The following is a 72,089-nucleotide window of genomic DNA, read 5'->3' as shown; positions in this document are numbered from 1 at the left end:
GAACTGAATCACCTGATAAACACCCCACTTACAACTACAATAATTCCATGCATTTTGCTTGGGAACGGAGTAAGTTATACTGTTATACTCAGAGAGAAAAATGAAGAAAGTTTAGCTACAGGAGCTTTATTTCTATTAATAGTTTCGTAATGATGGTACTGTTGGTCTTATTTGGCTAGTCATGTTGTGGTTTATTTGGCTAATTACAAATGGTTCATCTATGGTTCTATATGGTTTACAATACGGTTTGGCAAGTCTACCAACTTCGGAAAAAACTTTAGACATGGGTGTTTCAAGTTTTATTGATGAAGTTTAGGCACATATGACTGAAGGTCAGCCATTTTGTTTGAACTTCAGGCAGAAATGCGTGAACTTTTGTCATATATAACTTCACACACTGCATATCTAAAATTATTCCAAAGTAGGTAAATATGAAAAAAAAAAAAAAAAAAAAAAGTAGGTACAAGTTAAATAGCAATATCAAAATAAGATATCCGGCAAAAAATTTACTTTTTAAAAAGACATGACTGAAATGTGGCCGGTGACGCTATTTTTATGAGATAAACTTTGAAAATCCAACATGATCTGTTTGGTACCAGAATGAACTAGGCCTATAAGTGGGCTTCAATTTGGGCCGCTAACAAAGGAAAACCTCAACACTTGAACTTCTAATGGATCGACACAATGGGCAAGTTTGGGCCACAGCATCACATTCTATACAAAGACACAAGTGCCTGCACGGCAATAACACAACCGAAGCTAATTGCTTTCTACAGGCCTTGCAACCCGGCCCATTAAGCTCAACGACCCGGTCCGGATCAACATATGCTGACTCAGCATCCTCCGAGCCGTGATATGAGCCGCTATTTGAGCCGTTAATCATAGCCTGTTGTAGCTGTACTTGAAGTGTGGCAATTGTTACTTCCTGCTCACGCGCCTTTACTTGCCACGCACGCGCCTCTGCGGTGAGTTGTGATTCACGCACCTCCAGCTCAGCATTGCGCATCGCGGCTTTTTCCACCTCTATTTCCTTCTCTCTTAGCCTCCTAGCCGTTGATTCCTCAGCTGCTCCTATCAGCGCATGATAGTGCCGCTTCCTTTTCTCCTCTAACGTACGCCTCAATTGTTCTCCCTATAGAAAAATTAACCGAAAAAAAAAATTATCCTCCACATATAAATACCATATTCTTTAAATAGGGATTTTTACAAAAATATACGACCCAACATAATATATTACACCTACGTAGCCATATTTTCAGTTTACATTCGCATAACCAACTTCTTTTTTCGTAACAGTGCTTATACACACAGTATACAATATTATACGATATTATACAAATATTATACAACAATATACACTTACGGTAAATATGTGTCCACCTTGGATAAAAGTGTATAATAGGGTATATATAAGAGGTGATTAAGGAAAAATTAGGCTAAACCAAGTAATTTAGGAAAAAATTGGGCTAAACCAGATAAATATTCTTTCCCAGTAGACATAGAGCGTAAGTTTCCCAAGTAAAATTGTTCAAAATTATATAAAATACAACATTATACACTTAAGGTAAATAATGTGTCCACCTTATATAAAAGTGTATAATAGTGTATAAAAGACGTTGTTGGAAAAACTGAGCTAAACCGGGTAACTAAGGAAAAACTGGACTAAACCTTGTAAATATTCTTTCCGAGTATACATAGAGCATAATTTTCCCAAGTAACTCGTGGAAGCATTGAAACAATTTGCTCTTTTGTGAAGTGCAAAGGATTATATGGAGTGATAAATTTGAAAAACGTAGTAGTTTTTTCAAATCATACCTGGACTTGGAGGAAATGTTCAATTTCTATTTGTTGCTGTTTGATGTGAAAGGCAAAATAATCATCTGTTAATCTTGAGAACAAAATTGATGATTGAGAGGACTGAGGAGAAACAGAGTGTTTTTGTTGCTGATGTTGTAAATGTTGTTGTTGTTGATGCGATTGATCATTGAAAGCTAATTGAAGGCCAGTAGATACTACATTTGTTTGTTGCCATTGTTGTTGCTGTTCTTGTTCTTGTTGTTGCTGCTTCGATGGCTGTTTATGAAGCTGAGTAAGATCGATGAGTTGCGGTTGAGATTGCATTGACATTAATGGATTCATCACTGTTGTTGTTGCAGTAGCTAAGGTATGTTCTCTTCCTCTTTTTCGCAAATTCGCTTCAACTGCCATTGCCAAAACATATAAATAGATATTAGATTAGTTTCTCATTCATTGCATATTAATCAATCAATCAATCAATCAACTAATTGAAATGAGAATCCATTTCGTCCTTAACAAATGTCTCGGATTCGAGTCTTCGAGCCTGGAAATGAAGATATGCCTCTTTGACAGGTCATATTTGGTGTGAATCCATATTAATCCGACTAGTAGATACCGAATGATGAATGTGACATTCAAATTTGTGTGCTTAACCTATTTTCCAGCCTTGACACAGGTCTCGAGTTCGAGCCTTAGAAATTATTTTCTTTTTTGGTAGGAAGCAATTTACCTTTAACAGGTCTTACGTGGCCGTAAATTCAGATTAATCGAACCAGGAGATCCCGAATATTGAATGTGACATTCAAATTTGTGTTGACATTCAAATTTGTGTGCTTAGTCCATTTTCCACCCTTAACACTGGTCTCAGATTTGAACCTTAAAATGAAAAAATCATGGTGGGAAGCGATTGGCTGCGAATTCAGACTAGTCGGACCTGCTGATACCTAAGTTTGTGTGCTTAGTGCACAATTGATTAATCAAAAGAAGAGAAGAAAGTAAAATCTTTACCTCCTCGATTGAATAACATTTGTGTAGGGTCAAGAAATGATTCTTCACCAAAACCTACACTTGGTGGTTGTTGAGTTTGTACTAATGATGAATAATTGTTGCAAATTTGGCTCTTTCCTTCTTGTACACTTGTGTTTAGAAAGAGAACATTTGATGGGTATTGAGCTTGAACTGCCATTTTATTTCTTTCAAAAAATATGAATTTGAATGAATATATGAAGACAAAAGTTTATGGGAATGGCTAAAGAGAAGTGTGATTGGTGGGGCTACTAATAATAAAGGCTAACACATAAACAGCATGGAAGAGAAGAAGATGCCATAATAAACCATGGCGGATTCTTCAATGACCCTTCAAATTCAAAAATAATTTCGAATCGTGCGTTACTGACTCTTGAAAATTTCTCGGTTATTTGAAAAAAAAAAAAAATGAGAAAAAAATTAAGAGAAGAATGAATGAGAAGCAAGAAGATTATGATTCTTGAGAGAGGAAGAGGGAGAGTTCACAAGAAGAAATGGGGAGTGAATAGAATTGAATGAATCTTTTCTTTTTTACACCTAAAACTTTTTTTTGTGTGTGTGTTTTTTTCTCCAATTTTTTCTTGCTTATTGGTTTGGTTGCCTCTATTGTCTTGGATGCTATGTGCTATATGCTTTTTCTTGTCAAAACATACACTTATGAAAGAGAGAGATGTTATTGAAGGAAATCAGTCCAAGAGAGGGGTAGCCCCTTATTTTGGTTCTTTTGTTCCTTGTTCTTCCCCTTTTTTTTTCACCCAACGTTTGTAGAGGCGGATTCAAAATTCAAATTTTGTGTTCAGAGTTCTACATTCTACCGTAACCTATTCAATTTATTGGGTTTAAAATCTTTTTTCTTATCCTCCTTCCGTCTCAAATTATCTGTCGTGATTTCTAAAAATAATTATCTCAAATTATTTTCGTTTTAAAAGTTCAAGACAATTAATTACTTTTTTTTTTTCATTCCACCCTTCGCAGTTATTGTTTTTTAATACTACAAACACCCATTATGTGGTGATGTTATGATTGTTCAAAAACCAATGAAGGGTAAAATAGTTTAAAATGCTTCCTAATTAATGTATCTTAAGGAGTGTGTAAAAGAAAATCACGACCGATTAGTAAATTTTTACAACACATAAATGAAATTTAAACTAAAGTTATTGGTTCAGACGAATCATAACTAATGCAATAGGTTCACCCTCAGGTGTTAGGTACTTGCTTTTGGCCTCAACTTATTCAAATTTGTCTAATCCTCTTGTTATAAAATATAAAATATTTCTTACTAAAGGTGATTTCATACCCGAAACTCAATGTTATTTTTCCTCTATTGCATTGAGAATGACTGATTGATTTCTTCTTCAGATAATTTTGATGTGGGTCCAAGAGTAATTTTGATTCTGAAAATCAGATAATGCATTTCAGCTAATCAGCTCCCAGTTACCAAGATCAATTCTTTTTTCCTTTTTTACAATTTAAAAGTTAAAACTCTTTTAATACAAGAAAGTGGGGACTTTGAATCTTTTTTAGAAGAAAAAGCAGATACCTTTATACCCAACCCTTGTCATATTTGCTTTCGGTAACTCATATATTTACGTGATTATCAAGATTCAAACACTTTAACAGCTAGTATTCGTCATAACCCACATTCCTTATCTTAGAAAATAAAGAAGAGATCCGAATGTTTCAGACATAATAGCTATAGTTTTTTTTTTTTTTTAAGTTTTCTGTTCGGGGTCCGGTATTTGTTTTGGGGTTCAGAAAATTTCACAGTAGCGGAGTTACTTGTTCAAGGGGAGTCAATTGACACCCCTTACACTTTATGGATAGGTCAATGTTTTCGTGTATATATATATTATATGTTGAATCTTTGAAAGATTGATGTAAATTCTATTTCAATCCCTTTAGTGAAGAATTTGGTTCTACCACTATTTGAAGGTAAAAAATTCCCTATCAAAGTCTACTATATTCTCAGGGTCCGAATATAAAACAAAAATACATATTTTACTTGATTCAAAGATTAAATCTATTTAGTGAAATCTTACCAGGACTAAAATCAAAGTTTATTTGTATTAATTAAGAAATCAAAAGTGCAAGTATTCTCAATCTATTTTCTTCAAATTTAGATCCTTATTTTGGATGATGATGAGAGTTCACGTGGATCTAGTGAATTCCATTTTGAACCTCCTTTTTATAATTTTGCACTAAGGAATATTATCTTGATATTGTTTATTAATTTGCTAGACATTTTATTGGTTTAACCAATTAAATGATCATGTGGCAAACTGATCAGCAGAACAGTACTCATAATCATCTTCCACCACATGTGCTGCTGCAAGTTTTGCATCTATTAAGCCAGAACCTTTAATAACAGCTACAACAAAAAGAAAAAAGAACAGTAAGAGCACATATATGAAATAGGTGTACAAATAAAATCCACAAATCGTGTCAAATTGATAAATAACAAAACTAGCATTGAGGTGTATTTTAATACGAAAGGAGTTTGATAGTTTAGGAATAGGTAAAGGGAACCGTTCACAGTTGAGGTATGAACTCGCAAAAATAATAGTTTAGTTGTATTTTTGATTATTAACTCTTCAAAAAATCATAATAATATTTGAAGATTATTTTAAATAAGTGTTTATTTATCAAAACTGGCCCATTATTTCAACTTTAATTTAAACTTCAAATGTAGAATTTGAAGCTCGAAAAACAGTAGGGGCCTAGTAACTCAGTTGGTTGGCTACCTGAACTCTCACCTTGTTGGTAAGGGTTCGAATCTCCACATTATAATCCCCTTCCCCCTATATAATAAAAACAATTTGTAATTAAAAAATAAAATAAAAAAACTCGAAAAACATATTTTTAGGAGTTTTTCCAGTTTTCACTTACAAAATTATAACTTTATGTTTATTTGTCCAAACACAATTTCAACTTTTAAATATTATTTTTCATTTTAACTTCGATTAATTCTCTTTTTTTTTCTTTTTCTTTTTTTTAATCTCAACCAATTATGTCCAGACGACTATTAAAAGGAAGGGAAGATAAGAACAAATTGATTGGTTTGATGATCAACAATTTCAACATTTTCGAGGATTCTTGGACAAAGTTGCCTAGCAATAATAATACTTAATACACGTCTGAAACAGGCCAAATCAATTGACAATTTAGATAATTACTACTAAAATTATATATTAACATTATAGTAAACTTAAACAAGGGTTCACACTCTAGATCAATGAAGAGGTGGCCAAACCAATCCAACACCATTAACTATTAACTTTTTTTGGAGATATGTTCATGAACTTTCCTTTAAGTTTTGTTTAATTTTCAAACATCAATTGCATGCACGTCAGTATTTCCATGGATTTTTAAGCAAGTAGGACCAATTCACATTTCATTTGCCACTGCAAAATCAATTAGTTGAAAACGTGTTGGTTGTCATAATGTACTCATATAGCACTTCAATTTTTTTTATGGCGGTCCTTTAATATGGATTTTAGTTAACAATTTTTTTTCTCACCCGACGTACGATATTCGTTTAAGAATTCTCTTATTTGGATGCACTACATAAGCCCCTTAAAGGGAGAAGCTCTCCTAATCAGAATTTTATAATTATTAAAAAAAAGTGCCTTCTTTGGACACGTTTATTTAATTGGTATCCACGTTTTTTTTTTTTTTTTTTTGCACGTCTGACTTTGAAAGACCTTCAGACATGTAGTGTTTGAGGTTAGGCTTGACAAAACTAAAATTCAGACTAAATGTCTGAAGTTATATATGGCTTTTCAAGCATTTCTGCCTGAAGTTCAAACAAAAATGGTTGAGCTTGTTTGAACTTCAGTCGTGTGCGCACGAACTTTAGGCAAAAATGGTTAAAGTTCAGTCACATATAACTGAAATTCAGAAAAAATGACTGAACTTCAGCCATATGAAACTTCAGACACCACATGTCTGAAGTTGTTATGAAGTGTGAGCATTGCACCTTTTTTTACATTGCGGTATGGCTTGAATGGTGGTCCCAATATCAGGTATCTGTGTACTTTGTCCAGAATCTTTTTCATTCTCAAAATTTAAACCCGAGACCTCGAATGAAGAAATCATACCATCCAACCACACTCCTCAATATTCTTCCAACAACTAATCACTTTTGGACTTTGTAATTATTTGGTTTAATTAGTTTTGTTGACACCGTCCTCATTCCTAACCTCACTATCTCCCCAACAGTCTAACCACTAACTATGCCTTTCTATGCACCAAAAGCACACCTCAAACCAATCCATAGCCTTAAGTTTAATTTACAAGTGGGAGAAACTTATATCCTCTCATTTTCAATCTTTTTCACCTTAGGAAAAAGTTGAACATTACCAGAAAAATAGTTATTAACGACGAAAAAATGGCACCAGCTAATTCAAGAGCGTACATATTACCCAAAAGCCAATTTAACCTATTTATGCAATATACCTTTTAGCGAAAAAGATTTAATTATATTGATCTCCCTCTCTCTAAGCTAGCTCCGCCACTACACACCAATCGTTATAGGTTCTACAACTAAACGTTAATAACAACGTCATTTAGTTACTGGTCCTTAAAGATTCTGGGGGGCAGAAAAATTAATATAATCCTCAAGGATAACATGGTTTTTCAGAAATGAGACATGTTAAACAAATTTTGGTTACAAGATCCATCAAATTAAGGAGAAGGAATCAAAGAAAATATTATGGCTAGCTCTTGAATGAAAAATCAAAAGAACAGATGCAAGTGGTGCAACAACCACATTTCCTTATCTTAATGATGATAATGCTGAAAGCAAAAGAAAAAAAAAAAGAGATAATAATATTCTAATTAAGCTAATTGAAAGTTTCACGGATTTATGAGAGGTGCTTGACAAGTTAGATATTGGAATATTGGTGTTGATTTAAGCTCCATTTATTAATCAATAATTCAAATGAGCTATTACCTAATTAAACAACACCTAGTATGACTTTGCTATTACTTTCTAGGTGTGCTACTATGTATTGTAGCAGGTGGATGGATATGATCACCACCAAAAGATGCACTATAAAAAGAATAGAATGAGCTACGAGTTTTGTCACTAATTCCGCCACTAAATTACTCTTAGCTAACAGGATTTTATGATAATTTATGCTAAATTCATCACTAAATAAGATTAGCAATAGATTTTGATGTTTAATTAGCTATAGAATTTGTCCATCGCTAAAACCTGATTTTTTAGTAGTGAAGTAGTTGGACAGTAAGTACCTCTTCATTCTTAACCAGGCTCTGAATACGAGCCTGAAAATGGAATTTTCTTTGGTTGGGAGCGTTTTACCTCCTAATGTAAAACTTTCCGTGCGAATCCGAATTAGTCGGGTCAGAGGATATCGGAAAGGTGGAAAACAAAAACAAAAATTTGAATGGATGATCACATCCATCCTATTTCTTCCTCTATTTTTTTTTTCCTTCCTTTCGCCCCTTACGTTTATTTATGATTTGGCTAAGGTGATAAAGTATGTTTTGCCACGAGAGGAAAGAAGGCATTATTAGGTTCAGTCATAGACAAAACAAAATATTACTAGGAGGAGAAAGAAAAGATATTAAAATGTTCAGATGATACACGTTATATTCTTTTATTAGTGGCATTTCAAAAAGAAAGATAGAAGGATATATATATATATATATATATATATATATATATATATATATCTTTTAGCGGCATTCCAAATAGGAAAAAAGATAACCAAGTTCTCTTTCTTCTCAAAAGACTACAACAGAAGAGTGGAAGAGACTAATTATATATCATTTGCAACAAGCGAATGTAATTAGATGGTGTAATTTTTTTTTCATTAATGATGTATATAACTTAAGCTTTAGTAAAAAAAATTTAGGGTGGAGACAACGTATGTGTACCATAAATGGCATAAGTTACACGTTTAGTTAAACGAAATTGTCAGGCCTTATACAAGGAGAGAGAGAGAGAGAGAGAACAAAAAAAAAAAAAAAAACTAAATTTGTCAAATGGATTCAGAATTTAAACTTTATGAAGTTGAGTTTGTGGTTGTATCGCAGTCCACTTGATTTATCATATTCAAACACTATTATTTGTACATATTTGATAAATTTTCAAGATATATATAAAATTTGAGCCAATGTACTAAATTTGAATCAACTAATGACATATGCGCTACATCCGTTGTGTTGGTTATTATGTAGAAAGGAGAAAGAGAAATGTAAAAAATTATTTAATGAAGTGTCACGGGAAGAAGATGGTTGATGCTAAATAATTAAAAAAATGTACAAATTCAAGTTAGAAATCCTATCATAATTCATCTAATTCAAAATTTATTATTTATTTTATTTAATAATTTCTTAATTATATAGATACAAAATTTGAAACAAAATTATTGAATTCGAATATATTCGTAACATAGAAACTACACCCATTCCTGCTGGTCAGTATGCAGAAGGGAGAAAGAGAGGTGATAGAAAATATTTAATGAATGTCGGGAAGAAGAAGAATTTATGAATTAAATCAATGCTATATATATGTACTTTGTCATATTTTCTCTGGTCATAATAGAGGAATATTAACTATGATGGTGGTCACAAGAACGAGCTAGCATGCATAAATAAGATTCTTGTTAAACAAGTTAAGGTGGAAGAGACAACACAGTGTATAACCATGACTTTCGACTCGAACTATATATTTGTATATGTTCTACGATACGGTACATGAACTCGGAGCTATTATCAGATCTGATTAAATATGGTCCTATTGGATCTAATACAGAACTTAGAATGACTGAACTATTTGAACGATGACAGGGACGTCGGGTGAAGTCATGCTCATTCTTCCCGAGCACGAGCACGAACATTAAAAATATGAAAAAATTGAATACAAATACATGATGTAATGCCAAGAATATGTGATCCAATTTGATAGGTTGACGTAAAAAATGAGTTTACTGATCATATAATAATTCATTCTTGTGTATAACACACCGACTCCTATATTTCAAGCGAAATAAATATAGATAACGGAATATATAGATTTAAAAATTTTATTTTAAATTTAAAGCCCACAACATCTAATTTTGAATTTACTGTTATTGCATATGGAGTGGGGTTAAAGATTTGTGAGTGCGTGGGCGGATAGGTCTTTTCTGTACTATGTTGCACAGAATCAGAGATTTCCTGCAAATCAAGAACTTAGCAGTCAGCCCCACGCCACAATGAACAAATAAAGTTCAAACTCTCAAAATCAAAAATCTTTTACGCAAAGATAGAGTTAATATTTTGAGTTTAGGTATTCTGAAAAATATAAGATTTTGAGACAAAATTACAGAACTCTGGCTCTCACTCTGCTTCTAAGCAATGGCGTAACTACATAGATGGAAATGGTGATCAGTTGAACACTATTCGTTGAAAAGTTATTTTATGTATATAGATTATTCTTTGTCGAAAATTATAGCATATATATAAACAATAATTGTTGTATATAAGTTAAAAATTATTTTTTACGATTAGACATTAAATCTTGAATAACTTTAACGATCTTTTTTATTTTGTCACTGCTTCTAAATAGTAGAGTAACATTTATCATTCATTGTGGTCACAGCTCTGAGTCAATTCGAGGACCCTACTAAGGTTTTGCTTTTGTGCTTCTCAATCTTGTCTTCAAAATACATGTTCCTAGTGCCCAAAAAAAAAAAAAGGCACTTTAAGATTTAAGGATTTTTTTAAAGTCTTAATTAAGTTGAGGACCAAATCACAATTAGATCCTGCCGACTTGACCTGTATATCCGTTTGATCCTCTTTATGTCCTTAGTTTGGTTAAGTGTATAATGATTTTCTTTTATAAATGACAATAATGCAATTTAAAAGAAAAAAAGACAGAAATATGCCACATCTTTTAAATTAAGCCACATTAATCTAAAAGGAAGCATCAGTAGAAGAGACTTGAAATTAAACACTATAAGGCTTTGCTCTTAACCATATAAAGATTTGATTTGAGTTGCAGCTAAATAAGTGTTAAACTTCAATACAATAATGCTCAAAATAAAATAAAAAATAATTGCTATATATAACTGCAAAAATAAAGTATGATCAGTACTATCACAAATAAGGTATACAAAATTTTACACCATTATTCCTTCTATCTCATTTTACTCGATAGCATTTGTTTCGGCGCGGGAATTTGAAAAAGAAAAAAGACATTTGAAGTTTGAAATTTGCAGTCTAAAAAATGTGATTATGAAATATTCCATTAAGAATAAAATAATAGTTATAGAGTGTTTTTGGTATGGAAGAAAATGTTTTCTGCCTTTTTTCATGTATGGTTGGTAATTATGGTTTGAAAAATATTTTCTCTAGAAAAATAATTATTTTTAAAATTAATGAAATGACTTCCACTCACCCACACCCGCCCCTTATCACCGACCCCCACCTGTACCCCATTTTCATTCTACTTACTTACCGAACATCATAAATTAATAAGAAAATCACTTATTTTTCATAGAAAACATTTTTTTCCACACCAAACACACTCATATAGTTAATAATATATAAATTGATCAATCCATATACTTATTCATTTCTCTTACTTGTGTATACACCGACACTGAGAAATGATCCTCTATGAAACATTGAATTTTAATATTGTGATATGTTATTATCTGTTGTTCTTGTGGCTTGTTCTTTGGTTATTGCATTACTTTGTTTGCATGTTTATTCGTTATTTCTTTTGCACCCTGCTTTGATTTGCTTCTTCTTATGCCGAGGGTCTACCGGAAATAGCCTCTCTACCTCTCAAGATAGAGGTAAGGTCTACGTACACTCTACCCTCTTCAGACCCCACTTTGTGAGATTTCTAGGTATGTTGTTGTTGTTGTTGATCACATATCATCATTCCCCACACAAACCAAGAAAAAAAGAAGAGTTACAAACAACTTTTGGCAAACTAGATATTGAATTAATCATGTCCTAGAAAGAAGTACTTTTCAAATTTTATGAAACTTTTGGTACGTCCGAGTACAATCAATCTTAATACATTAGCACATGACTAATATCTAATTATAGAGGGACATTATTGTAGAAGTGATTTTTCCTTTTCATTCCATTATTGTAAAGAGAAATGGGGACTGACTACAACGGGAGACTGATCATCGAACATAAATGGCTCCAAAAACTTTGCACATGTTTGGTTGGATAGTGTTTGATGAAGCTTTTAAATAATACTTAATAATTAAGTGTAAGCGTTAGTTGAAATAAGTAATACAAAATTTAAAGTAACAATAGTTGTAGAAAAATGACTTCAACCCAAAAGCAACGGAGGATATAGTTTTTTAGCAACGGGTCCAATCGAACACAGATAATCACAAAATGTAAACAAATACTAGATTATGAACTCATAAGATGTACTATGAGTTCACTGATAAAAATTTTAGTGCCGTTACATTCAGTTTAAAATTTTGGATCAACCTCTATCCACAAGTGACGGACGGGAATTTATTTTCATCCTTTTGATGAAAAAGGTTTTTCTTGGCAAATATTTTTATCTGTCGACCAAACACCAAAAAATAATATTTTTGTGAAACATAATAACTTTCCTCGTGCCGACACACATGTCCACTATTTTGTTTTGACACTAAAATAAAATGAGAGCTGTGGTCCTATCCAACCGGGCTAATCATAAAAGAGCAAATGGCAGGAAAAAAAAATAGCTTACAGGAGTAATTAATTGTACAAATAATTTTTAGTTAATTAGTGTTCATCTGGTGATAGGGAAAGAAAAATAGCTTAAAAAGTCAGAATTTTTCCCCACAAATCCAGGCTTTAATTGTTTGTCCAGTATTATGTATTGTCCATCTCACTCACCCTTTTTAGGTCGGCAAGAGACTAATAATGTTGTGAACTTCAGTAAATAACAAATGATTAATTAGTTTATGATACAGTAAAAAATGACAAGTTGACAAGTGCTAGGGATATTATTCCTTACTAGAGTATCATTGCTTTTAACTCTTGAAAATTATGTAGTAAAGTTATGTATTATTATTTTGTCTAGAAAAGACAGTTCTCTATAGTCATTTCATACCAAAAATCATTATGGTCAATTTTGTAAATTTTTTGACACCAAACTCCTAATTTAACACTTATATCAATGCACGTGAACTTAATTAACCTCAGCACTTAAAGTAAAATCCAATCCTACTAGAACAATTTTACCATATTATGCAATTTCAGCTCGATAAACCCTTAAAGTGTACTACATTAGTGTCAATGAGTTTGGAGCAAGTTGGGTTCTCTTTTTTAGCACGCATGAACTGCTGTAAATACTGAATTAGAAGTTGGGTGTCGAAAAATTCATAAAATCGACCAGAATAATTTTACCAATAGCTAAGAGGCCAAATTATTTTTCTTCCTTCTTTCCCCTCTAATTTTCTTTGTCATTATGGGACCATCAAGAATGACAGAAGGGGATTGATAAAGCTAAGAGGAGGAGGAGAGGGGGGGGGGGTGGAGAATCAATCAGCAGTTGATTGGCCATTTTCATGGAATTAATGTGTGTATTGGCACTATATATGTTGACCTGGCAAACAAAGCTACTACTACTTAGGCAGGCAAAGATCCACAACTTTTTCAATGGTGCCAACAGAATATAATAGTTTCAATTTGCTTCTTTTTTTTTTTTTCCACGCGATATTACGGTAACCATGTTAAAACCCTTACTAATCCGGATTCGCATTGCGTAAGACCCATTAATTTAAGGGGAGAAAGCTTCTTAACATGATTTTTTTCATACCCAAAACTCGAACCCCAGGCCTATATGTTAAGGATGAAAAAAATCCTATTCATACGATCACAATCCTTTATCGGTTTCTTTTACCTTTTCCCTCCTCTCTATTTCTCACTCTGATCTCTCCTTCAATTTCTTTATCTCCCTCTCTGTCTTGCTTTGTTTTATTGTATCTCTTAATATTTGTGACAAATGAAAATACTTATAATGCAAATAGAGTTTGGTCCGTTTCGTATCTTTTCATATTTTTCATGATCAAGACTAAGAAGCAGAAGAGACTGATTCAAAATTTGAAATTTATGGGTTTTAAATTTGAATTTATTGGATTTTAAATTAATATTTATATATAAAATAGATTTTCTGATTATAAATATAACGTTTGGCTCAAAGTTTCTGATCAGGTCTATCGGACTCGTACCTTAACCAGTACATCCGCCCCTGAGGAGTGGGTAATACATCAAAAATTAAGTCAAAAACAGGTGTTAAGAGGAAATTTTTTATTTGTAATTGGAATTTACGTCAAAACAATGAATACAAGATATATATCTTACATGTATATAGTTAAATGATATATATTTTAAAAATGATAAGTTACTCTTAATTTAAAAGAACTTTGTTTGATGTAAATATCGAGTTGGGATTTGAGGTTTGTTTTTCGTTTGAAAATTTGTCAAGAGAATATAATAATTTCAATTTTGTTTTTTCTTTCCCCTTCCTCTCTCTCTTTCAAATTCTTTAATTTTCTCCCCGTCTTGCCTTGTTTTAGAGGGATCCTCTCATTTTCTGACAAATGATATTAATACGTACAATATGCAATGAGAGTTTGGTCCCTTTCGCATCTTGTCACATTTTTCCTGATCAAGACAGGGAGCGGGTAAACAAAAAATACTCAACAGTAGCTAGGTATCGGTTGGAAAAAATTTACTCGTACTCAATAATTTTTTCTGAATTAGTGAATGTAAGACAAATTTATTTTATACTCGCTAGCTATTTACTCCAAACTAATGAATGCAAGACATGTATTTTGCATATGAAAAGTATATGATTAAATGGTACTTATTCTCATCTTAGTTATTTATAGCTCTTGCAATAAATTAATTTGCTTAATGTAACTATTAGGTCAAGATGTACCATCATTGGGGACGGGCAGGAGGAAAGGAGGACCGACGAGTTAGGCAGGGGAAAGGGAGAGACGGATTGAAGTATTTAGACTATAAACTAATAAATGTATGACACCTATCTTGCCTATATATAATTAAGTGAACGTGTATTCTCATTTAAGTTTGTAGCTCATAAGGTAAGAAGTTAAAAATATGTTTGATCATTGATGTAATTTTGGATTAGGGTAAGTATTTTCGAGAAAAGGCTCAAATTCATCCTTATCTTTGTCTTTAGACTCAAAGTCATGTTTCTTATTTCACATGAAGCACTAATAGTCCTCCAAATATGACATATTGGTGCACTTTGAGTCTCAAAACCTAACTCTGTTAATTACTTAATTCAAAAGAGTTAGAATTCAAACCTATAAACTTTAAATCTCCAATCGAGATAAGGTTTCAAGTTATACATATATGGACAATGTGGATGAAATTGAAACACATTGAATAATTCGAATACTTTTTGTCTCATTAACCCAACGTACGTACCAACGGCTCACAATTGTGCATTAATTTTGTCCTGCACATTGAACGACCCAAAGTGTAATGAAAATATGAAGGCGGCTCCAAGTCATATAATGCTTGTGAAAAAGAATTGGACTCATACATTTTTCCTCTTTCTTCTACCATAACTACATATATTGGGCATGAAGCTATATTTAATTAGGAAAAGTCAAGAAAATATCTATATGCATGAAATAATTACTCCCGCCATTCCAATTTACGTGCGTGATATAGTTTAATCAGCATCGAGTTTAAGAAAAAAAAATTATAGTTTTAAACATGGCGTAACATATTTCTATATTTTAAAAGCTGTGGCGTTCGGGTCTGCTTGAGCACACCTCAACTAGTTATACCGGTCCTATTACTATCTCTTACCAAAGATAGGTACCGGGTAACTTGTACACTAAGGTTTGGACAGATTGGAAGAAATTGTCTAGTATTTTCTTGTCTCTACTGTGGATTTGAACTAGAGGTATCATCGTTCCCCTCCCTCACTTTATTGACCTCTAGGTCACTCTCTTGGATCATAACATTTATATATATACCATAAGACTTTTGAATCTTGTGATTTTTGGCATGCCATAAGATTTATGTAGTTGTAAAAGCTTCTCATAAGGATAAAATAATAGGTTTTAAAATAAAATATTACAAAATATATTTTTATAAAAATATGTTATTCTTTTGGGATAAGGCACCATTACCCCCCTGAACTATACCCGAATTTGCTACGACACACCTTACCTTTCCCTGGGCCCTATTACCCCCCTAAACTTATTTAAAACGGAATAATTACCCCCAAACGCCGATGTGGCAAAGAGAGTGTGTTTCACTCTCTTTGAGAGAGTGAGAAATATAAAAAAGGGGAAAACTTAATTTTTTTTTTCTTAAAAATCTGCATTTTCTTAAAAATTTGAAAATAAATCTAGTCTTCCACATTTAGTTTTAAAAAACGGGTTTTCCACATGTTAAGAAAATAATTATTTTTTTCAAAATTTTATAAAAATTCAGTTTTTTTCACATTTTGGCAAGAAAAACATTTTTCCGGATTTTTTTTGAAAAATAAAAGTGTCCTAAGAAAATGAAATCAAGATTTTTTAAGACATTTTAAAAAAATAATCAAGTTTTCCATATTTTTAACAAATCCATTTTTCCATATTTAAAAAAAAAAAATCATTTTTCAGTTTTTTTTTCTTTTTCAAAAACGGGTTTTAAAAAAAAAACAAATTTTCAATTTTTTTTTTAAAAAAAGGGTTTTAAAAATCCTTTTTTTAAAAGAAAATTCAGTTTTTTAATCCATGTTTTTAGTTTTTTTTTTTTTTTTTTAAATGGGTTTAAAAAAAATCAAATTTTCAAATTAAAAAAAAAAGACGGGTTTTAAAACTCATTTTATTTAATGAAAATTCAGTTTTTTATTTTTATTTTTAAAAAAATTGACACGTAAGCTGAAAAAATTAAAAAAAAAGAAGAAAACAAATAAATACACATGTGGCAAGGAGAGTGTATGTCACTCTCCCATATGAGTGGGCGTCGGCGTTTAGGGGGTAATTATTCCGTTTTAAATAAGTTTAGGGGGATAATAGGACGCAGGAAAGGTAGCGCGTGTCGGGAAATTCGGGTATAGTTTAGGGGGGTAACGGTGCCTTATCCCTATTCTTTTTTATAGACTAATAAGAAAATATAGTTTCACCTAAACTGAAACAGATAAAGTATACATTTGCTTTATCTTTTGCCATGGCAAATCACCCCAAGTAGATGAAATGAGACATATGGATATGAATTGGTAGGGGTCTCAATTCAAAGTCCATGTTCAAGAATTCAAACAAACATACAATACAATGCAAAGTCATTTCATACTCCTAGCCACAACTTGTCCACCACATAAACTCTGCCTCTCTGATCAATACATCTCAAAAATAGGTGTGAGTATTTCCTTTCCTTTGCCCCAAAATTGTCAAGTGTCAACTATTGGTAAATTTCATTTCCAATTAATTTATAGTAGTGGACCAACTTATCTCTTGCATGTAGATCTGCTGCGAAATTAACTTTTGTTTTCTTGGTTTACAGTTGTTACCAAGACAATTTTTTTTTTTTTTTAGAGATAATGGTAAAAAACATACCAGAATTATTACTTTTTAACGAGTTTCATACCCAACTATAAGTTATTTCCTTTTTTAACCTGAACTATCACCATCTATGTATTAAAACACACGTAGTTGAGTGGATAGTGATAGTTTAGGTTGGAAAAGGAACAGCTGATAGTTGGCCTAATAAATTTCGATGTGTGTTTTAATATATAGATGGTGATAGTACAGTAAAAAAAGAGAATAACTGATAGTTGAGGTGTACGAAATTCGCAAAAAAATGATAGTTCAGATGTGTTTTTGATTGTTAACTCTATTTTTTATGCCAATTAAAGAACCTTGATATGCTAATCCACAAAGAATGATACAAGTTTTATTTTTAAGAATTCATACGTAGTAAAAGGGCAACCAGTGTAGATACATCATTTCATACTTCTCTTGTCCCTTTTCCTCACCTACCTTTATGAAAAACAACCAAACTCAAAACAACTCAAGTATATGACTCAAGAATTATAAGGTCATTTAAAAATATACTATGACCAATTGTCCATAGTAAGTTAAACTAGTTATGATAGACAACTAGCTATCATATATTAAATTTGATAGTGTAAAAATTTCGTACATTATTAGTTTACATAAGTGAAATCAAATTGAAAAAGAATATAAGCAGCTTGGCCTACTTACTTTGGCCTATGGAAATCAATCAAAGCTGTTACAAAATTTATTCAAAAAGAAAGTCTGGATATATACGATAATTTAGGCTTATTTGACCACTGACTGGCTTCTTAATCATCTTTTTAATTGTAAATCCAATAACTAGCTCTACGGTAAAAATTTACCCACACCGGGTGTTAACACCAGACCAATATAATGTACCAAGATCAAGTGATTTAATGAAGTGAATCTATGCATTAGTTAATCATGATTAAATGATAGTTATATATATTCAAACACATGCCATATAGATATGAAGCTCCATTGTCCTTTCAATCATTTTATATAAAACCAATTAATGCAATGATTAGATGACTTAATATTGTTAAATGAAACGGATAGCCCTAGTTAAGAACAAAAAATAAATTATGTAAGAATTTTTAATTTAATTTTTTTGGTGCAACACCCTTGTGTTGTAATTTAGAACCTATATATCTTGTTCTTTCGTAATGTAACTTCTCCCACTTCCAAACTATTTCTGTCCCCAAAGTACCTGACCCGACTCATCAATCTGTATCACGTACAAAGCTTGGAATACCAAATTCAAATATGTAACTTTTTTACACATCAATAATTAATGGATACAAAGTTCAACAACAATTAAAAAAAAGCTCATCATATATATTACTGGCTAGATATTTAACTATGTCGGAAATATTATGAAGAATAGAATTTAGCTAAGCTTAAGACGTGTCAGGGACATTTCATTAAGAAATACTGGTAAAACTTTACTCGCAATTTTGATGAGCATCGTTATAGATAATGAATTAGTAAAATTTGACTCGCAGTTATGTTTTATATTTTTGTTTACTCCGTCCACCATTATTATTAATTTTTCACTAAATTTTTTGAACAAAATATTACCTATATATAATCGAAAAGAAAATGATAAATACAGTGGTACATATATGCCTTTGGGCAACAGGTCACTGCTTGTTGGATTATAACTGAATATATATAATCATGAATGTTTAATTAGGAAGATTTATGTCATAAGAAGTGTAGAGTAAAAGATAAGTGGGTAAAACAAAAACGAGGATGTTGGAGAAAAGGAAACAAAAAGAAAAAGTGAGCGGATGGAAGCCTTTGCCTCTGTAAATTACTATCAGAGCCAGGTTTCGATCCTGGGACCTGTGGGTTATGGGCCCACCACGCTTCCGCTGCGCCACTCTGATTTGATGGTACTGGATTGCAAGTTTTACTATAAAACCTAGTCCCTTTATTTTACTTTCATAGCCTCTCATAAGGCAGAGTGTTGCCCTGAATGACCCGGATCCAGATCCGAAATATACTTAACAAAATAATTCTCTTACAAATGTAAGACAAAATTATAGGTCTAACGGAAGAAAAACGAAAAATGCAAGAAAAAATTGACGTGGGTAAGTAAAGTAGAAGTATAGACATTAATACTCACATTTAGACTAAATTTTTCTCAATTTTTTTTAAAAAATATTTTGAATCATTAGATATATTGACCTTGCAGTACTTTTCCTGTAGTTTTTAAATATATAATTTCATTTTAGGAAATTTGAAGAATCTATACTTAAATTTAGAGTCAAAATTAAGGTTTTGACGCGGACTCCCTTCACATAAATTGAGACAAAGAGAATAATTATATCTTCCAAGAAAATATAATTTTACGATATAAATGTACAAATGTAGAATTAACATGCTAAAGTGCATAAAATTGTAGATATACTGAAAAATAAGAGAGAAATATAGAGATTAAAAAAAAAAAAAAAAAAAAAAGAACAAGAATATAACACATATTTATTAGCCTCAAACCCCTCTCTGAGAAAATTAACGTGATAAAATAAAGAAAATTAAAATCCCAAACGAATTACAATGCCAAGATGAAAGCATATGCTTCTTCTAAACCGTACATTAGATTGAAGCCATGTGTTCATCCGAAATTTAAAGGCTTCGATTACATCTTCAATTAGTAATCAGAAGAAAGTATACTCATATGGAGTATGATATAATATATAGATTGAACACAGGATGTGTTTGCCAGCAGTTATGCACTATCAACTAAAGTTGATATGCCGTTTGATTTACCAAGTCGCATTAGTAATATGTCATATGTGCAACAAAATTAGCAACTGGAAGAAAGATTCCTATTTAACTGTTTGTTAATAAATGATATTCATATAAACTATACAGATTGAGAAGACAATTAACTTGCCACAATTATGCATTCATCGCATAGATTCTACGATTGACATAGATACTATAATTCACTTTACATAGTACATTTGATATACCAAGAAACATGCAAGAAAGGAGAAAATTTGAAAAACCCCAAAAGAAATATACATAGAAAGAGATGATAATGAGATACTTTTTAAACACTCATATGTAAAGAAGATCACAATGGAGAATGGAATAGAAGCAAGAAAAAACTGTGAGAAATTGTGTTCTTGAGATTTCAAGAGATGATATTGAAACAGAGGTTAAGGAAAGAGCATTATAACAGAAAGAAGAAACTTAAAGACGTGAAATTTAGAGCCTGTTTGGATGGGCTTAAAAAAACTGATTCTTTCTGCATTAATAATGAATTTTGGATTTTGTTACCAATAATTAAATTACAAGAATGAGTAAAAAGGCCAAGGGGGTTCAATGTCTGTTATATTAATATATACATAAAAAAATAAATTTCATTTTATATATACAGTGTAATTTTTCGTCGAAGGGGATTCGGATGAACCTCCTTGGCTCTTACTAGCTCTGCCACTGATTATATATATATATATATAGAGAGAGAGAGAGAGAGAGAGAGTTTTTAGCTAGTCTGTTAAAAAGAGTTCACTGCCTTAGCGTAATAGTTTGTAGCGATCTCTTTTTTTTTTTTTTTTTGGGTTTCCCATCTAGTGTTCGATATCCGCATTGGGGCCCGACTAAATCCAAGTTCGTGTCGGGTAGTCCCACATTGGGGGGCAAAGCACTCCCTAACAAACGTGACTCCATACCCCAGGGGGGTCGAACTCAAGACCTCTTGGTTAAGGATGGAGTAGTATCAGCCACTACACAACGATCTCCGATGTGTATACTAGTTCACATTTATGGGACGCTAAGCAAAGTGTTGTCAATTAAAATTTAGCGCAAATAGCGATTTTAGTCCCTGTGCTATAGGTTTATTCCAGTTTTGGTCCATGTGTAATTCGAATGAGCATAATTAACCTTCAATTAATATAAACGTGTAGTTTTGATCCTTCAAACTAACGGAAGTTAAAAACTTAATAGAATCATTAATTTTAAGAATATTAAAAATTTATAAAAAAGAAAAATGAATGTCAAGCACGATAATAAGGTCTCATCATCACCAACTCATCTCCTCAAATGCTGATCATAATCAAACTTGTTCAAAATTATCTTGTCAAGTTCTTGTTTAAGATGATGTGAGAAAAGCTTTAGAAACAGGAAATTTGAATTAAGGATTGAACCTTGGGATCTGACAACCATGTGGCTTCCCTCTAAGCCTAAGACAATCTGTATAATGACGACAACATTCTTGAAACAATTGAAAGAATCATCAATAAATGGACAAAAACTCGTATTATCAAGCGGCTGAAGATCATTGTCCTCTACCCATTCACCATAAAAAAATATCACAAGAAGTTTCCTCTTCAAGATAATGGCAACAAAAAATCAAGATCTTTATGGGAAGTTTGCGGGTGCTAAAACTGCATGTACTGCAAGTTTTGGGAGTATCAGACTCTGGTATGAAATGGTATGGGAAGAATCAATAGAAGAAAATAAGGCTGAGTGAAGACAAGAAGAGATCTTAGTGGTGACGATTGAGGAAGAGGTGTTGGAGCGGAGAAGAAAATGATGAAGATGAGGAGGGTTATGGTGAAGGAGAAGAGAGTGAAGAAACTAGAAACTTGGGTCGGCAAACGACCTCATTATTGTGCTTGTCATCTGATCAAACTAATCTTCACTTTAGATTTTTTTTATTTTTTATATTCTTAAAACTAATGATTCTCTTAAGTTTTTAACTTCCGTTAGTTTGAAGGATTGCACGTTTATATTAATTGAAGGTTAATTATGCTCAGTCGAATTACTCAAGAACCAAAACTGAAATAAACCTATAACACAGGAATTAAAATCGCTATTTGCCCTAAAATTTATATTTTCTGAAAACATCCAATACTTAAGTAAAAACAGTGAGAAAATAACAATGGTCCCTCATGTTCGATGATCGGTTAGAATAGTCTCTTAAGCATGCATTTAACATTTTTTGGTCCTTCAAACTTGTTAAAAATTAATATTTTTAGTCTATGTAAGATACCTATCAAGCTCTGTCAGTTAAATTTACTGAAATTTGTGATTTTTTTTTAAACTATAAACACCAAAATACGCAACCCAAAAAGCTATACTTTTCTTGGTATCTCACTCGGTGTTCGGTGCCTGCATTGGAATCTGACTAAAATCTTATTTGCCGCGTAGGGCTCGTTTGGGAGAATCGCTCCCTACGAAAAAAATTACATACACAGGGCTCGAAACCAAAAAGCTCCACGAGACACTAAAAATATATTTAAAAAAAAATTCATAGATTTTACAAATAAAAAGAACTGCACCGACTCTAGAAATAAATTAAAAATAGCAAAAATTACAAAATATGCGTCTAAATGTGAGTTCTCGCTAACTTTCTGTTTTTCCTTGTTTTCATAAAATCTATGATGTAGCAGTTTCAAAAAGTGTTTATTTTTTTACAAATTTAAAGGACCAAAACTGCTACCTGTGGTATCAAATGGTGCTTGAAAAACAACTACCGCTATGTTAAAGCTGAAAGTAACTCCAAACTTCTAGTTGACAGTGCCAATGGAGCTAATCTCATTCCCTAGAACTCCATAATGAAGTTATGGAACTCAGAAAAGGTATGGAGTCAAATGGTTTTATCCTTAAACATGTATACAGAGAAGGGAATAAAGTTGCTGATAAACTGGCTTGTTTAGGACACCAATGCTCTCATACACAAATCTTCTACAACTTCAATGAACTGCCAAAGAATGTTAGAGGATTGATGAACACTGATAGATGGGGAATGCCATCCACAAGAATATGAAAGCTGAAGAAGTCTTTGATCCATTTTTATCCTCCATAATTTCTCGGCAAATATCCTTATATAGGATCTTTTTGGTGCTCTCCAAGTAGATATATGCATAGGTAACATGTGTACATTAGGATTTTCTTCGTCTTAGTAGGTTAAACTAATTCAAATCATATGTAATAGGCCTGGTTGTAATGAGTACACCCCCCTCAAGCCATCGGGTAACTTTATGCTGGAACAACAACAACAATAACAACATACCCAATAGATTCCCACAATGTGGGGTCTGGGGAGGGTAGAGTGTACGCAGACCTTACCCCTACCTTGAAAGGTGAGGAGGTTGTTTCTGAAGGACTCTCGGCTCAAGAGAGAACAAGACAAACAGTCAGATAAGGATAAGCATAACAAAACAATATGAAAACGAGAAGCAACAAAAGCGTAACTTTATGCTGGAAGATGAATAAAAATGATTAGTTAAAAATTTAAAAAAAAAAAAATACTAAAAAGAATTAGTTTAAACATATCCTCAAATATAAGGGACCATCTTTTGTCATTTTCTCTAAAAGCGGCCATTAAAACTAGGGGTTTACATTCACCGGGTTGGTTCGGGGTTTTAAATATTAAAACAAACTAATTGTTTTGAGTTCTTAAATCTACAAACCAAACCAAACCAAACCAATAAAGTCTAGGTATTCAACTTTGGGTTTTTTCGAGTTTTTCGGGTTTTTTCTTGGTAAAATCTTCATACAAAACATATAACTTGAGGACTAAGATACATCTATCTGATTACGGCGTTTCTTCATAATATAACACAAAATGTGAGATAAATGATGACATTGTACTAAATAATTCAACAAAAAGGATAATGAAATCATTAAGCCATAATGAAAATGATCAAATCTAAAAGGTACTAAGTCATGCTATAATAAGTACGATTAATAAGTATTAATTAAATGACTAAATTTTAAAGAAAAACTAAATTAAATTATGTATTTTCACTGTTTAAACCAATGCAAAGCTAAGAATAGATATCCAACATTATTATTATTCCTTGTGTTAGAATTGAATTTCTTTTGTTAGCATTAGTATCGATTTGATTTAGATTTGAGCTTTATTTGTGTTACTAACATTTATGGGTTACAAGGAGCCGTTTGGACATGATTAAAGTTTAAAATTTTGTTTGGACATGCAATTTTGATTTCTTAAGTTGTATTTTTTTCTCATAGAAATAAAAACCCCACAAGTTATGAAAACTATCTAAACATTCCTAATTCTTATACTATCTTACCAAATGAACAAATCATAGTTCATAACAAAATTAATACGTTATAGAAGGCCTTTCTAAAAAATACAACATCAATTGACCGAACTTTAGTCAATAAAACATAAATGAATAATAGTGAAACTACTCTCTAATATAATCCTCCCACATGGTACGTACAATCTCTTCATATCGAGCATGCATTTCCTGATATAAATGGTTGGTAAACATGGTTATTAAATATATCTACTAACTTATGGATCTTTTTTTCTACAAAATATAAACTAATTGTGGGTCTAGTTTTACATTTTAAAAAATTTGAAATCATGATATGGAATCCAAAATCATACATTTTAATTTGGAGAATTTGGGATTTAAAATTATGATACGAAGTTGAAGTTGAAATTTTATGCAAATTGCATAAACAAACGTCGATTTGAAATCAAAATATGAAATCATGATTTCATATAGCATGAAACGCCTACTAAAACTTATTATACCATGCAAAATTCTAAGTCTAAGCTTGAAATAATATGTGAAAAGAAAAAGCTATAAAAAATCTAAGAAATATTTATAAATTTCATTACAAATAATAATTTTTATGTATAAAATATTTAAAAATTGTTTACATGTAACGTCGGGTTGATTTGGTTCGATAAGATTTTTTTTAGTTAAAATCAAACCAAACCAATTATGATCATATTTTTTTTGCCAATACTAAACCAAGTCTAACTAAACCGCTAATCGATTTTTTTTCTTGATTTGACTCGAATTATCGGTTTGTTTGTTTTCTTTGTACCCCCTGATCAAAACATTGTTTGTTGACAAAGGAGGTTTATTGGACACCTAAAACCCATTTACACTACGCCCCAAGCGCAACCTATCTAAAACCCAATCAAATACGACGCTGTAATGACTACCGGAAAATCACGACACAAGTAGCAACCACCAGTCACTACTGTAAAAACCAGAAAAATAAAGTGGTTGTTTTATATTGTGATTAGAAATCATAATTTCTGTCGTGGTTTCGTAGATTTGAATTAGAGAGAAAATGCTTTATATGGCTTAATTTATGGTTCCCTTCCCATTTATTTGTATCTCCTTAAAGGGGTCGTTTGGTTGGGAAACAACTTATCCCGGAATAACTAATCCCGGGATAAGTTATCCCGGGACTAGTTATTTCACTCTCAAGGTGAGATAAAATAAGGTTACAATCCTGGGATAACTTATCCCGGGATTAATTATACCGAATTTTTATTCCAACCAAACATGGGATAAGGAGGTACTAATATTTTATCCCGAGACTATTTTTGCTTATCCTTCACACCAAACGACCGCTAACAGTCTTATTCTTTCTTTTTCTTTTTTTTTCAACAAGTGACGGTGGTATTTACGAAGGACTAAAATGATCATTTTTTCATACATTAGTGACGGTCCCCCCCCCCCCCCCCCAATATATTAGTGACTATCTTGGTTATGTGATATCTATAAAGGACTAAAATAATTACATTTTTTTTCATATATTAAAGATTATTTCAATTACGTGGTATATATGAATGACAAAAATAATCACTTTTTTTTATACATTAAGGGGTCGTTTGATTGGAAACAAGTTATCCCAAGATAACTTATTCTGCGATCAGTTATCCCAAGATTAGTTATTCCACCCTCTCACAGGATAAAATAACACTACAATCCCGGAATAATTAATCTCGAAATTAATTATACTGCGATTTTATCCCAACCAAACATGAAATAAACTCATCTCAAATATAATCTCGGGATTATTTATTCTTATCCCTCGTATCAAACGAGCCCTAAGGACCATTTTGATTACGTGGTATATATGAACCATTAAAATGACCACTTTTTTTATACATTAAGTACCATACTGGCCACGTGGTATCTATGAAGGTCTAAAATTGTCAAAATACCCATTCATTAAGGACTATTTTGATCATTTTTTTCTCTAAAAACAGTCATCAAAAAATAAAATAAACTACATAAAACCCCATTTTCTCTACCCTCAAGCGCGGTCCATCAATACGACGCCGTAAATGACCACCAGAACCCACAACCTACTCCGTCTACTAGTCTCTTGCCGGAAAATAACGGCACAGGTAACAACTAAATTAATTTCAAGTTAATATATATATATACGATAATAATAACTAGATTCACAATCAAATATTTATACAGGTAACTACTACCAGTTCCAACACAATAATAGCTATGGCTTCATCATCTGAGCAAGAGTTTGCTACACAATGCAAAGCTAAGCTCAATAGAGTTCCTAGATGTCGTAATCTATGGGACACGAAGATTGCTTGTAGAGTTGGCGAGAAACTTGGCGATAGGCTTAAGGAAGTTGGAGTTGATGACGTGGAAATTGATGTCGAAGAGGAACGAAATAGGAATGTTTATTATAGGAAAATGGTGAAGCTGCTTTTTGAATCTGTTAAGGAAAAGGGCATTACTGTCATTGGAGTTGACAAATTGAGTTTCTAGTCATTACTGTAAAATTTTGGTATCTTTTTATTCTGTTAAAAAAAACTACGTAGTGTTTTTTTCTTTCTTTTATGTTACTATGGTTAGAAATCATAATTTAAGTGCAAGGGCATTACAGTCATTGGAGTTGATAAATTGAGTTTCTAGCTAGTCATTCATTGCTGTCGATTTTCGGCATCCTTTTATAGGTATACCTGTAGTGAAAATAAAAATAAGTCGTTTATTATGCATTTATAGGAGAGTGGATTCAGAATTTGAAGTTCGAAGAGAAAATATAATAGATACAGTGTGCATGTATGCCTTTGGACAAAAGGTCATTCTTGTCAATTTCGGTATCCTTTTAGAGAATATATTTCATGAATAACTATAGTTTAGAGCGTAATTACGAAGTGTGATTACAATTTGCTTATTTACGAAACGTAGCTATAGTTGCTGTATAGGGCGGGTATCAACTGATAGCTATGTTTCGTAAATACAGTACCTATCTGTCGTAATATTTTTGAAACTATAGCTACATTTCGTAAATAGAATCTCAAGTGTTTGTCACATGGCGTAATTTTTCCATCCTCCTTTTACTCTCCTTCTAAGTCTGTAAAAAAAAAAAAAAATCACAAAGTGTTTTTGTTTTGTATTATGGTTAGAAATCATAAATTGAATTATCGTTTCGTGGATTTGAATCCTATATTCTTCAAACAATTGTTGCTTATTGATATCTTGAATTACCCACTTAATTCTGTTTAAAAAAACATAGAAAAATGCTTCATTTGGTTTAAATTATGGCTGCATTCACATTAAACAGTAAATCTGAGGCTTTAAATTGTCTTTGAAAAATTAGAAAACAAAAATAAAGGATATCTGACTTTGATCACTTTCGTTATGCTAAATTCTTATTTTAGTCCTTATGATATCGAATTAAACACGTTAAACTCCAATTGATTGCATTGTACATTTTGATCTCTTTGCTTGTGAATATTCACAAATTTACCATAATCATTAACTGTTTCTCCACTTAATTACTTATGTCATATGGTAATGTTGTATTGTCACTTCATAATTGTCGGTGATACAGTTTTATGAATAGTCAAATTTCAATCAAATATAACAATTTTTTACATGAACGGACCAAAAACACACATTTTAATTAGTTAAAGGTTAAATATCCTGAGGTACATATTACAATGACAAAAGAATTCCAATTATCCAAAATAAAACTGTCCAACGAGATACTAATTTGTAGTTTTCAAAATAAGATACTAATTTGTAAAGGATGTTGGTTACAAAATCAGAGGTAAGTCCCTTCTTTTTTGCCATTTTTCAGGGTCCAACAATGGGTACCTCTATGCTATTTTTTTGTGCTGAGTATTTTTGATGATTTTGAAGCTTCTCTACCCCTCATTTTTCACCATATTATTCTCCATCATTTTTTGTTTTGTTTTGTTTTGTGTCTTTATGCTTTTGAGGCAGTTTCAAGTTTAAGCCAATCCTCGAGGCAGTTTTCCAAGCAGAGGTTGGTTCATCTAAGGTTACACAACTCTTAACAATTTCTTATATTTAAAATAGGATGACCACTTCTGCTGGGGAAAACTCTAAGGAAAGGTTAATTTTTTGGTCCTCATTTTTGCTTATATTTAAGGGATAACTTATGTGTTAACCACATTTTGATGTGGCTGTTATCTTCTTGCAACATTTCATTTGATTACAATGTAAATTGAGATCCATTCCCTTGTCGCATGGTTGCAATCATCACCTCCTACTGACCATTTGGAAAATTTTAATAAAATTTGACTTCTCTGCCCATGCAACGCCTTGGAATATTGATTTGTTGAATCTAATTGATGTATCTCAATTATTTCTCATCATTTCCGCACATGGATTTTGTAAAATGCTTACTATCTTTTATACCATAGGTTTTGGTCGTCTTGTTTTCTCCCATATAGTAATTTTGACGACTCTTTCCTATAGCCGGAAGAATAAATAAAAAAAATAGGTAGGCACATTCCAATGAATTGAGTCTTCAAAGGATTCATTATGTTTACTTTGACCATTAATCTATTGAAACCCTTCTTATTTTTCTGAGTTTAAAACCGATTATAATTTGAGAAACTCAAATAGTGGAGTTTGTATTCCAACCAGTTCAGTTCTCAAAGGATTCATCATAATTTGACTATGTTTACTTTGACCGTCAACCTATTGGAACTGTCCTCTTTTTTTTGGACTTGAGACAGTTATACTTTGAGGAAACTCAAACAAACGAATTTTGCACTGCGTCGAATTATCGTGACATTTTTTTGAGCTTCTTCTCTGATAGGAGACCAACAGAGCATGGCTAATTTCTGCTATATTTTGTCTGAATTAGCAGTTCTTCCTCTCTAGCAAGTCTTGCTCCCCTTCAAGCGGTACTATTTGACATTGATGGAACTTTATGTGATTCAGATCCATTTCACTACCATGCATTCCGTGAAATGCTTCTGGAGGTACGTACCAACTATTATGATTTATTTCCTATAGATAAAAAGCAACATCAATTATCAATGGAGGTGCGGGGGGGGGGGGGGGAGAGGTGGAAAAGAAGAATAAGAAGCATGATTTTCATTCCCGTTGCAATTTGTGTTAAATTTCAACAGATAGGCTGACCTCAACTTGTTTGGAACTGAGGCGTTGTTGTTGTTGTTATCAACAGATAGGCTACAATGGGGGAGTACCAGTTGATGAGGAATGGTTTGTCAAGACAATATCTGGGAAACATAATGATGATCTTGTCTCTGTACTTTTCCCTAATGATCATGAAAAGGGTGTAAAGTTCTTGGATGACAAGGAAGCTTTGTTTAGAAGGTTTCTAACTTCCCTCCCATACCTTGTCTTTTCAATTAGTTTAAGTTCAGTTCTATGTGCTGATAGTGTTAAAAATATTTACATAATCAAGTCATTTATAAGGCAATTACAATTAAATCTCCAGCTGGCAACTTACTAAAAATGGTAACTAACTTGTTATAATAGATTTAACTACACTAATTGTGCAAAACATCGGATCCTTTCCATGTGAAAGCATAGGGAAAAATGACATTGCCAAAATCCGGCAAGGTAAAATTTTCCATTTTTAATCAAAAGAAGTGGCCTTTTTGAAGTTAGAATTAGTTTTCATTGATACCAGAATTAGTTTTCCTTGATACCTGTAGAATGCATGAAAGGATCCTTGAATAACCATAGTGTAACTTGAAAATCTTTAGCAAAAGACTTCTACAACATGTTCTATTTTCTAATAGCAATATATCCGTTCAAGAAGGGCTCTATATGAGAAGATTTGTTCTTTAGTGTATACAGTCAAACCTATCTATATCAACGTCGTTCTTCTGAATATCTTTGGCTACTATAGCGAAATATTATGATAGAAACATATAGTATAACATAACATAACATAACATAACATGAAGGTTCCAGAAAAATTTGACTATTATAGTGAAATTTTACTGTAGATGATGATTGTTATAGATAGGTCTGACTGAGTATATAACTTAAAGTACCGTTTCAGTTAGTGTTATGCAACTTTACTATAATTTCAATATCATTATGCCAATCTCATATCCTTTTTGGATGGACGACATAGGATGGCAAAAGCACAATTGAAACCTCTAAATGGTCTCTATAAGATGAGAAAGTGGATTGAAGATTGTGGTTTGAAACGAGCTGCAGTTACCAATGCGCCTAGAGCTAATGCTGAACTATGTATAAATCAACTCGGCCTTGCTAATTTCTTTGACGCAGTTATTCTTGGAAGTGAATGCAAGCATGCAAAACCATATCCTGATCCCTATTTGAAGGCCCTTGAAGTGCTGAATGTATCAAAGGATCACACATTTGTATATGAGGTACAATTTCTGTTTTGACCTCCTGGTTTCCTCACAGTGTCATCGGAGTAATTTCATGGACAATCATCCAACTTTCAGTTTGTCGCACCAAACTCATAGAAGTAATTTTTGTAATGTAAAAATTACTCAACTATGTTTATATATTACACACAGTATCCCAGAACAAGGTTGATTGAGACTGCAAGAGAAGCAAGCTGGAAATTTCTTAACCTCAGCGTGCTTTTTTTCTTACTGTAGCATAGGCCTTCACCACTTCAAACGGACGCTTCACCCAAAAGTTTCGGGAAACACAAGTAGGCTACCACATCACAAAATACCTGCATGGCACCACTAAAAAAATAAAAACCTAATTTTTAACTACAACAACAACACACCCAATGTAAACTAATGATCATGTGTCGCATAGTGAACGACATCGGATATTAGGTTCTTAGGACAAAAAATGAGTTTGTTTAAAGTTTTGGCATGAATAGCATGTAAAGTTAGTTGGTTGCATGACTATACGTACATGGCAATCTTTTATATCTGGCAATCTACTTGGGTTTTTTTTGTTATAATCGCGGTGTCCGTGCCAACTTGCGCGCCTCGAATAATTCTATGGAGTACTTGCTACCTCCTACCATCACATGTACCGAGTAGCTCTGTCCATCAGGACTCGTACATAATAACCTAGTGCTTTTACCTATACTGGATTTTGAACCTGAGACCTCATGGTTCCCAACCTACTTCATTGATCACTAAGCTACCCAAGGGGTGCAATCTACTTGTGTTTTTTTGGGGTTGGATTTAGCATAACTGAGTTATTTTTTTTTTCTGTTGTAGCTCTATGACTTTCTTACTTGTATTCCGAAAGTTTCATGGTCATCCATGAAATTAACCTAGACATCATCTTATAAAACTTATTATTTGTTTGTTCCATGGGTAGGATTCTGTCTCAGGAATAAAAGCTGGAGTGGCAGCAGGGATGTCAGTTGTTGGCTTGGCTAACCGAAATCCATGTGAGTTACTTATGGAAGCAAAGCCTGTTTTTCTTATTAGAGATTATGAAGATCCAAAGTTATGGGCAAAGACTTGAGGAGATTGACAAGATATCTGGTACCAAGAAGACCACAGCATGAGGCAAAGATCGAAGAAAATAACTTATTCATATTCGATGTTTACACTAAACCATATTGATTTTACTAGGGCTAATTGAGAGATTGAGGTGAAAGTGCACAGTACTGATTAACCCTGTTTAGCGATAAAAGTGTACGCGAAAGACACATTTTCGGGTACTCATAGGGTTAATGTAAACACCATGAATGGGAACTTGTTGAAGCAGATCTCTCATTATTCAAAGAAGAAATAAAACAAATCAATTATTCAACTAGCTGTATATGCTGCTTTCTCTAGCTTTCTCTACTATTTTTTCTTCCTTTTCTTTTTTCCCTATTCAATTTTATCAGACATCTAACAGTTTGGTTAGTAAATCAGGATTGTCAAAAAAGAAAATAAAGTTATTGTGATTATCTTTGAATACTTATTTCAACACACTGATTATTCTCTTTGAGTTCAATAATCCAATTAACAAGAAGTGATCAAGAGAGCACCGTTTTCTTATTGCAGTGCACAAATTTTCAACCACGGGAGGTATTAAGAAACAAAATGGAAATGCAATCATGAGTGAGAATAAAAGTGAACTCCATGATAATAACAACAATTTCAATTGGTATTTAAGCATAAGGCAAATTGTCACTCTCATCAATTATCATGCTCTCTTACATGTAACGACTCATGAAGAAAGGATGTCTGTACATAAATGCTTCTTCTCGTGCTAAAGGAACAATAATAATATCAATTAGTTCTTATCTCACGTGACACTCAACTTTTAAATAATTTTATGTATAAACTAATAATGTGTAAATATCGAAAATATTACTTTAGTATTAACCTCAGAAGCAGAGGGATTTTTGTATCCAATAGGCCCAAGTCAGAATGTAAGATACAAAATGCAAATATGGAATAATTAGTTTCTAACTGTAAATTATGCCAATTCTTATAGAACGAACAAAAGAAGATAGCTCCAAATAAATATGGTAAAATAATACGTTACACCACATTCAATTAATTTAGTTTAAAAATAAAAATTAATCACGCATGAAGACGAGCAATTTATCTTTTATCCTTCTTCTTTTGATATGGACTGATCCTTTAAAATTTTAAACTGTTTTATTTTAATATTTTGCAATTTGTGACATTTAAGAACAATGACGATGATATCATATTTATACAAAGCAGGTGAATAAGTATTAAAACTTCTATCTTTATCATTTTTTAAGTATACAAATACGGCTTAATTAACCATGATCAAATAATACTGTAAAAAGTTACATAAAATAGAATGAAGATCTGGATTTTTTTTTTTATTAAAACAGAATATATTAATCATAATAATTAAATTAATACCGTAAAAAGTCAAATAAATAAGAATGACTTTTCGGCACATTTACTCCCTCGGTTCATTTCTTACTTATCACATTTCGTGTTTCGAAAATCAAATTACATAGACTTTGACTAACATTTTGAAGATGTATAATTTCATCATATTAATATGAAAAGAATCGCAACTTATATTATTTTTCATATAGTTTTCAAATATTTAAATTTATAATAATAAATTAATCAAATTAACTCTCGAAAAGCGAAACGTGACAGTAAAACTAAACGGGGAGGGAGTGATTTTTTTTTTTTAACCTTGAAACAGAATATATCTGCAAAAAGTAAAATAAAATATAATGACGTTTTTGGTACATCTAACTTAATTTTTTCCTTAAAACAGAATGTCTTCTCTCTCGACATCTTTCACCCAACCTTAACTTTCCCCATTTTTCCAAACCCTAAAATTCCAACAATACTACCAAAAATCACACTTCCAAATAAAAAAAAAAAAAAATCATTATACATTCAATTCACATAAACCCTAAGTTATATTATTCATTTCCAATTTATTTGTACTAATAAAATGGATTCTCAACCCAACAACGACGCATACACATTCCTTGAAGTTGAAGAAGAACAACACTTCAATTACCTGATTTTCAAGAGTTGTTATGTCGCTTTTCGAGAGTTAATTTGTCGCGATTCTCTTTGAGTTGTTAGGTCAACACACTCTGATTATAAAGAAAGAAAGGTTGTTGCCATTCTCTTTAAGTTCAATAATCGAATTAACAAGAAGTGAGCAAGAGGACACAAATTTTCAACCGTATGAGATATTAAGAAACAAAATAGAAATGCAATCATGAGTGAGAACAACTATACATATTGTTAAACTCCACGATAATAACAACAATTTTTGTTAGTATTTAAGCGTTTTACTAATTGTCACTCACATTAATTATCAGGCTCCCTTATATGTAGGGCTCATGAAGAAAGGATGTCTACTCTCATCAATTATCATGCTCTCTTACATGTAAGAACTCATGAAGACAAGATGTCTATATATAGATGCTTTTGCTCGTGCTCAAGGAATAATAATACAAAATGTAGAGTCGTTGGCGGTCGACAGTTAATATCGTGTCAGATGTGCAAGTTATAGTTGATCAACAATTAGTTCATATCTCATGTGACACTCAACTTTCAAATAATTTTACATATAAACTAATAATGCGTAAACATCAAAAATTACTTTTTACTAACCTCATAAGTAAAGGGATTGTTTTTTATCCAATAGGACCAGGTAAGAATATCCGACACAAGTGCAAATATGGAGTAATTAGTTTGTAAATGTTGATTCTTTTAGAACAACAAAGAAAAAAAATTTCAAATAAATATAAACAACAAGATGATATATTACGTCCAAATTCAATTAATTTAATTTTAAAATAAACATTATTCACGGGTTAAGGTGAATGGATTTATCTCTTTTATTCTTATTCTTTTGATGTTGGATTAATCCTATATAATCTTAAAAGTGTCGTACTCTAATATTTGCAATTTGTTATTTCAAGAAAATGGCGATGATATTATATTTATATAGTTGTGGGTGAATAAGTATTAAAACTTCTATTTTTATTTATTTTAAGCATACAAATACGACATAATTAACCATGATCAAATAATACTACATAAAGTTGAACAAAAATGAATGATGTTTTGTTAAATTTAATTTTTGTACCTTAAAACAAAATACCTTAACCCATGGTTAAAATGATACCCGTAAAAAGTTAAAAATTTAACTTTTTTTTCCTTGAAACAAAATATATTAACCACCCGATTAAATATAATACACTACTGTAAAAAGTTAAGTAAATGACTTTTTTGTACATCTAATTTAATTTTTTTCCTTAAAACAGAATATTCAATATTCATCATACCTTTCTTCCAACCCTAACTTTCCCCATTTTTTCCAAACCCTAAAATTCCAACAACACTACCAAAAATCACACTTCCAAATCAAAAATTATACATTCAATTCACATAAACCCTAAGTTATATTATTCATTTCCAATTTATTTATACTAATAAAATGGATTCTCAACCCAACAACGACGCATACACATTCCTTGAAGTTGAAGAAGAACAACAACACTTCAATTACCCTGATTTTCAAGAGCTTTCACAGCCAATTACCGGCGCGTGGCCTACACCTTCGGAAGCGCCGCCACAGTCCTCCGCCGACGCGCCGCCGCCGTCGAAACCACGCGCTCACGCGCCGGCGGCGGATGTGTTGGTGGCGGGGATGAGTGGGTTGAATTTTGAAGAGAATGTTGGTGGTGGTGATGATGTGGGTTTTGAGGGTTTTGAGCATGCTTGTAAGTATTGTGGAGTGACGAATCCTGCTTGTGTTGTTAGGTGTAACGTCCCGTCTTGTCGTAAATGGTTTTGTAATTCTAGAGGGAATACTTCCGGTTCGCATATCGTTAATCACCTGGTATATGTTGTAACCCCTCTTGTTATTTCATAATGTATCGTATTATATTATATTGTATTGTGCTGTATTGTATCGTACTGTATTGTGCTGTATTGTATCGTTTCAAGGTAGGGGTAAGGTCTGCATACACACTACCCTTCCCAGACCCCCACTTTGTGGGATTACACTGGCTATGTTGTTGTTGTTGTTGTGCTGTATTGTATCGTACTGTTTTGTATCCTACTCTATTGTGCTATATTGTATTGTATCGTACAACCTCTCGACCTTTCAAGGTTTCCCAGACCCTACTTTGTGGGATTACACTGGCTATGTTGTTGTTGTGCTGTATTGTATCATATTGTATTGCTTTGATGATACTCCCTCTGTCCCAATTTATCTGGCATCCTTTTCTTTTTAGTCTGTCCCGAAAAGAATGTCACCTTTCTATAATTAGAAACAATTAAACTTTAAATTTCCCTGGTCACCCTTAATGAAATGATTTATAGCCACACTCTGTTTGGATGGTTGTTACATATTACTACTTACTATTTCATAATGTATCGTATTGTGCTGTATTGTATCGTACTGTATTGTTGTGAAAAGTACAGTATTTGGATAGATTGTATCGTTTTTCGTTTTTACATAATGTCACACATCAACAATTTTGAAGGATAAACCTATAGGTAAAGTAGGGTACCAGGTAAAGCTTATATAGAAGTAGGATAAAGGATAAAATAGGATTATTAGATAATAAGTAATGTGCCGTCTTGTCGAAAAGTGGTTTTGTAATTCAAGGGGGGAATACTTTCGGCTCCTATATCGTTAATCACCTGGTATGTTAAACACTGTTTGGATGGTTGTTACATATTAGTACTTATTATTTCATAATGGATGTATTATATTGTATTGTGTCGTATTGTATCGTACTATATTATTGTGATGAATACAATGTTTGGACCGATTGTATCTTTTGACGTCGTTACATAATGTCACACATCAAAAATTTGAAGCATAAACCTACAAGATAAGTAGGGTACGAGGTAGAGCTACTATAAAAATGTTGGGTAAAAGATAAAATGAGATTATTAGATAATAAATAAAGATAATGTATTGTATTATATTGTATTGTGCTGTATTGTATCGTACTGTATCCCAATTTATACGCACCCTTTCCTTTTAAGTCTGTCCCAAAAAGAATGTCACCTTTCTATAATTGTAAACAATTTAACTTTAAAATTTCCATTTTACCCTTAATGAAATGATTTATAGCCACACAAATATCTAAGGATCGTTTTAGACCACAAATTTTAAAGTCTTTCCTTCTTAAACTTTGTGTCAAGTCAAACAGTGCCCCATAAATTGGGACGGAGGGAGTATAACTTTTGGATAGATTGTATCGTACTGTATTGTTTTGATGATACTACTTTTGGATAGACTGTATTGTTAATCACCTAGTATGTAAGAGGAATTCTGATTTTTAACTGTTAATTAGTAACTGATTCTTCAGTTAAAACTACTCATGTGATATGTTAATTTTGTACTGTTACTTCATAACTGATGTGAATATAGTTTTATAAGTAGTCAAATTACCATCAAAGATAACATATTTTTAGAGGAGATATGTGCGTTTTAAACTTACATTGATTTGAATTAATGTTAAAAACACACCTGAACTATCTTTTTTTTTTTGCGAGTTATCACATTCCAACTATCAGTTGTTCTCTTTTCCTCGTATGTAAAGGAGATATGTGTGTTTTAGCTTATTCCGATTCTTCTGGATTAATGAATGTCCCTCTTGTCTCGTTTGTTCTTCTATACTAGTAGTGGTAGTATTACTCTTGTTAATCACCTGCTATGTAACACTCTGTTTGGCCAGTTGTTACATATTAGTACTTACTATGTCATAATGTATGTATTATATTGTAATGTGTTGTGTTGTATTGTAGCGTACTGTATTGTTGTGATGGATACAAATGTTTGGATAAGTTGTATCGTTTTCAGTCGTTACATAATGTCACACATCAGCAATTTGAAGGGTGAACCTACAAAGTAGGGTACGGGGTACAGGATAGCACCAGAAAAGTGAAGTAGGTGAAGCTTAACTGTCTTTGACCTAGTGATCATTACACGACTAGCCAATTAGTCTTTATTCTGTTTCATTATACTTGATGTGGATTTTAGTAGTAGGCGGTTACTGTTGGAAACTTTATTTTGTCTATTTTTTCAGATCTTCTGTTAGTCTATCTTTAGTAATACGATGCATCGGATGCTATGTATGCAGAAAATAAAATAAAGGTAGGTTACCAGAATTTGGTTATCAGGATAAGGATAATCACAAGTGTGTGGTGGGAGTTATGAAAAAATGATTATAGTAGATTTACTACTAGCCTCACGGCTATTTTAACAGGAGGAGTTTCCTCGGAGTTCTAAATTTTTGAAATCAAGCTTATTATTAACTGCTAGGATCTCCTTCCATTTGCTTGTGTGTGTTTTACAACAAGGTTTTTTGCCGAGTATAGTCTTTCGTTTCATCTGGTGATGGATGGTCAAGCTGTGGAATATGATTTCGTTGGTTTTTTAGATCTCTCTACAACCCCCCCCCCCCCCCCCCCCCCCCCCCTTCTCTCCCTCTTTTCTACCTATTAGTTATGCAGACCTCTCTCTATCTGTCATAAATAGTTAAATCTGAAACTTTCTGTTAATTTATGGTTAATTATTAAAAAAAAGAAGAAGTTATACCAGGGAACGTAAACTTTCTTGTCCACTTATTCTTCTTTGGTTCTGTAGTATGGTGTGGATGTACATTATCTAGGTGAAATGCTAGATTTCCTCAGCACATTATAAGTTTAGTGAATGAACTGAGATTTTTCTGCTTTTGTAACTAATGTATATTTCCAGCCCCCTTTAGTGCTGGGGATCTCTTAGATAAAATGAACACTTATCCTAATAAAAAAAGGTTTTGTCTGACTCGTGCAACTCTCATTTCCACTGTAATTCCTCATTTATGCATGTGGGAGAAGCTGAAAGTGAAATTGTCCATATATATATATATATATATTTTTTTTTTTTGATAAAGGTACGGTAAATTTTATTAATGACGTACCAAGCTGGCACAGAAATTACAACAGAAAGAAGAACTCAGACCAATCAACCATTACATGCTTCTCCCTAAAAACTCTAGGAAATCAAGATATTGATCCATATCCTCTAACAGGCCCTCCTTACACCAATAGTACAGATACTGGATACACTTGTCTATATGTTTATCAAGGAGAAAATCAAAAGCATCATCCTTTCTTAGTTGATAAGGGTGTGAATTGTCTCTAGTTGATACTGCATTTTGGGATGTCCAATGTCCACTGTTGGTATTTGCTAACGAAATATGGAATCTTAGATGCATGTTATATTTTGTTTGTATCACCTGTCTAGGCAGTGCGATGAAGCCACTTACTATTAATGAATTTATATTGGAAAGTTATATATTCATCTTGGCTTTTCCTACAATTGGCATGCCTATTATTTTCTCTCCAGAAACAAGGCATTTATTGAGTTTTTTTTGTTGGCGTTGTATCTTCTCACTTTTCCTAATAGGTGCGAGCAAAACACAAGGAGGTGTGTCTTCATAAAGATAGTCCACTTGGAGAAACAATTCTAGAGTGCTACAATTGTGGATGCCGAAATGTCTTTCTTCTTGGCTTCATTTCTGCCAAGACAGAGAGCGTCGTTGTTCTCCTCTGTAGGGAACCTTGTCTAAGTGTTAATGCATTGAAGGATATGAACTGGGACCTGAGTCAGTGGTGCCCGCTCATTGATGACAGGTGCTTTTTGCAGTGGCTTGTTAAGGTCCGGATTCGCTTTCTTATTCTTCTCTTCTGATCCTTTTCGTTTTTGTTTTCTGTCCTGTTTTTGTGATGTGCGGAGTGTTGCAGGTCCCCACTGAGCAAGAACAGTTGAGGGCGCGCCAGATCAGTGCTCAACAAATCAACAAAGTAGAAGAATTGTGGAAGTCAAATCCTGATGCTACCCTGGAAGATCTTGAGAAGCCTGGTGTGGATGATGAGCCTCAGCCTGTTGCCTTGAAGTATGAAGATGCCTATCAGGTTCTCGCTGGATGATACTATTGTGTTATCCCCTTTACCTTTCATTTGTAATAGATGCTTGCAGGAATTACTATATTGTGTAGTTGTGGTTGCCTCTGTATTGATATTTTAACTAAGTTTGCCTTGACTTTTCTAATGTAGTATCAAAACATATTTGCACCGTTGATCAAGCTCGAAGCTGACTATGATAAGGTATGTCAGATTCTTAAGATGATTTTAGATGGTGAAGCCTGTGTGTGTCAAAGAATACTAGCTCTATCCTATTTTATTTTCTTAGCTTTTTGTTGCATCCTGTGATATCATGTATTTTCCTCTAACGCTGCATGCTTCTTCTCACCTTTGCTTTTCGATAGTGGGTTTAGGATACTGGCTCTATCCTAAGTTTACCTGATAGTGAGTTGTCCGTAGAAGTGCTGAATTAACGAGGACAATTGCATTTTCACTTGATTGTCTTTTTCTTCTTGATTCTTAATCTCCGTGACAATTGAACTAAGGCATGCCAAGTTGCTGCTCTCTGTGTAGCTCTTGAGCAAAGATGTGATACTTTCCCTTGTCAAGTTAATTTGCTCATCTTGTTTTTTTGGCCTTTGAGTTGAGTTCATACTAGTGTTTAGGGTAACTTACAAGCTTTGGAATTTTGGTTTCTGTTTCGTAGATGATGAAAGAGTCTCAAAGTAAAGACAATCTTACTATTCGATGGGATATTGGTCTCAACAAGAAGCGCGTTGCGTATTTTGTGTTCCCAAAGGTATTTCCTTGTTATTTTCTTCTACTGTGATTCTTCTAGACTCTTGGACTGTTATAGAGCTTATTGTTGTCATTTACCATTAAATTATGGCATGGGAGCTTTTTTTAGTCTTTACCTACCTGAACTGAAGATAGTCTGCTGTTTTTTAGGAAGATAATGAGTTGCGTCTTGTACCTGGTGATGAGCTAAGGCTACGATATTCTGGGGATGCAGCTCATCCAGCTTGGCAATCCGTGGGGCACGTGGTATGGACCTTTTGTCTTGGTCTCCGTATCTTTTCAAGAGGGTAAAATATTGGATGGAGTCTGGCTAACCACAAACACCCTTAACAAGTAGAGACAAATTCGTTTGAAAGAAAGAGGCTTTCTGCATCATGTAAAATTTACTTAGTGTGGAAAATATTCTTAAAAGAGCTTCTCCAAAAGCTTCCGGCATTTTTAGGACTTCTTTTGCAGTTTCTACTGAAGATATTGATTGACCATTCAATTTTCAGGTAAAATTAACTGCTCAAGAAGAAGTTGCGCTTGAACTTCGTGCCAGCCAGGTACCTAACTTAGATTTTAGATTGCTAGTCTCATTGTAATTTTCTGTTTTCTTTTTTTCACCATTGGTTAGTTTGCATTTTGGGTCTTTGCTGAACTATTCCCGTCTTATCAGGGGGTTCCAGTCGATGTGAACCATGGGTTTAGTGTCGACTTTGTTTGGAAGAGTACGAGCTTTGATCGGATGCAGAGTGCAATGAAAACCTTTGCAGTGGATGAGACTAGTGTCAGTGGGTGAGTGAGAATGTTTGTGTTCATTCTAACTAAAATCAGATCAGCTTGTCTCTTTTTTTCTTCATTTTTAGGTATTTGTGATGCTGCTGATGATTTTATTTTAAGAGAAATGTCTGCTCCTTTTTTAGCTTTGTCACCGTTGAATGTTTAAGATAATGCATCTTTTCTTTTGTTGCCCAGTCTTGGTATCATAAAGGAACTTTGAATTAACTTATGCAGTACATGGAATGTCATATTCATGGATTTAACGATTAACTTTATTTGGGTCAACAAGTTTGTAACTTCTAATGATGGAGTATTTAGTTTTGTTTTCTTTTTGCCTCTCATGCAGGTATATTTACCATCACCTGTTAGGTCATGAAGTTGAGATGCAGATGGTCCGGAATACACTTCCGCGGCGTTTTGGTGCCCCTGGTCTTCCAGAGCTTAATGCATCTCAGGTTGAGTGCTCTATCTGTTAGTTCAACATATTTCCATTAGCTTCGAATTTCGATATCGATCATGCTCCCAAACATCTTTTTAGGGATACCTTATTGAACAGGATTTTTTTTTTTTTGATAGTGAGAATTGTTATTAGTATCAAACATGTTATGATGGTCAGGTTTGAGAATTATAGTGAATGATCAACCCTTGTTGTGTGCTTGTGCATGTCACATTGTGGATCCCGCATAGCAAGGACCACATATTTCAAAATTTAGGTGTTCTGCTTTGCCCTCTCTTTTCATGTAACCCCCCTCTCATTTGGCAGTATGCTCAATTAAGCGAAAATGCAGCAGAGTGCCCGTAGTCAGTTGCTCCTTTCCCACCCCCTAAACCAAAAAGCGAACCTAAAAAAAAAAAGCCCCCACCACCTCCGGTGAAAGGAGGATCTCAAAAAGAGGAGTCATATTGCTTCTGGTTGTCTTATTATTCCATGTTCACTTCCTAGGTTTTTGCTGTAAAAAGTGTTCTTCAGAAGCCCATCAGTTTAATTCAAGGTCCACCTGGAACTGGAAAAACTGTCACCTCTGCCGCCATTGTTTATCACATGGCGAAACAAGGCCAAGGACAGGTAACTTTGAAGTCCTTTTTTGTTATATTTGTTCTCGATGTTAGTTGCTTGATTTAATGGTTATTTTTAGTCGTTTGTTAACTATCTTTCATCAGGTTTTGGTCTGTGCCCCCAGTAACGTGGCCGTGGACCAATTAGCAGAGAAGATAAGTGCTACTGGTCTGAAGGTAAGGCACCAGCTATTTCTTTATCTCCTTCCCACCCCCAATCCAAGGAGAGAAAAAAAGCTCGATGAAGACATCATAAACTGACTAAGTCACTATTTTGGTAGTTAATCCACATTTATGCAAACACTAATTTCTATGTGGAAGCATCTGGCAGAATGTTGGATTGTTGTCCTCCCATTTCGTGACAGTATATATACTTCTCCATCCCCAATCCAGCCCCTTTTTGGTAACGAGTTAAAAAAAGAGTTCTCTTTATATCCTCAGAAGGATCGGGTTTGTCAGGAAACTGAAGGATAAAATGAATCTTCTATATCCATCCCAATTGACCCTGTCCCACCCATGAACACAAACAGAAGGCAAAGGAACATTGGAGTCTAAAAGTATTGGAAATATAATAAAAATTAACAAAAAAATTCAACATCATCTTTTTCTTTAATTTGTGTGGTTTTAGGTCCGTCATTATTTGAATTTTTTTCCCCAGGTGGTCAGGCTCTGTGCCAAGTCAAGGGAAGCTGTCAGTTCTCCTGTCGAGCATTTAACCCTTCACTACCAGGTTACTTTTAAATTTTGTATTCTCAAATATTTATATATCGTTCTCTTTTTGGTGTTGACTTTTTGAACTTTTGTTTTACAGGTTCGCCATCTTGACACATCTGAGAAGAGTGAACTTCACAAGTTACAGCAACTGAAGGATGAACAAGGTTGGTGTTGCTTTCTTTGGCCACACTTGTACTGGGATTTAGCATTTACCTAGGGATATTTTTAAAGTAGTCCTCTGTGTTTTTTCTCTTTCTTATTTTATATCCTCTATTAGACCATTTTGAATGGGTGCACATTATTCAGAGTCATTTGATTTAATGGACTTCCAGGAGAGCTCTCCAGCAGTGATGAGAAGAAATATAAAGCTTTGAAGCGAGCAACAGAGAGGGAAATAGCTCAGAGTGCTGATGTCATTTGTTGCACATGTGTTGGTGCCGGAGATCCTAGATTGGCTAATTTCAGATTCCGCCAGGTTGGTTTACCTTATTACTGAAAAATTGAGGTTTTGTTAACTATTTTAGCTTTTCAATTTCTTATATTTGTTCGTATGTACCCATTCGGGATGCTTTCTTGCTGGTTTTAACATTTATATTGTTAAACCTCTTGGTAGGTCCTCATTGATGAATCCACTCAGGCTACTGAGCCTGAATGTCTCATTCCTTTGGTTCTTGGCGCAAAGCAGGTCATTATTGCAATTAATATCATGTTGAAATTCACTTATAAAAAATGTCATACTGAAATGTAGTACGATGTTGGGTTCTTACAATGAGTTTTGTGCTAGGCTGTTTTTGTCGGTGATCACTGCCAGCTTGGACCTGTTATTATGTGCAAGAAAGCAGCTCGCGCTGGACTTGCTCAATCTCTATTTGAACGCCTTGTGTTTCTAGGGGTGAAGCCGATTAGGTTACAGGTGATTTATCTGAGTGTCTGTTGGATGTGGCTGAAGTGAAATTCAAGATTCTCTTTTTCCCCGTTATTCTCTTGTTTCTCATATAGTTGCCTGGAAGTGTTCCTCGTCATCTATGGAGATTTGTGGAGACTGCTTTCCTTTTTTTGGGGCTGGGTGGGTGGGTTTGATGAAGATGTTCATGGCATTTTAACTCGTATTCGCCAATCTGCCACTTCCACCCACCCTTCTATTCTGTCGGACCAGCCAAAAAGTCATGGTAGTTTTAAAGTTCTATGATTTATCTATGCTTCATGTAGCATCATGTTACTTGGATATCAAGCTTGTCATTATCTAGTAACGCTTATGTGTCTGAGCTGTTTTGACTTTTGAGTTACCATATCTCTCATTCTAGCTGCTTTTGATTGCTTCCAAGCTATGTTTGTTGATCCCCTCTTGTTCGTCTTTCTGTTTTTTTTTTTGGTTGGTTTCCTTGAACTTCATGTTGTTGCCTGCTCACATCCTCTTTCAGATCACTGTACCCCTTTTTAGCTATTTTTTAAATCTATGCAAGTGTCAGAATTCTTATTTTTCCATTACTAATGTTGATTCTGTTGTCTATTCGTTTGTAATTCCAGGTACAATACCGTATGCATCCTGCATTGTCTGAGTTCCCATCAAATAGCTTTTATGAAGGTACACTTCAAAATGGTGTAACCATCAATGAAAGGCAATCAACAGGGATTGATTTTCCTTGGCCTGTACCCAACCGTCCCATGTTCTTCTATGTTCAGGTATTTTCAGATTGTTTTAGCTGATTCATCTACAGTTCTTGTTTGAGTCATGGAAAATTCTGTCATTTCTCTTTTGGGTCACAGTCTCCCTGGGTGATATTGTACTATGATGATTATGGAGATATTAATGATTATTTCTCGAAAGATATTTTGGTGTTTCTTCGATATTGTTTGAGGATTTTTTCCTGGTATGACTGATATATTCAAACTTGGATACTTGGTAATTCATCCGTAGATGGGACAAGAGGAGATCAGTGCTAGTGGAACCTCCTATCTGAATAGAACTGAAGCTGCAAATGTGGAGAAGATTGTGACTACATTTCTGAAGAGTGGGGTAGTCCCTAGTCAGGTACATTCTTATTTGCATCTTTAAGGCTGGACACCTTCATTTTGTGGCAAGGATGTGATTTTTGTATATTCACAGATTGGCGTCATAACACCATATGAGGGTCAACGTGCATATATTGTGAATTACATGGCAAGAAATGGTTCTTTAAGACAACAGCTCTACAAGGAAATTGAGGTAAGCAGTTAATACGTTGGCATTGTGGTTTTCTTGGATTTATTAATACATACTCTGAGTATTTCTATTATCAGGTTGCAAGTGTAGATTCATTTCAAGGGCGGGAAAAGGATTATATTATTTTGTCTTGTGTCAGGAGTAATGAACATCAGGTTGGTTTATATATCTTCTTTTTGATGCTCAATGTTTTAACATTTTTAGATTTCTTTCGATCTGTTGTCAATTTATGTATCCTCTGAACCATAACATCTGCTTCTTTTTTTCCGTCCCTCTTTCCCCCACTCCGGGGTCTTCGCTTGCAAAAGTTTCATGTCTTTATTTATTTCGGGGTGCAGGAGGTAGGGTGGACGTTTCGTTAATGTTGATATATGTAGCAATTACTTGCATAATTCATATATTTAGTCAGTGTGAATCTGACTGTCTTTTGCATATGCTTTACTCTATTATACCATGTCCCCTTTTTTCACGGTTAAACTTAAATTGTTGACTTCTTTTACTTTCTCATTTCTTTTAGGGCATTGGATTCCTTAATGATCCACGCAGGCTTAATGTTGCTCTTACCCGTGCTCGTTATGGTATTGTTATATTGGGAAATCCTAAAGTCTTGAGCAAACAGCCTTTGTGGAATGGCTTGTTAACTCACTATAAGGTAATCTTCAAATTGTTCTCCTCTGGTAATGCTTCTTTAGGCCTCTGCACTTCGAAGTAGTTATAAACTGGTAAACTTAACATAACATTAGGTGGTTAGTCTTTTGGGCTAATATATCTTGTTGAGTTTGTTAGACAATATTGTTATTATTATTTCCAGACTTAGGAATGTATATAGTACATGTATCAGTAGGTGTCTGATGCTTTTATGATGCTCATGGCCTCATGCTTTAATGATTTTTTCTTACAGGAGCATGAGTGCTTGGTAGAAGGTCCTCTGAATAACTTAAAGCAGAGCATGGTTCAATTTCAGAAGCCCAAAAAGGTACTGATTGGTTAAATACTTTTCCAATGTTACATATCTGTGCTTGTGCATGATTATGCATCAGTGTTGAGTTGGCTTTTTGTATCATCCATTTGCAGATCTACAATGAGCGCAGACTTTTCTTTGGTGGTGGACCTGGAGTAGTTCCAGGTGACAGTTTTGGATCTGCTTCAGGCGCCAGTGTTGACAGGCGAAATAGTCGTCCTAGGGGTATGGTGAACTTGAACTTCCTTCACTGGCCGTGAATTGTTTGTTTTGATGTTGTATGCCATTGAGGATTGCTATGTTGAAGCATGTTTCTGTTTCATCTCATAATGTGTCAGAAACCCTGCTTTTGCTTTTCTTCTTATTGTAGAGCTTTTCTCAAAATGGTTTCGGAGAAACTAGAAAGAAGCATGTCTATTATTATTAGAATCTCAAGTGTATTTATATATGTATTTGTCTGCTTTTGCTTATTTATAATTTTGGTAGGTTCCTATATGGCACCTGGTGTACCCAATGGTACTCAGAAACCCGGTGTTCATCCTGCTGGTTATCCGATGCCTCGGGTTCCTTTTCCCCCTTATCATGGAGGCCCTCCACAACCATATGCAATTCCTACTCGTGGTGCTGTCCATGGGCCTGTTGGAGCTGTTCCTCATGTTCCACAGCCAGGTAGCCGGGGTTTTGGAGCTGGACGTGGCAATGCCAATGCCCCAATTGGTAGTCATCTCCCTCACCATCAAGGCTCCCAGCAACCAGTTGGAAGTCTTGGATCTAACTTCAACTTTCCTGCATTGGAGAATCCAAACAGTCAGCCTTCTGTCGGGGGACCTTTATCTCAACCTGGATATGCTTCTAATGTTAGTAACCTTTCAGTTTTTTTATTCGTAATTCGATCACATAGTAAATGATTTAGTGTCAGCATTTTTTCTTTCCTGAATTATAGATGGCTATCCAAGGACCAGGCCAGTCATTTCGGGATGGACTTTCTATGGGTAGCATGTCACAGGTGATTGATTCTAAACATCAAAAAATTGTTTTTCTAATTTGTTTATTCTATCATATTTACCTTAAATTTTCTAATCAGGATTTTGTGGGAGATGATTTCAAGAGCCAAGGGTCTCATGTTCCATATAATGTTGCTGAGTTCTCTACACAGGTGCCTGTACTACACATTTTCTAGTAATTTGTTCATTGCGCCTGCACATCACTGCCTTAATTATGCGTAGTTATTTGTTTTTCCCTGCACCAATTATTTTATGTAGGATAGGTTTTCTTTTCTATATTAACCGGCCTTTGTTGTGCTGGCATTTAGGCTTCTCAAGGTGGATATGCTGTTGATTATGGAACTCAAGGAGCACAGGCTGGTTTTCCAGGGAACTTTTTAAACCAGAATACACAATCTGGATACTCCCGTTTTGGTTCAGGGAATGAATTCATGTCACAGGTTAGTCTAAATTTCACTCTGTTGGCTTCAATTGCTCACTCTTTAAGGCCCGGAAATCTTGTATATAAAAATGAGTCTGGAAGTTGTCGCACAGTTAAAATCATACATGATAGGCTGATCTGTTGGATGTTCTGACTGGGTCGCTTTATAGACGAACTATGTGACACGGTCTCTTATGATTTCTTTTCTCTGATCTACTGCATCTTTTTGCTTATCGGGCTTTTGATTTATGTGCAGGACTACATGGCTCATGGATCCCAAGGTCTATTTACTCAAGCTGGATATAATGATCCATCACAAGATGATGGTTCGCAGAATCATTTTGGCATGTCCAGTGTGAATTCGCTTCAGTCTCAGGTTAATTTGTTAAACAATTCTGCTTGAGATTTGGCTAAATTATTGAACATGCTCAAAATAGGAAATATGCATCTGATTGCAGAGGTGATTCTCACTGGTACAAAAGACGGGGGACTTACGCTTGTTGCAAAATATTTTCTTCTTGCTATTTGTTCATTTCAACTAGTCTAATTGTGACTTGGATGATTTGACTTGGATGATTTGAGTTTTTACTTCGAATGGCACTTGAATTTGTTTCCTTTCTTTTCAGAGTTTGCTTAATCCACTTTACTCCCAGCCATTTGCGCACTACAACACGCAACCATTGAACATGCAAAGTTCCCAACCTCAACAGCAGCAAGGGCCACAAGGCCAGGTTTTCCAAAATCAGAAACTCCATTACAATAGTTGAAGACCACAGGGTTATTTATATGATGGGTTATAGTTTTGCATCCAGCAATTTGGTTTGTGCTGTCAACATGTGACCATATTATCTGACCTAAGATGAGGTAAAAGAGTTTGCTAATAATTCAGGTCAGTTGGTGACATATTCCTTGCCAATAATCTTGAATGTCGAGTCAGAGGGTTGACGTGGTGGAAGGCCTCTCTGCTCAAGGAAACCAAGCGCAGGACAACCGGTGCTGAGAAAAAGAAGAAATAACCCATGTTATCTTCGTGAAGTTTTACGTACTGTTTGAAGAGAAGGTATACTATTTCTCCATGAGATAAAGGTTACATGGCGTGGTGTTGGCCGGAAGGGTGGGTTATTCAGGACACGGATCTTGTTACTTGCGCATTGCATGGAGTACAGTATTGTTTGAATCTGCGACCATATCTTTTGTACAGTGTCCAGGCGAAAGTCAGCTAACCCTTTCAGCTCTTACCGACTTGTAATTATACTCTTTAGTATTAGTATTACGTGGATGATGACGATAGATGTGTTTGTCATTGCAGCAGTTTTAAGTTATTGGGTGTATAAACATGCAGGTATTGGTGTTTTGATTAAATTGGTTTGGTTGTAACCCAACATCATTTTTTGTGGATGCCTTTCGAAGCGTTTTGCTTGGAGTAGTCAATGAAAAATTTACGAGCATTTAAGCACCGCATTGTTCGTTTTGCTCATCTCCCATCTGTTTCTACCTTCCAGTGATAGCAGGGGAATAACCTTTCGAGTAGCAATAAAAAGCTTTCGTGTAAGTGAAAATATCTCATTCCTTTTCTTCGGGCATCCGTTTTCTTGCTGCGTTAGCGCTGTTCTGTTTTCTGGTTGCATATAGAGTGCGGGACTATTAAGATAGGGAAAGGTTTGTCGCTTGGTTGAAGCCATATAAGATAGTACCTGAGATTTTATATTATATTTACAATGCCAACTCCATTTGTAATCTTGCCCTGGTTGAATGTTTGTAAATGCTAAAAGTAACTGAGATGTACTGGAATCTAATGAGGAAATTTTGGTTATATTGATGGTTTGGTCTTTTGCGTACTTGCATTTCTGTTTTGCTAAAATAAACTTTAAGCTAAAATGATGCTGATCACTGTGAAAGTAATTTTTTGGCTGAAGGTAAAGAGGTATTTGAAAATGTGTAAAAGATGGAGTCGTGGCCTGAAAGGTAGAGAGTGCTGCAGCTAACAATCTGACTAATCTGAATCTGAGATCCGGATATAAAAAATAGGACTTTTACACTACACTGCAACATAACAAAGCACACGACAAAATATTATCCTATTTTTTATTCTTTTACAAATTTTGGCCATTATGTAGTGTAAATGAATTTATAATTTGTGTAATAAGCAGTCTGTACGCTAAGTATACGCCGACAACCTTAAATTTGTCAGTAAAAAGTTGCACATTTGGGGCCAAAACAATTATATTTTCTAGCCAAAATATATATATATATATATATATATATATATATATATGATTTCAAATCTCTTAAGTATCAATGGAGCTTGGAGGAGTTACAGAGAATTTCAAAGTTACATTTGCCAGGAAATTTATGCTCTTAAGTTGAAAGAGTATTAGTTTAGTTGCTGGAAGAATCTCAGTCTACAAATATAATTTACAATCCATCAAGAAACTAAGGAAATGGGTTGAAATTTGTAAAGCATGCAGCAAAGGAAATTAATTTTGACTCCTTTTCCTAAGAGAAATCTGGGTTTAAAGGGGAGGAAGAACATTGAATTACGGAAAAGACAAAAAAAACCCTTTAGCTTATTTGTTGCTAGTGTGTTATTGGGGACATTTTGGGTAAAGCAAAAATGGGTATCTTGCTAACATACTACCTTCATGTAGTATGTTAGCAAGACCTACGCGCGCGCACACACACTACTTTGAATTGAAAAAAAAAGAAGAGATAAGGGTCAAAAACACATCTCAACTATCACTTTTTTTTTGTGTTTCATATCTGATTCATCCGTAGTGGACTTTCCTACCTAAACTATCACCAGATAGTTAGCAAAACACACCTCGACTTATATATGATGGTGTGTGTACTACACTCTTTTTTTTGGTTTAATCGTGCCACATGCCACTCCACGTGGATTAATAATTCCACCGTGGCAGAACTAATTGTTAGGGTAAAAGTTAATTCCATGTGGATAATCTGCTCACATTTGCAAAAGACATTCTTTCTCATTTTGATAAGAAAATATGATCAATGAAGAAGATGAAGGGAAACAAAATGAAGGAGAAAATCTGATTAGCTCTTACAGGAGAAGAAAATGAAGAACAAGGTTGATAATGAAGAAGAAATAATGAGAAAATCTGCACAAGAGAAGAAGAAACAAAGAAAAATGGTTGAGAAATGATGAAGAAGAAGGGGGAGAGCTTAGGGTTTTAAAGAATTAATTGGAAAATTAAAAATAATAAAAAAAAATAAAGAGTCAGCTTATATATAGTTGTTACATATGCAAAATGGACGATTTTTTTTTGGCGCATTTTGGTGTTTGAGGTCAAACATTTAGTCTAAATAGCGTTTAGGTGTGTTTTGCTAATTATCTGGTGATAGTTTAGGTAGGAAAGTCTCACTTATATGTGATGGTGTGTTTGTTAGCTGTTATTTTGGTAGACATCAAGTTATGATTTTTTTTGATTGAGCAACTGGATACATGAGAAAGTGTTAACTAAAATTTTTTGATCAAACATTTTCAACTGAAATTTTGTAAAAGTTTTTGCATGTGTTTTCAAGTGTTCATTACGTATTTTGTAAAACTTCACGCTTTTTTCAATTAATGTTGATGTGCATAAGTAAAGAAAGTAAAATTATTTATGTGACTACGTGGCCGCTTAAAAACACACAAGATTTTTAAATTTTAAGACACATAAGTGTTTAATAAGAATACTTTATCATAAGTTCAGGAGCTTAATTGAAACATATTATAATTCGAATGTCCAATAAAATTTACTGACGAATTCAAGGATGTCGATGAATTCTGCCAAATTTTAATTGACAACACTTTACTTTGCAAAACTAGTCATCAAATCCTCTCATTCTAATTAATTCCACCTATGTTATGTAAACATTGTGATAATGTTCCTAAGACCTTCATGCACGATATAAGGTAATAGTTAGAAAGTCCATAGCATAGATATTATGGATTATCTTGGTATTTAAACTGCTGTTTATCTTCTTAAAATGTTAAGGCAGAAAGCTCCAAATTTGCCTTGCAACTAGGTTAATAAGTTTAAAATGTCACTTTCTCTGTTCCAATTTATGTGATACATTTTTCTTTTTAGTCTGTCCCAAAAAGAATGATACATTTCTACATTTAGAGATAATTTAACTTTAAAACTTCCCCTTTTACCTTAATGAAATGATTTACAACCACACAAATATCTATGACTTGTTTTAGATCACAAGTTTCAAAAGTCTTTCTTTCTTTCTTAAACTCCATGCTTAGACAAATTATATCTCATAAATTGGGACGAAGAGAGTAATAATTTTGGATTTAGTCGACGAAGTAGTATCGTGTCGATCGCGAATCCTACAATTTTGGGTTGTGAGTGCTAATACTAAATACACTTATTCAAAAATTTGAATCCAATATTTCTTTCCTTCGAGTGAGGAGATCAAAACCAAAAAGGTATCCTGAGCATGAGAAAATGACAAAAAATGAAACGGTTTAGATTCAATTATAATAATTTCAAGATTGAACTCATCAAAATGGGATATTGCCACCTATATAAAACTCTAAATACTTATAAATGTTCCATACGAGCACCCAAAATGAAATCAAAGCAGACATGGTAGGGTCCAAAACCTTGGAGTCCGGAACCAAAATGCCCCAAAAAAAACATTTTGAACCAAAATACCCCAACAAAAAAAAAAATGTTACCAAACTGCCTTTAGCGCAGTAATTTACTGCGCTAAAGTGTCCCTCTTTTTTTTTTTTTTTTTTTTTTTTTTTTTTCCGGCCCTTTTGGTTAACCCTTCTTCCATTACACTTTTTAACGTACTTTGACCATAGATTAATCATGCTTCGGGACCCCGAAACTTCAATATTTTATATAGAACCCTACTTATTTTTGTGCGATTAATAAGGTAGGATCAATACATCAAGGATACACAAAAGTTCGGATGACCGTTTTAGTGGTTGAAAAGTGCTCGAACGCCATTTTCGTTTGAAGGCTCGGTGACATTAGCTTGAAGTTTTTTACGAATACTTAAACTTGTTCATTAATAATTAATCAAAAGTTAGTCAAAATGGCAGCATTCATACAACAAAAAAAAAAAAACTTAATTAAATTGCATCATTTATAACCTTGAGTAGATGAAAATACTTAACATACTAATATTCTTCAAAATAACAGCATAATCATAAATTAAACTTAAAACTAAAATCACAACATTCTTAATCATCATCAGAGTACAAGTCCTTAATATCGTCCTCAAAAAAATATTGGCGGTTTCTTAAGACACATTTTTTTTCAGTAGCAGTTAATTCTCTACCGGTTGATGATGCTTGTTCTTCAACCAACTTTAGCATGTAAAATCTATATCGTCTTGCCAGCATTCTGTTGTTTTCTTTTCTAATCCTTTGCACGGCAAGCTCGCAAGTTTCTGGACCTACTTGAGGCATGGCTAAGGAGTACCTTGTTGGGATTGGAGCGTTGAGATTTTCCAAGTCACGAACAAGACGTTCTGATTCGGCAAGCCGATGTGACCATTCTTGGCGTAAGCCGCAATAATATTCCCGCGGATCTGAATATTTCACATTGCAGAAATTATCATTACGCTCTATAAGAAGGTGGAGATTTAGCTCATCTAGTTTGAAATCACTGGTATCGCTCGAAAAACTGCTATGATTTGAACTCTCATCATCACTGCTATTTGGTTTTTTTGAAAGGAGTAAAGACCAAGCTGAGTTTCTACTACTCGACATTGAATATCTTTGTAGTTTAATAACAAAAGAAAGGGCTACTTATATAGTTGCAAACCCCCAAGTACCCTCGGGGGGGGGGGGGGAGGGGGAGGGTCTTTATGACCCTACCTACTTACCTTATTGTAAGAAAAATATTAATCTTCATCGGACATTTCACAGTCCGAATCCCACTTGTGCTACCATGTATACCATATTCTACCCTATGGTAACGTATTTGCATCCGATTGTTCTCTTCGCGAAAACGATTAAGAGCCAAATTAAACTCTTGTGGAGTTCCGCGAGGCATTGACATAGCACGTTTTTTTAGGCGTTTAAGCCCTACTGACGCTTAACTTGTGCTCGGTCTTTGCACTTCCCTAACACGCCAATCCCACTCCTCTATCATTTTATTATTGTATTCTCGATTGAATCTATCGTTAGGGTTATTTGAGTAATGAAAATCATCATCATCTAGTTCCCAGGTCCTATCCATTGCTTCAAATATGTTTGCTGGAGTGAACGATATAACACGACTAATATCTCTAAATTGGTCAAAAAATGACATAGTAACTCAATTTTGTGTGGAATGTTGTGTGGTTGGTAACAACTATTCGTCAAATTACGTTATATAAAGTTTGATTCGAATCATGACGTTTTTCTGTTTGACAGTTGAGGTGACAATATGTTGCAGTGGTATAGCGCAGTAAAATACTGCGTTATACCAGTATAACGCATTAAATTACTGCAAGTTATCTTGTCATACCGCAAAGATTTTATCAGCGTTGTGACAAAATAAAGCATTAATTTATCGCGCTAATTCTCGGGGACTCGACATAACGCAGTTATTTCATGCGTTATGCAACACTCCGCACTCAATTTGATTTGACGTAACACTGCAAGACACTGTAATTGCATGCATGCGTTGGTTCTATATTCAAACTTCAAATCCTATATTAATACCGAGTTCGTATAAGGCAAAAAAAGCAAAAAATTCAAAGTTTCATCTAGTTTTTGCATTTTGTATTCCTCCTAAATTATTCAAAATATGGCAGATGTTCCAAGAATTAGAGTTTCTTTATTCTGGGATGGATAAATTATATTCGACAAAAATAATTTGCGCTATGATTCTTCCCCAAAATACCATGTTAAGTTTCCACTTGACTTGAAATTCTCAAAACTACTCCAAGCCTTGTATAATAGACTACAAGTTAGTAGAAGTGATTTTGATCTAAATATAATTGGAAAATATCCAACGTCATTTACGCCGCAAGGTGTAACTAGTTATGGACGATGGTACATTCAAGACGATGATTCTTTGATCGATTATTTGAAGGCGCCTTATGATTATATGCAATGCATAACTTTAAACGTCCTTGAAATGTATATAGAGAAGGTCCCCATTAATCGACTTGAATTCATAGCTAGGGCTCCTCGGGAAGCCCGAAATAGACCTCATCGGGAAGCCCTGTCTATAATTCAGGACGAAGTCACTCAAGCAGAACCTACTTATCAACACAATTACCCTGACATGAGTACCTATGAAAGCATTTTGACTAGCCAAATGCCTCTGGATAGTTTAAGTCAGCAATTTGACGGCATGGTAAATATTCATTTTTTACAATATTATTATTATTATTATTATTATTATTATTATTATTATTATTATTATTATTATTATTATTATGTGTAGTGGCACTTGAATGCTACTAATGATGTCGATTATATTAGTTAGGGGTTATACACCTGATATGGATCATATCGGACGGTCTCCTCAATCGGGATGGATGAATCAGGTTGGAACATCCTCAGCCTATCCAACAACTCAAAGCGATGGTCCTTCCTTAAGTTTCGGTGCAATTGATTACTATCGGTACGTCTATTTTTTTTTAACATCAATAGTGTTATTTGATGTGTAGTAGTTAAAACACCCTAATTTCTTACGTAGGGAGAATGTGGTGGTTGCACCAAATTATAGGCAAAGGCCTGCTATGGATGATCCGGATTATCCGAATTATATAGTGACATCATCCAGCGATAGTGAGGAAATACCTAATGCGGAGGAAAGTGACGATGAGAAAAGTGACGATGAGATTGAGGTTGGAACTAATCCTCGACATCAAGTAGAAGCTGCTGCAAGACATGATGAACGATCAAAGACACGAGGAGGAACCGAATTCACGAAACCATTTGAACAAAAAGAGTCGACTCCGGTTCAGCCGCAAAGCCAATTTCAACAGCAAGAGTCGACCCGGATTCAGTGGCATTCCGATGAGATCTCCTATCTTGATCATCTTCAAGATTGCCCAGATGCCTTTGTCTTTACTAGGTATGATGATCATATTCGGCGAAGTTTGTGGAAAGAGCCAGTGGATCTGGTAAAACAAAAGGCTCATATTGAAAAAGGGATGACTTTCAGCTTGAAAAAATCATTGCAAAGGGCTGTTAAGATTTATTGCATCCAGGGATGAGGGAGTTTAAAGTTGACGATTCCACACGAAAACTTTGGCGATTGGTCTGCAAGCGAAAATATCAAGGCTGCAAATGGATGCTCCGTGGTAAGGAAACTGCTGAAAAGATGTGGACTATTTCAAAGTTATATACAAAGCACACTTGTGATATGGGTGACTTCCCAGATGATCATTGCAATCTAGATACTAATTTGATTGCGCGTGTATTGGTTGGCGACTTTAGAGAAAACCCAAGGTATCCCCTTCGCCTAAGTTTATTTTATTTTTGGTGTTAATATAATGTTCCTCGTTGTTATATGCTGATATTTTAACTTTTTCAGGTTCCCTATTAAAGATTGTATTAGAGCCGTCCTGAAAGTATATAGAAAAACTGTTACTAGGAGGAAGGCGTATCTTGGGCGTAGGCGTGCACATGAGATAGTCTTCGGCAATTGGGAGGGCTCTTTCAAGACGTTGCCGAGATACATGGCGGCTCTACAACACTTCAATCATGGTATTGTTGTTGAATGGAAGCTCAAATCGAAGCCTGGTGTGCCCGGTAATATTTTTGATTTTGTATTTTGGGCCTTCAAACCATGCATTGATGGGTTTGCTCATTGTCGGCCTGTAATATCAATAGATGGAACACATGTGTACGGGAAGTATGACATAAAGTCGCTAATAGCAGGGAATGGATGCAAATGGAGCTATATTCCCTCTAGCTTTTGCAATTGCGGCTAATGAGAGCATTAGTACGTGGGGTATGTTTTTGGACTACTTAAGGCAAAACGTTATTAAGGATCGCATGGGAATATGTGTGATATCGAGGGACATGCGGCATATTGCACAATATGTTCAATTTGCGAGGGGTGGCGACCACCCTTTGCCTACCATCGTTATTGTTTAAGGCATTTGAAGGCAAACTTCCAAAAGGCATATTGAATCCCAAAGACTGCGTGCAATTGGATGTGGGCGGGCGCAACAGCATCGAGAAGAAGTTTAACTGCATGGACATTATTAGGCGAGCGAATGAGGAAGACTTCCACTTTGTTGAATGCAATTGATAAAGACAAATGGACATTACACCGGGATGAAGGTAGCGATGGGGTATGCGCCGACAACAAATAGCTCTGAGTCATTCAATGACTTGTTGAAATCTGCACGGGGACTACCCGTCATCGCAATGGTGAGAATGACATTTAAGCAGGTTGTGGAGCGGTTCGTTAGTAGATCAAAAGAGGCCAAAGCACATGCAACAGCAGGTTTAAGATGGATGCCAAAACCGTCAAAACTGTTCGAGTACCACAAATATAAGGCTCGTAAACATGACCGGATGGAGTACGATACTACGCAGAGCGCATGTTTGAACTCACAACAAGTGTGCACCAAGGTAAAGGAAGTAACGTCCACACAATTTGTGAGATTCAAGAACATGCACGTGCGCAAGTGGCAATCATATCACATGCCATGTTCTCATGCCTTCAAGTGTTTTATCGCGATGGGAAAGAACGCCTCCCGGTACATGGGCCGAGGAATATACGCTTGAAAGTTATGCAAGAACGTATCTTTGGAATGTTCTACCCACTTGGTAGTGAGAGTTATTGGCCACCGGATCCATTTTCAATGGTTGCAAATAAAGCATTTATCCGTAAATTCAGAAAGAATGCATACACGCATATTCATAATGAAATGGATGTTCCACCCGGGAGATACACTCGGAAATGCTCATTTTGCAATTATGTTGGTCATGATAAGCGCAAGTGTCCCTTACGGCATGGTGGTCAAACTACATCTCGCAGTGGAAGTACCTCTCGTGGTGGAGGAAACTTTCGTGGTGGAAGTATCTCTAGTGGTGGTGGCACATCTCGCGGTGGTGGAACATCTCGCGGTGGTGGCGGAAGATCAACTCAAGGGCATTAATTGATGAATGTTTTTTAAGTTTTTTTCTTACTTTGATGATTGTATTTTAAAAAGCTTGGGTTTCTTATTAATGAACAAGTTTAAGTATTTTCATCTACTCAAGGTTATGAATGATGCAATTTAATTAAGTTTTTTTTTTTTTTTATGAATGCTGCCATTTTGACTAACTTTTGATTAATTATTAATAAACAAGTTTAAGTATTCGGAAAGAACTTCAAGCTAATGTCACCGAGCCTTCAAACGAAAATGGCGTTCGAGCACTTTTCAACCACTAAAACGGCCATCCGAACTTTTGTGTATCCTTGATGTATTGATCCTACCTTATTAATCGCACAAAAATAAGTAAGGTTCTATATAAAATATTGAAGTTTCGGGGTCCCGAAGCATGATTAATCTATGGTCAAAGTATGTTAAGAAAGTATAGTGGAAGAAGAGTTAATCAAAAGGGCCGAAAAAAAAAAAGGGGGAGGGACACTATAGCGCAGTAATTTACTGCGCTATAGCAGTTAACGGAGCCGTCCCCGTTAACTGCTTTAGCACAGTAAATTACTGCGCTAAAGGCAGTTTGGTAACATTTTTTTTTTGTTGGGGTATTTTGGTTCAAAATGTGTTTTTTGGGGGCATTTTGGTTCCGGACTCCAAAACCTTGAGTGGTTTCCATGTCATGGCTGATGTTAATACGCGGCAAGATTACACTATTGAAGTCTATAAATCATAGGAGTACTAGTACTATTTATTATAAAAAAAAAAATATATATATCTCATAGTTGCAGAATATGAAACAAGGTCGAGACAATTATTTGACAAAACAAAATTTGATGGGAGTGCAATCTCAGAGATATGATTTGAAATTTGACTTGGCGCAATTAAAAAGTGGTGCAACTTTTTCTTTTTAATTAAATAAAAACGTGGGGTTTTTTTTTTTTTTTTTTTTTTTTTTTTTTTAAAGTACATACTTTCAAGTTTGAAGGTATATTTCAAAAAGTTCAAAACATAGGGATACGACAGCTTACTACCTGCTCCACGCTGGCTTCAATCCTTAGGCAGGTAGAAGTTTGGAAGTTAATCTTTTTGTTTAGGTTGCAAATAGCGACGTAACGAGGATTTGAAATTTACGAGTTCTGAACGTGTCATCAAATTCATAGCTTATTTTAGTTGCTGAATTTGTAATTCAATATTATTTATATATTTAAAGAGTTTTCTAATTAAATATAAATATTTAAAGTCTACGCAACAATTATTGAATTGAATTCATCTGAGCCGTACCGCAACTCGATCTGCCACTGGTTGTAGAGCGTTTATTATTTTCCACCCGTTGTCTGGTATCCGTATTGGAGCCCGACTAAATTCGGATTCGCGCCGCGTAGGGCCCATTCGAGGAAAGCGCTTCCTACCAAAGATTTTTCCATATCCAGGCCTTGAACTCGAGACCTATGATTAAGGGAGGAGCAACCCATCCACTATCCACTGCACCTTTGGTGGCTGCCATTAGTTCGTAGAGTTGGTGAAATAAGAAGACGTATGTTTGCTTTGGACACCTGCTTACATTCTTAAGGCTACAAAGTTGGTAAAATAAGCGGATGTGCATGTATGTATCTTTCTACACTTTTATAATGCAAAAGCACCTAACTCATCCCCCAATTTACTTCTACAAAACAAGAAAATTCATACTTAAATTTGTCTTGCAAAATACTGGAGGAATCTATATGTTTTCATACCAAACAGTAAGGCTATATATATATTTTTTCCACTCGTTTTGTCTATATAAAAGTTAAGTCGAATTCAAATTTGTAAGTCTTTATTCAACTTCGTGGGGCAATTGACATGTAACGTCGTCTTTGGGGTTATTCCTATTTAGATTTGTCATAGAGAAATCATGACATTGAAATTGTTAATTCAAGGTATACTATACTACTTTGCATTAGATTCCACATGACGACAAATGCTAGATAAATATTTATCCGTACCGAATGTTTATACCTAAAGTGATTTGATTAGGTAAAAATACATGTTAGTTGACCATGGTTTACTGCTAAGAATCTACGTGCAAACACATGGCATGCCTTCATTGATTTCGTATATATACCAGGTGCGGATAAGTTCTTATGTGACATATATTTTCCTCTTGATCTGTCCCAAAATATGCCTTACTTCCTCATTTTTCATTTTATCCTTAATGAGCCACTGAAATGTCTATGACTTGTTTTAGATTATAAATTTCAAAAGTCTTACTAAGTATTACTCTTTTTAAGCTCTGGGTTCAGTCAAACACTATCATATACATTAAGACGGTGAGAGTATCTATTTTGACCATTAAAGTTTGGCTGGAAAAAAAAAATAGGCTTTCAACTGAGAGAGGAATTATATATTATAATACATTCATTCAAAGTTGAGCACTCCATGCATCCAAATTGAACTCGAAATTGTCTCTGTCTCGATTACTTTTTGACCTATACATAGCCAATTTTCAACTAAACCTTTACTATAAATACTCATCCAGGTCCTCAACAATTCCATTCACCACCAACTTATTCTTATTGCTTACAATAATCAATTAAGCAACTCTCTTTCAATTTGGTCTTTTTTCAAATGGCTCCTCTTCAAGTTCTTGAAATATTTTTCACGTTTTTAATCTTCATGCAAGTTTATTTGGGAAATGCTCAAAGTTTCATCCAATCTCGAGCTGCTTATTATCCAAATTCAGAAGAAAAAGGAACAGAAAGTGAGATATTCTCATCACAAGAACATAATTTATATCATGTTTATGTTAATACTGAACAAAATTTCTGGTGTTTTAATTTGATGCAATAATTAACTGTTTGAATGTTGTATATATGTAGCTGGGGCATGTGGATTTGGTACTTTTGGAGCAACAATCAACGGTGGAGATGTATCAGCTGCATCTGATCTTTATCGAGATGGTCTAGGATGTGGTGCATGCTACCAGGTAATATTACACTACTGCAAAATACAAATTTCCGTCCAAAATTAATTCGTCGAATATATATATAGGTCATATAGAAAATAATTACAATGGTCTTAAATGGATAGGTTAGACGGAATTTGAGCTAATCAAATGAGTCAAATTAATAAACCGGTCATGACCTAGAGCCCGTTTGGATTGGCTTATAAGTTGCTTATAAAATGCTTTTCGCTTTTTTTGTTTGGTGCATGGCCACTTTTTAAAGTCATTTTTGTGCTTAAAATAAGCTCAAAAAATAATTATTTGACTTAAATTATCTAAAGCGTTATAAGTTCGAAAATGCAACTTTATAAGCCAAAAAAATAAGTTAATTACCCCAACTTATTTTTTAAATTTTTATGTTCGCAAATAATGATTTAAGATAAAGCCCATCCAAACAGGCTCCTAATGTGTTTGCTTGTATCATGACCTGATATGTTTGCTAGAGTAAAGATGGGTTGTCAAAATAACGAGTCATAACCTAGCGTACCCAATGTGACCAAGCTCCCTCCTTTTCTATTGACTTTTTGAGAGAAAGGAAAAGTCAAAACTGATATATTCTTAAATTATTAGATTAATTCTTAAATTATTAGATTACTTTCTTCTAAATTTACATAATTCTCGACCTCCAAATTGAATATGGTGGTTATGTATGTCTGGATATTCGGGTTATGTTTCGGCCCATTTATTTACATTATTGGGTCCCTTTGGGCCCAATAGCTTAATGGGTCATTACGGGTTCAACTTACTGGGTCAAGTCAACAAACATATCATAATCTAATATGTAAATTTAGGACATATATAAAAATATATAGGTTGGTTTTACCATCTCTTTTAAAATATAAATAAATTCAATAACCTGAAAAATAAAGCCCTTTTTCAACTATAACTATAGCAAATTACTAACATGCACTGACATTATAAAATTTCATTTATATTGAAAGTGTATGATATAAGTTAAATCTTTATATTTACCGTGTGTATTGCTAGGTGAGGTGTACAAACAGTAATTACTGCTCAGATAATGGAGTTACTGTGGTAATTACTGACCATGGAGCAAGTGATAGGACTGACTTTATTCTAAGCCAACGAGCTTTTTCTCGCATGGCTCAAACAAAAGATGCTGCTGCTTCTCTATTATCACTTGGTCATGTGGGTATTGAGTATAGAAGGTAAATATTCATTGATTTAGTAGTTACTTTTTCTATTTCATTTTATATGACTACTTTTTCGGGTCTATTAGAAAGGAAAAACCTTATTTTATCCCTAATGACATATTTTTTTGGCCACAAAAATGCCTCGTCATATTTAATGTCCTTTTGTATTATTTTGGGTGTCTTACTTTTCTTTTTAGTATGTTAAAAAAAAAAAATGTTATTTTCTGTATTTAGTATGTCAAAATCCCACATGACATATTTTAGATCACTAGATTCAAAAGGCATTTTGCTACATTATTCACATTTAGTTTAATATACAAGATAGACCCATAAACTGAAACAGAGAGGTTACAGTGGTGTTTTTGCTATAGAGACACACATATATTCAACTTATACATCAAAAGTTTTTTTTTTTTTCTTTTTTAAACTTTAATTTGTGTCTAGTCAAATATTTCTTTATTTAAGAAAAGGAGCAGCTATTTCTAAGAAATTAATTTACAGTATTTAATTTGATGTCCTTGGGGGAAAAAGTATATACTATGAATAAATTTGTAACAATTTCTCTGTGAATTGGACAGGGTTTCCTGCAGCTACCCAAACAAGAATATTACATTCAAGATTGATGAGAGCAGCGATAATCCTTATTATTTGGCTTTTGTTATATGGTACCAACAAGGCAAAACAGATATTACTGCTGTGCAATTGTGTGAGGTACGTATTTAACTTATATATACAGACACCTTGCTTTATTTTTTAGATTACTGAAGAAAAGCAACTAAAGGTTATCAAGAGCCAGTAACAGTTCTAATTTAATTTTATAACATATGTTGTGAATTTCTTAACACATATACAAGATTTAGGCCAAAGTTATTGAGTTCCGTCGAGCTTGTATATTTGCCTATATCTGGCCCGGCTTAACATGCCTTAAATATATATATATTAACTTAGAATCAGGAATGATCTAGTATTTGAATTTTATGAGTTCTGAATCTTAGATAATGACCTCAAGTGCTAAAAATTGGGTTTTAAATTTAGTTTTTGTCCATATTTAGTAAATTTTCTTACTACATATAGTATAAAGTTCGAGCCAAAACTATTGAATTATACCAAACTCGTATAATCAAGCCTACCTCCGCCCTGCTTAAAATCCTCTGTGTATATACTAACGGAAAAGGGTAAGATTTGCCCTTGTACTCTCACAAATAAGCTATATTGCCCTTTGTTATACTTTTTTGACATATTTACCCTTGTCATCCAACTTTAAAATCATATTTACTCTCATTAGTTAAATCCAATAGCCCCCTGAATTTTTCTACATGACGCCTACGTAACACATTTTTTCCAACTAAATCTAGTCACCCAATATTTAAACTCTTACAATTCTTTTAATTCCAATATGCAGACACAAAATTTTGTGTGCAAGTTACTGGATAGGACACGTGGAGCAGTTTGGACAAGTTCTTCACCTCCAAGGGGACCATTGCAAATAAGAATGCTATTGAGTTCTGATGATGGAGATGAAACTTGGGTTGTTCCTGTCAACAATATACCTGAGAATTGGAAAGGTGGTGAAACATATGACTCTGGAATACAAGTGAATTAATATTGTTTGTTGATTGCATTTGTCATAAAAAGTCTAATAGAGAACTTGGTAATTATTTAATATTTGATTGTTGATTACATTTAGCATGATTTGATGTAAAAGTCGAATACGGGTAAGTTTTTTATCAAGAAAATTACCCAATTCAATTATTGTATTGCCAACTATTAATAAAGTTTAATTTTCTTATATATATCAATTTCTCACATTTCTCAGTTGTCACCGGTGCATTGTATGAAATAAAGAAACATTTGTCTACTTTGAGTCGGATTCAGGATTTTTCATACCTGTAATTCATTTGATTTTTTGGATTTAAAGCGTATTGCTTGTACTTATGTAGTGTGTTTTTTACTACACATATACATTGTATGAGTCGGTCAGAAATTCGTCGAAAATATTACCAGCGAACCAAATACTGATGAATTTTCAATCGGACGCCCATCAAAAGTACCCCTTTTTTCAGTATTGATAGCCAAATTTTCAATTTATTTTCGTTCCAAAGGACAGACAGAGCGTGTTGGAGTATATTTTGTCTCTCAAACATTTAGGTATGATTAAGTTTCAACATTGGAAGTTCTTTTTTATATTTGGGAAAAAGACATGACAAGACTGTGACGAGTATTGTGACACGTCTGCCAAGTTTTTTTTTTTCTTTCTATTTCTGCGTCTACAGAGTGAGGATCTTATTTCCTTTGTACCTTTTCTGGTTGTACTAACGAAATAAAAAAATAATTATAAATGTGTTTTTTTGATTACTGCAAAACTAGTCATCGATCGACCTGATAAAAATGACAACTAATGTGTCATAATAGATTTTTTTTTTAAAATTATTTTTATTACATAGTGGGTAGGGGAAGGGGAAATGGGGGAGGGAATTATAATATGGGGATTCAAACCCTCACCAACAAGGTGAAAATTCAGATAGTCAACCAACTGAGATACTAAGTCCCTACTCATAATAGATTATATTATACTGATTACATACAATTTTTTTAAAATTTATAATGTATATAAATTAAAAAGGATAAGAAAATAAAGAGAAGAGCTGAGAGACGGGAGTTAATTTAAACCCCACTTTCCTTTGACATAATAAATACAAAGATCCACAGCTAGCACAATTGTCATTACACCCTTGGCTTGTTCCGAGGTTTGTTTCATTTTTTTTATTTTTTATTTTCATTATGTGTTCGAGATTCGCTTTGGGACCGGAAGTCTCTCTTTAAATAATCAGCTATATGAACAATAATAAATATTCTCTTAGTTATATGATTTTGTTTTCATGAAAGAATAGTAAAAATAATACTATAAAATTAAATCAGTAAATAAAACACGTGAAATCATAAGTTATAATGTTATTTTCTCATACTGAAATTATAACTGAACTCCACTTCTTTTAACATATAACAGAAACAAAAATAATAGAATCTATGCGTCAGTAAATAAAACATAGAAAATCATAATATTTTCTCATTTTCAAATTATGACTGATCATAGGAAATTATTTTTTCGGTATAGGGCCTCAGGGCCGGAGCTAGCATCTCACTTACGGGTTTGACAGAATCAGTAGTTTTGGCGTAGATCCGGTAATTATATTTAAAATTATGTATAAATAATTGATCAAAAACACAACAACTTTCTTTTTCAGAATCTAGAACTCATAGAATCAAAATCCTAGCTCCGCCTACAACAACAACAACATACCCAGTGCAATACCACAAGTGGTCTGGGCAGGGTAGTGTATTCGCCGACCTTACCTCCCTGGGAAGGTAGAGAGGTTGTCTCCAGGAGACCCTCGGCTCATAGAAAGATGAAAAATAGGCAGTAGCAACAAGGAAAAACAATACAAGATAATAAGATAATCGAGGCCAATGAAATAACAGATAGTGATAGAGTATGGTTTATAATTATATCTATTTGGCAGCTCTTTCAATATTTTGTATGTAAAAGAAAGATCCCAATATCCATATTACTGAGTTCTGCGTTGTTCATCATGAGCTGAATTGGTCACATGAGGATAGGGAAATGAGCTAAACCAAAATAGGTCATACAATACGTTCACCTTTATACAACATCTCTTCATTTTCTTCTATTGAGCAAAAAGGCAAACAAATGGTATAATAAACATGAGAGGCTTTGGTTTATTATACTAGAACTTTATTGCTGCTTCTTTTTTTGTACATATTTTAGAAAAGTTCCCTTCACTTTATTCTCATTTAGGGCTATTGTACAATGTGGTAAATATTACATGTTGTCGTAGGGTAGAAGAAACGAATCCAGTATGTAACGTATGGATTCACGTGAAGCCGTTAGTTTTTATCCAAACCTTGTATATGTATTAAGAAGTTTACTAAGATTGTGTTCTGTATGAAGGAAAATGTTTTCCGCAGAAATATTTACCTGAAAAGTAAGTACTTTTCTTACTTATTTTTCTGTGCTTGATAAGTAAATAGAAAATATCATCTCAAAAGCATTTATATATAATTTAGACAAAACACTATGAAAGTGGAGGGGAGAGGAATGAGGGTTTGGGGTAAAGGTGAGTTGGGGATGTTGGGATGGGTGGGGGTTTAATTCGGAGGGGTCCGACACTACTAGAAATAAAGGTTTTTTCCATCGTCATTCAGTGGGAAATTTGTGTTATAAAACAGGATTTTTCTACCGCGTTCCCACCGAACTAGCTCATTGGGAAAACACATGGTGGGAAACATGTTCCCATTGAAATGTTGCGAAATTTCCTATTTTTTCTGTGTCAAAACATTACTATTTTTCTTTTCTCCCTGATTCAATCAAAATATGTGTGGGAGTAGCCACTGAACATTTTTCAATGGTAAATTTCAGTGAAAAAATAGTGATTTTTTAGTAGTGCGAGGGGTAGGGGTGGGGGGAGAGATTGGTAGTGGCTGGAGTAATGGAGGTGGGGGAGACTCTTAGCATAAAATGTTATTTATAATTATGACTTGTGTTCCTACTTTAACCAAGGAAGTTATTTTCCTGATTTTAAGAAACTTATTTTTCTAGTGAAAATATTTTAACCAATCAAATGAGAAAAAATTGAAAAATATATATATTCAACTGTGAACCAAGTTATTATTAATGTGTGTGTGTATATATATATATATATATATATATATATATATATATATATATATATATATATATTCAATTGTGAACCAAGTTATTATTAATGTATACTAACGTTGATTTAGGACCCAAGTGATGGGGCCAAAAATGATTTAGGAGTTAATAATTGAATTCAGGTGATCGGGGTAGGATCGATCATTTGCCATACTAATCATATATGGTGACATAATTAGAATTAGTCAGAGTTGAATGGTACTCCCAAGAAAAAGAAAGATTTGAGCAGAACCTCTATATTTGAACTGTGCTTTTATCTCAAAACTTGTTTTTACGCTTTACATGACTTTCACAATATTTTTTTTTTAAATCAATTTCCTCCATCTCTATATATAGAGTGGAAGCGTTTTATATATATATATAGAAGAATATACATAACAGTGGAGTGCTATCTCCCTGCACCTACTCAGAATGGAACAGGCTCCATTCTATACAAAGAGTAGGATTTCATCTTAGCTCACAAAAGAAGGAAGGTATCACAGGAGGGGATCTGCCTCCTTTCCTATTCCAGTTCATGGATACCTTCAAGGGACATCAAAATTATAAAATCTAAACATATTCGGTGCAAAACAAAGGAGTTCTTCCAATTGTCCTTCTAAATGAAGGTAGTTGAAGTCTATCCATATGAATTTCTCCCTTAGCCTCCTTGGGAAGTGACTCGAAATGAGTTCATGTTGACAAGAGCAAGACACTCTCCATAGTTGGCCAAGATATCAAGAACTTTATTGCCTTCTCTATAACGTTGTTCAATGCTCCATTGTCAAAATTTTCAATTTTGTTCGTAGCTCTTAATAATATCACTTAAACTCCATGGAGGATCACTATGTTTAAGGATCCATTCGAAGAAGCTTAGAATCACATTCAATCTCTATCTTCGAGAACCGGAGTTGATACACCATTCTATTCTGTCCTCAATGCCATAGCCTCAGGCCATATTATTAGTCATATTCCCAAATGGTTCCGCATAGGCATTGATCGCCTGGCCATGTTCATTTCTCGATTATTCCTCCTCCACCACTGCATCCTGGATTTCCCTTTGAACACCCGTCAGAGTTGATCTTCACATAACCAGCCTTCGGTGGTTTCCATTTAACAGCTAGCACCCTCTCATCTTTTCTAGCATACTCCAGAGATATCAAAAATAAGTTCCAGTTCATAAAAGGAGGGATGATTGGAAATTTTTTGTGGATTATCAAAATAAGCTGTTGTTGGATGTGATAAATTATACTGGATTGCTGCATCTTAATGTTATCAAATCTGCTACTGCATCTGGATTTCCATATTTGCCACACAATAATTCCTGGTAGCACTTGTGTTACCATCTCTGTAAGAGGATTAGCTCCTTTATTTATCCACCATTTGAAGATATGATGCCTCAGACCTGCATTGCCAAAGGTTATGCCAAATAATTGATTAAAAAATAACCATACCTGTTGACTGATCCTGCTGTTCATAAAAAAATGTTCTGCATCCTCTTGTTGGTGTATAGAAAAACATGAGCATATAGATGGAAGATGAACACCAAACTTGGTCAGATTCATATCCACCGCAATCCTATTTTTTAACAGTCTCTATAAGAAGAATGACACCTTAAAAGGAACATTCTTATGCCATATAATCTTGTTGAAAGGGGATGAAGTATTATGTTCCCTGATAATGTTCCACATCGATTTGCAAGAGAATTTGCCATCGGTACTGAGTCCATATAGGTTGATCCTTCATAGTAAATGATTTCATTTTAATGCCTTGTATATGATTAATAATGTCCATAGGCAAAATCTTCCTTAGCTTGGTAGTGTTCCATCCATTAGTAGTCATATAATCTAATAGTTGACCTCTAACAGAAGTTGAGGCATTCCCAAACTGAGCTAATCTCCCTTTGCCAGTCCAATCATCCCACCAAAAGCTAGCATTACCCATGTTGACTTTCCAGAGGATAAGATGATCAATTTTGTCTCTAATCTTCATCATTCTCCTCCAACAATGAGACTGAGTATAGCTCCACTTTCTAGCACAAGGGTGAATTCTTCTGGAATATTTAGCTTTTAAAAACTTAGCCCAAAGAGACTCCTTAGTCTGAATCGCCACCATAATTTGGCACTGAAGTTATCAGTAATTTCTTGAAGACTCCTGATTCCAATACCCCCTTCTGCAGTAGTTCTACACAATTTGTGCCAAGCTACCCAATGGTGTTTAGCCTTACCTTCATTACTACCCCAGAAGAAATTTGCAAATATTCTCTCCATTAGTTTCAAAATACCCTTAGGAGGCTGACATATTGATAGTAGATGTACTGGCATTGCTGCTAGCACATGCTTGATAAGAATCATTTTCCCTCCCGGAGATAGCATTTGACAGTGCCAAGTTCCTAATTTTTTAAGGATTTTTGTAGCTGAATCAGTAAAGAATTCAGTCTTTTTCCTTCCTTGAAATAAGGGGCAACCTAAGTATTTGATTGGGAACTCCTTCTTTTGTACCTGCAGGATACTAGAAACAATGTTAATTCTATTATTAGAGATATTATCATTCATGATGAAACAACTCTTCTCCCTGCTTATCAGTTGTCCCGAGTTTTCCTCATATTTCTTCAAACACTCCATAATTAGTTGCAATGTATGAGATTTTCCCTCGCACAAAAAATTATAAGATCATCGATATGCAAGATGATTTATTTTAGGTCCATTAGGTTGCATATAAAAGCCACTGAATTTGGGTTTGTTATACAAATTATTTAACATTCTAGATAAAGTTTCATTGAAATATAATAAATAAAGAAGGGGATAATGGGTCTCCTCGCTTCACTCCTCTTTGTGAGTGGAAAAAACCATGTCTCTTCCCATTGATCACCACGGTGTACCACATATTGGATAACAAATTCCATATGTTGTGAATCCAAGCTTCATTGAAACCCATCTTCCTCATCACAGAACAAATAAAGTTCCATGACATTCTATCATAAGCCTTGTTCATATCAATCTTGAATACCACATTGCCTCCCTTGTTATTTTTCTTCATGTCATGAATAATCTCTTGGGCAAGTAATACATTCTCCCCTATAGCTCTTCCCTTAACGAATCCACTCTGGTTAGGAGAGATAAGTTTAGGAATAAGCTTAGAAAGTCTGTTATTTAACACCTTAGAGACAATCTTTTGAGTGACATTACTCAGGCTAATAGGCCTGAACTCAGAAAATTCCTGAGGTGATTCATCCTTGATGAATGGTTCATGAATAGCCACAATAGAAATTCTATGTTGTTGAATCATGTATTTGAGCCTTTCAGTGGAAGCTTGAGACTTCACGCCCCTAATATTCCAATTAAGAACATTAATCATTAAAAAGATTACTGGAAGGTTTTTGTAAGCTCAACTTTTGTCCCCTGGTGTTAGGGGCTTCTCTAACCAGTTGTCCAGTCTTGTTTCTGTAATTCTTTTTTGGTGACAAACTTTTTGGTTGTACTTTCTTATGCTCCTCTTGATTATTGTTTTTCTTAGAACTAGAACCTACCACGCTTGTATGAGCACTTGACTGCTCATCTGAGGATTCTTCAGATGTATTATCCTCAGATGAACTTGCATCTGCCCATTCATCTGTTGCTTCATTTTCCTGCTCTTGTTCTAATTTCTTTTGCACTTCGTCATTTGTACCACTCTGCTTTCCTCTATCCTGTGTCTTTTCTTCCTGCTTATCCCTTAGAATATCAAAGCGTTTAGCGTCTTGGGAGTACTTTGTTCCTGGAGTAATTGTTGTTGATTGCTTTCCTGGTTGACATTCTGAGCTTTGTTAGTAGTCTTGTTGGTTCTTCTAACAACATTTTTTTCCTCTTATCTCTTGCCATTCATCTACAAATAAATCCACATATAGCTCATTGTGGTCCTTAATGATAAAAACCTGATCCTCCCTATTCTTATCAATATCATTTGCCACTGTTATATCATCCAATTGTTCTGTAGGCTTAGGATTTTTATTTTGATCCTCCTTGTTTCCATTAGTCTTAGAATTATTGATACCCTGACTGTCATTCACGTTGCTATCCTCCATGGTATTGGTTTTGACATTTTGGCCATTTTGTTCCTCACCGAAAGTCATTAGTTTCTGATTTTCACTTTCTTGGCTTTGATAATTTGAACACTTTGTTCCTTTCTATTCTCATTGATTTGTTCCTGTCCATCATCAGTGCTCATATTTTCCTTTTCTATATTGTCCTCGGAGTTCTTCTTTTCCTTGTTGTTCACTGTCTCATTTGTAGGATGAGGTTTATCAATTCCAAACACGGCTCCTGTAGGTTTGTACTCCTTTGGAGGTTCACTCTGGCCCCTTCTTTTGGGGTTATTGGCATGTCGATTTTTCTCGCCGATCTCTCTCTCTCTTTTGTTTTTCACCGTTAGTAGGCAACTTTGCATTCTCCTTTGTGTCAACCGTCACCATAATATTCCTCCCGATTCATTTCTTTGATCCCCCTCTTTCTTTTCATCTTGCCTCTTTTTTTCTATCACTCGCAATTAGCTAAGTTATGACCTAGCCTCCCGCAAAGGTTTACAAAATTTCGGGATATTCTCATATTCAATCTTCTGGACAAATCCTTTAAGAGGGGAATCTTCATCTTCATCACCAACCCATACATTGTGAATTAGCGGTTTCGACAAATCTATTTCAATTCTAACTTTCGCCATACTAGGTCGGTTCAGATTTCTAGTAGCAATATCAAGTTCTAGCGGTATGCCAGCATCTCTAACAATTTGTTCAATACGGTTCCGCTTATGCATATGAAATGGCAAACCTGGTAGAAGTGCCCATCTTGGCACAATAGGCAGGCGGATCCTCATCGGTTTGAAATCGGAGTCCATCTTGAAGCCACGTTTGAAGACCTTCAAGTTCAATCATTCTCTTATATAGGATAACATTGAGGTCGTCATCATTGGTAAAGTTCAAGAACACATTGAAATTGTCATAAACTCCTATTCTGACAGATCCTTTCAACGAGAATTTCTCTGAGAATCGGGAGCGAATAGCATCTATCTGAGGTCGACTTTTGATGAATCGACCCACTAAAGTTCTCTTGCATTGACTAGCCAAGATCCCATAATAATCTCTGGTTTTAAAAATCACAGCATGCATTCCATTGTGAGTGGTTCTCCTTGCCTTGGTCGGTTGTTCTTGGTGAATAAGATTCACAGAGGAACAAGGCGATTCTGTCACAGATTGTGCATAGGAGACTTGTTTCCTTAAAATTTCTTGAGGGTTTCTGTTCGTGCCGAGAAGTGTTTCATTTTGGGCATCCACACGCGCCGGCGGGATGCCGTCCGGCAGCCCCATGAGGTGGAGCGTGGTCTGCAACCGCTCAAATTGGGTTTATAGCCGTTATGATGAGAGAGAGGGTCTGATGAGAGAGTTTTTATATTCGTTTTGTGACTTTCACAATATTATTATGCATAACATGTTTTTTAGCCCCCGTTCCAGCTTTAATGAGGTGCTAGTTGAGACTCATTGAGTATCGTTGAGGTTTACTGCCTTTCCATTAACTAGGGACCTATATTGGCTTATG

At 34.2% G+C, this 72,089-nt stretch overlaps 4 protein-coding genes, 1 non-coding gene and 1 pseudogene across 5 annotated transcripts; 4 read left to right on the top strand and 2 right to left on the bottom strand.

Annotated features, from left to right (window-relative positions):
- Positions 1–101: 101 nt before the first annotated feature.
- Positions 102–3,505, bottom strand: LOC132058925 (BOI-related E3 ubiquitin-protein ligase 1-like). Its single transcript, XM_059451354.1, has 3 exons — positions 2,806–3,505; positions 1,816–2,201; positions 102–1,132 (listed from the first exon to the last, which is right to left on the bottom strand). The coding sequence occupies exons 1-3, from the start codon at positions 2,981–2,983 to the stop codon at positions 638–640; spliced, it is 1,059 nt and encodes a 352-aa protein (XP_059307337.1). The 5' UTR covers positions 2,984–3,505; the 3' UTR covers positions 102–637.
- Positions 3,506–19,168: 15,663 nt separating this feature from the next.
- Positions 19,169–19,240, bottom strand: TRNAM-CAU (transfer RNA methionine (anticodon CAU)). Its single transcript has one exon. It is a non-coding gene; the product is annotated as a tRNA-Met (tRNA).
- A 7,114-nt stretch (positions 19,241–26,354) lies between these two features.
- LOC132031026 (uncharacterized) lies at positions 26,355–27,051 on the top strand. The gene is made up of 2 exons (XM_059420868.1): positions 26,355–26,499; positions 26,579–27,051. Exons 1-2 carry the CDS (start codon positions 26,437–26,439, stop codon positions 26,885–26,887), a joined length of 372 nt encoding a protein of 123 aa, XP_059276851.1. The 5' UTR covers positions 26,355–26,436; the 3' UTR covers positions 26,888–27,051.
- Positions 27,052–28,273: 1,222 nt separating this feature from the next.
- Positions 28,274–32,123, top strand: LOC132031018 (haloacid dehalogenase-like hydrolase domain-containing protein Sgpp; annotated as a pseudogene).
- A 3,037-nt stretch (positions 32,124–35,160) lies between these two features.
- Positions 35,161–49,070, top strand: LOC132058918 (regulator of nonsense transcripts 1 homolog). The gene is made up of 29 exons (XM_059451342.1): positions 35,161–35,662; positions 39,233–39,484; positions 39,571–39,741; positions 39,883–39,933; positions 40,397–40,489; positions 40,639–40,734; positions 40,983–41,033; positions 41,147–41,265; positions 41,597–41,705; positions 42,194–42,316; positions 42,412–42,483; positions 42,965–43,036; positions 43,118–43,184; positions 43,353–43,495; positions 43,634–43,705; positions 43,805–43,933; positions 44,548–44,703; positions 44,939–45,052; positions 45,128–45,226; positions 45,301–45,378; positions 45,741–45,875; positions 46,125–46,199; positions 46,298–46,409; positions 46,671–47,041; positions 47,128–47,190; positions 47,269–47,340; positions 47,497–47,628; positions 47,866–47,985; positions 48,236–49,070. Exons 1-29 carry the CDS (start codon positions 35,258–35,260, stop codon positions 48,374–48,376), a joined length of 3,693 nt encoding a protein of 1,230 aa, XP_059307325.1. The 5' UTR covers positions 35,161–35,257; the 3' UTR covers positions 48,377–49,070.
- Positions 49,071–60,131: 11,061 nt separating this feature from the next.
- LOC132058915 (expansin-like B1) lies at positions 60,132–63,604 on the top strand. The gene is made up of 5 exons (XM_059451328.1): positions 60,132–60,414; positions 60,533–60,639; positions 61,645–61,826; positions 62,390–62,522; positions 63,214–63,604. The coding sequence occupies exons 1-5, from the start codon at positions 60,282–60,284 to the stop codon at positions 63,412–63,414; spliced, it is 756 nt and encodes a 251-aa protein (XP_059307311.1). The 5' UTR covers positions 60,132–60,281; the 3' UTR covers positions 63,415–63,604.
- Positions 63,605–72,089: the final 8,485 nt, after the last annotated feature.

The sequence above is a fragment of the Lycium ferocissimum genome, chromosome 1 (assembly GCF_029784015.1).
Source record: "Lycium ferocissimum isolate CSIRO_LF1 chromosome 1, AGI_CSIRO_Lferr_CH_V1, whole genome shotgun sequence".
NCBI lineage: Eukaryota > Viridiplantae > Streptophyta > Magnoliopsida > Solanales > Solanaceae > Lycium > Lycium ferocissimum.
The sequence above is the reverse complement of the archived record's forward strand: the minus strand, read 5'-3'. Positions and strand labels throughout refer to the sequence as shown.

What these genes read in the sequence shown, in the direction of transcription:
- LOC132058925 (XM_059451354.1), bottom strand. Translation starts at nt 2,983, where the DNA reads ATGGCAGTTCAAGCTCAATACCCATCAAATGTTCTCTTTCTAAACACA. An exon ending in AATGTTATTCAATCGAGGAG is followed by an intron (nt 2,202 to 2,805) that starts GTAAAGATTTTA and finishes TGGCAATGGCAG; the next exon opens with TTGAAGCGAATTTGCGAAAA. An exon ending in AACATTTCCTCCAAGTCCAG is followed by an intron (nt 1,133 to 1,815) that starts GTATGATTTGAA and finishes ATTTTTCTATAG; the next exon opens with GGAGAACAATTGAGGCGTAC.
- LOC132031026 (XM_059420868.1), top strand. Translation starts at nt 26,437, where the DNA reads ATGACCACCAGAACCCACAACCTACTCCGTCTACTAGTCTCTTGCCGG. An exon ending in GCCGGAAAATAACGGCACAG is followed by an intron (nt 26,500 to 26,578) that starts GTAACAACTAAA and finishes ATATTTATACAG; the next exon opens with GTAACTACTACCAGTTCCAA.
- LOC132058918 (XM_059451342.1), top strand. Translation starts at nt 35,258, where the DNA reads ATGGATTCTCAACCCAACAACGACGCATACACATTCCTTGAAGTTGAA. An exon ending in CGCATATCGTTAATCACCTG is followed by an intron (nt 35,663 to 39,232) that starts GTATATGTTGTA and finishes TTTTCCTAATAG; the next exon opens with GTGCGAGCAAAACACAAGGA. An exon ending in AATTTCAGAAGCCCAAAAAG is followed by an intron (nt 46,200 to 46,297) that starts GTACTGATTGGT and finishes ATCCATTTGCAG; the next exon opens with ATCTACAATGAGCGCAGACT.
- LOC132058915 (XM_059451328.1), top strand. Translation starts at nt 60,282, where the DNA reads ATGGCTCCTCTTCAAGTTCTTGAAATATTTTTCACGTTTTTAATCTTC. An exon ending in AGAAGAAAAAGGAACAGAAA is followed by an intron (nt 60,415 to 60,532) that starts GTGAGATATTCT and finishes GTATATATGTAG; the next exon opens with CTGGGGCATGTGGATTTGGT. An exon ending in CTGCTGTGCAATTGTGTGAG is followed by an intron (nt 62,523 to 63,213) that starts GTACGTATTTAA and finishes TCCAATATGCAG; the next exon opens with ACACAAAATTTTGTGTGCAA.